We start from the raw sequence: 63,405 nt of genomic DNA on the forward strand, positions 1-63,405 counted from the left end.
GCACGTGTCCTAAAATATTCGCGTTGTAGCAGATCGAACGGTGTGAATCTAAACTCAAAATTTCTGTTACCTCAGGTGGTATAATTTCGGAGCAAAATGGGAAATGGACAGGACTCTTTTGGTCGCGCCGCCAACACGTGGAGTCGCGTTTTAAAAATGGGCTGGGTCTCTTTTCAAAAAGACTCGCGAGGAAAACAAGCGAGATCTCGCAGCTTCCTAGTAGGAGCCAGGAGAGCATGCGCTTGGTGCCTTGCTCTCATTAAATTACTATTTTGCCCTTCAAAAGTTGTTTCTCCTCACTACTCACTAGTTTATGCTTGTAATTTTTTTTTTCTTGCTATAATAATTACCAACCTGAAATTTTGTTTTTAAGAATAAAATAAGAAATAAATAAGGACACTACTTCAGTGACAAATAAATTATTCGGATTTGGTTCGGTGGGATCAAAAGTCCGTGAGTCGAAAATAATTTATGTACAATTTGGGAATGATTCGGAATTATCTGGATCGGAGATCTCAGTTCCACAAGAGAGCAAAAAAAATCAAAAAAAGTTTGCGAATAATATAATCAATTAAATAATTTGACGTTCAGTTCACCATCAAAAAAAAAAATTATTTGTGAATCTTGTGACTATAGTTCATGCTTTGATGATTTTTTTCCCTCTACTATAATAATTACCAGCCGGAAGTTTTAATATTTTTTATGAATAAGAAAAAATAAGGACACTGGTGACTGGTTCATGCTTTTAATGGGTTTTTTTTATATAACTTTAATCATTACGAGGATGGAATTTTAATATTTATTTTTTCAGCATTAAATAAGAAGAAAAGGGCCTCTATATTTGGTAAAGGAAGAATTTAATGACCATTCAACTTAATAATTACATGATGTGGATGTCATGGTTTCTGAGGTTGAGAGAAATCTTATATACTTTTTATTATTTAATTATTAAAAAATATTTTTTAATGGTCCTAATTTAGCCATTTGTATTGTGTTATTAAATGGTACGTAAAATCATTAATATCGGTTGGTAGGATAGACATATGATTAGCAAAACATTCATGAATTTATTTTAAGTTAATATGGATTTAAGCTTATTAAAATATTTTAAGAACTTAATTTAAAACTAGTAATCGTGCCCGTGCATAGCAACGGAAGCAAATTATGTAGTAGAAATCATTAAGCTCCTTAATAAGGAGGAGAGATAATTTAAATCAAATTTGTAGTGAAAAATAGTTAAATACTATATTTATCTACAAGATAAAACATGTGAACTCTAGTGTAGTGGTAAAAATTTTGGCCCAACTAGGTTCGAATTCTGTCTTCAGCAGAAAAAAAGAAAAAAGGTGCACGGTGCACAGGCTCGGTCCGCAGGTGCCGTGCGTGGTTCAGAGGCGCGTTCCACGGATGCGGCGCGACACTGGGATCATATGCGGCGCGACCAGTGCATACTTAAGTGTTGAAGCTCATAATTTGAAAAATTCATCTATGTGCGATCTGGAAATTCAACGGCTGAGCATCATTCCGAAAAAAATACAATAAATCAGAATCCTTGCAGGATCTAGACATTAAGCTCCTTAATAAGGAGGAGAGATACAATTGAATTTAAAACAAATTCAAATTGCTGGCCGCAATATTTACTTCATAGAACTATGTCTCTATTTTACATTAACGTAAAAATATTATATATATCATATCTCACAGTTTTATTTAATATTTAAACTTGAAATTTTAAATTATTAAAGTTCTAAAAACAAAGGTATAATCGAAGCATAAAGAATCAAAACATGTGAACCCTCCTCTAATTTAAAATAACCCTGTTTATTTTAAATATGCTATTGAGATTACTAAATAATAGTTGGTAAGGAACAATATATTAATTGAAACAGAAGTATGATTCTAGTTGACTTCGTAGAATCCAATTTGCTGATTAATTTTTTTGTCGTGGCAAAGAGATTCTGTACCATATAAAAAAAAAAAAAATGTTGTTAGTAGATTATATCACACGGTTTCAAGGACTTTGAATTATGTAATTGACTAATTATAACTTTGACTATTGACTACTATTAGCTTAACTAATGACCTATAAGGCTATTATAACACACACACACACACACAAGAGGTAAAACAAAATTTGCTTTTTTATATCTACAGCAAGATAACTCTCTTTGTCAACTGTTGTATCAAATTAATGCACTCATTGTGATATTAAATACATTGCTAATATACAATTTTTTAAGTAAAGATTGGAGGTCAAGCCATCTAGTTATTTAATACCTTTGTTATTATAACAAGATATTTTTCTCGTCTGATTTTCGAACCCATAATCTCCCACATCAGATATCATTTATGCCTTTGCTACTGGACTAAACGCTAGTTCTTTTGTCGGTACTATAATTTACTACAGTTTTAAATTGTTGTCCTGATAATATGGATTTTTAAAAAAAAAAGAGTTAAATGGGTTTTTTTTAAATGGTAAATATAAAAAATTCGGTAGGAATTAATACTCAATAAAGATGGTGGAGTTTTGAGACCTCATTATGCATTTTTAATTGTTTGATCAACTATGAATATTGTCAAATTAAGTGTAAAGCTAAAAAAATATTTAGTTTTTATTATTAATAAATGTGTTTTTCATGTGTGTATAAATATCTAATTTAATGTATGAAATTAATTACTGTTGTGTAATTATTATCACAATTTATGTATTTTTTTTTTTACGTTGTACTCCCTTTGCTAGCCTCTCTCCCTATTTAAGAATATAATTACCAATCCAATATGTATTATAATTTATAAGTTTTCATAATGAAATCTCAAAACATAGTCCCAAATCTCTAGTAAAGATAGCATCTGAATATTTAAATAAAAACAAGGAAAAAAAGTATGACTAACATTGAATTAAATATTGGAAAATCCTGTTTAACATCAAATTGCAAGATCCACACGAAATTCTTTAATTGTATAGTTGGAAATTAATTAATTATATAGTTGGAAATTATTTGGCTTTTTACTAATAAATGTTAATTAATGTTTGTGGTATAACATATGAAATTATTAATTATTATGTTGTATGATTATTTATCAAATATTAATATATTATGCATATTTATTATGTTGTACTCTATAATCTATTTGATAGGCCCCTCTCTTTATTTACAAATTTAATTATTTATCCAATATGTATTTTTAATTTCATAATGAAATCTCAAAAATATAGTCATAAATCTCTAGGAAAGATGGCATCTGAATATTTAAATAAAACAAGAAAATTAAGTATGACTAACATGAGCTTTGGTAAAGTAGCGATTTGGATTGATTTTAAAATTTGAAAATTCCAATTCAACATCAAAATTGCAAGATCCACACGAAACTCTTTTGCTAAATTAGGTCGCCTCACAGGTTTGGCCCCAATATGCCTAATTAAATGCTATTATTAAATGGCAATATGAGGGCCCCACATCTCACCAAATATCCTACTGTAATTATTAATAATGATAAAAAATAAAAATCAAGATTTATTTCTTCAAAATCTTAAATTGTGGGTGGGTTAATAATAATAATTTAGATGCACAAATTGGATCTGTCTGTTCTTTTTATGGGATTTTATATCAGATTTGAGATTTGTAAGTCAACATATTTGGAGACATATGGAGGGTATTTTGGGAATTTTACATCCCACTTGACCACTTCTATCTTAAATTTCACTCTACTTTAATTTATTGGAACCGGTCAAATTCATCCCAGTAACCTTTTTCTTACCCAAATGAGAAATGATGCATCAATGAATTAAAAAAAAAAAAAATTGACGAAGGTATAAATCATGATTATCATTACAAAATTATAAGCAATCATAATAAATTTAAAGGATGGAAATTTATTGACAAGGAATTATCTTAATAATTTTGTAAAAAATAATTTTATTTATGATTATAGGTTCAATTTATAATTGCAAAATGTTTGATCACTAAAATTAATATTTTTTTGACATGTCGGATTTATATTTGGTCTCTTTATAAGTGCGTAATTAATAAATTTTAAATTCGTTCAAATATTTTTAATGGCTCTGTACTTAATGTTAATGCATGTATCAAATTTTGGAAATACATATTTGTAGAAGTATCTTAATCACGAAAATATATGTTTTTTGTGTGTTGGTGTTTAACTGTTTTTCAATTAAATATTTTTTTTATTTCTTTCCTCCATCGAAAAGTTTATTTCTCTCACAAGTAAAATTGTATTTTCTTTCTACAACACACCAAGTTTATAAAAAAAAAATTCCTCTTAAGAGCACCTAATCAATATTAATTAGTACCAATATACATTTATTCATGACGATTCGTCGGTATTAATTTACGAAGAAAAACATATTAAACAACAATTTTACTAAAAATTATTCGATTTATCTTCAATTATACCAAGTTTAATATATCTTTAATCTATATCCCACACCATGAAAAAATTGAGCACTAAAGGAAAGATCAATTAGTTTAACTAACTATTTACTCTTATTATTTAATTATAATACTTTTAATTTTAATGAAATTCTACAATTAATCATTTAAAACACATTATACTGTGTGTCATGTAACACACAAATACACAATACAGACATGTCCATGTCCAGCTACAGTAAACATTTTACTGTTCATGTAAGAAAAAAATATCACTCAGAATAAATTTTTATTTTCCCACGTGAACAATACAAATCAGTTCACAAATTTTGCAATCTCGTTCTAACGTTCTTTCCCCTCCGTCCGCCAAACAGGAACTACAGGAGCTCCACACAATTTTTTGAACACTCTTAAAAAAAAAGCTCCTTAAAAATCCAAATGGTCGGCACAGCACATTACATTCGGAGCTGTAAACCATTTCCTCTTGGACAAGGACTACACAGTAGATCTGATTCGCTTTCCAAGAAGAAGACAACAACAAGCAGCTCCTCACTAAAAAATGTTTCTTGATCCTCTGTGGCGGTGCCGACCATCACTCGGTATAGCAAGATACGTAAATAGAAATTAAAAAATTAAAGAAAAAGATAATCTTCTACTATTTTTATTTTATTTTATTTGAAGCTGTTGTTCAATTTATTTTATTTTTCTAATGAGACTCCATTAGCATCAAGTTTGCATCCTCTATGGTATCTTAAATTTTGAGTTATGAGTGCGGAGCATTTAATTAGAATTTGGATCAATTTAGTTTAACATGAAAATTCAGTCTACTTTAATATTGTGCATATGTGAATTAGACGAATCCATATCCTCTGCATTAACTTAGAATTTGAGTTAATACATCACGGTCGTCCGATTAGAATCCAGGTCAGTCTAGTCCAAAGTGAAATGCAGAGTCTGAATTCTTTTTTACTAATATTCGGGCCAATATTGATCAGACGGTCTGAATTCTTTCAAATTCTTTCCGGTAACTTAAAGTTTTTTTCTTCAATAAAAACTTGAGATCAAACTGTCAAATTATTAATATTCATAATAAATTTCCTATCTAAATTTATGTAACTTTCAAAAATAAAACAGTCTTTATTACTACTAAAACAATAAAACAATAGAACAAAGTTGATTTACTTCATCAGTGGTAGTGTTGATAAAAGAAAAGGATGTCATTCCGCTGTTCTCCAAATAGGAGAGCAAGATCACGTTATTCAAAATCTAACTGTTGATTTTTTTCGTGCACAAATTTCAACACAGATGAACAGTCGGATTTGAAATAACAGAATCTTGCTCTCCTATTTAGAGAGCAGCGGAGTTGGCTCTAAAAAAAATATATATATATATATGATGTGGCGCTCCTAGTTTTGGCACATAGGAACTAGAGAACCCATACCTCCTTTGACAAGGTCACATGAACCAAAATTGACATTAATTTAGAGGCGAAGACGATATCAGCGTGGCAATTTTGTTTGGCCGGAGATCCGCGTTGACCAATTATATATATTCAACATGTCATTTAATTGTGATCATAAATTAATCATACTATCAAACCAATTATATCAAAGTTCTGGAAACTATAATAGGCATAATTACGTCACACACATATATGATGTTTTTTTTTTAAGGTCAGTTAGCAGGCGCTTACATAAAAAAAATAAAAAATGTTGTACATAAATATTTACACCACCGGACTCAGCAAATATAACACACATATATGGTGTTGCAAAATGCAAACTTTGTTTCTATTTTGATAAAATAAAATGTTTGCCTTTTAGTTAAACAAGTTTTATATTATGTAACTTTTTAACTTTTGAATAAATATATTTTAGTCCACATAATTTATGCCAAAGATTTGAGGTTATTTTTCAAACATGTATACTTTCAAATAGATCGCATTGGTCTTTGTTGCCGAACATCCTCATTGTACTCAATCAAGTATTGCACTGGATTTGAATTCAATTTTTTTCAATAGTTTTTATTAGATTTTCAAATTTATTTCAGTAGTTAAATAACTTTACGACTCTAATAACATTATATTTTGCGAAAAAAAAATCACCTCACAATCATTATTTTTATTTCTTTACAATAAATATAAACATATAAAAAAATTAAAAACTAAAAGTAAATTTATGGATATATATTCATTATTCAACATACATACAATTTAATAATCAAATTATGTAATTTAAATATTGTTCGATAATGTATTAAGAATTGATAGTTTTCTACCGTTATGTTTTGATCCAAATTGTTATTCAAGTTCAATGAACTATGTATCTTTATTTGTTGTATGTTTACATTTTTTTGTAAGAGAAAGAAGTCTAATTAAATCAATTTGAGTTGTCTAAATTCTAAAAGTTCTAACAAATTGGTATCATAACAATTTTTGTTTGAATATGGACCGTCCAATCAGAATCCTCACGATAATTAAAGCACCCTCCTACGTTTCATCTTGGACCGGATTGGACCGGATTCCGATCGGACGATCGTGATCCCGTGTAGACCCCGTCGTTTCGTTTTTGGGCTCGTGAACCGCGGTAGACCCCGTCGCTGGGACCGCGCGTGAAGAGCGTGCGAGCCAACATCTCAGCACTGTGTGAACCGCACGTAGACTGAGTAGCATTCGGCGGTTTGGGTCTAGGTGGACCGCGATTAAACCGTTTATGCGGTCTTAAATCAAAATCTCTTAAATCCAGAAGCTTCTTATAATTATTGCTTTCTTTACGACTCTAAGAGCATCTACATCCCTGAAACTATTAGAGTTTCTAATCTGACGTGGAAGTTTTTAATCCAATTTCAGGGATGTGTGAGAGTTTCTTATTTAGAAACTATGCAGGAAAGTTTCTTATTAAGAAACTTATAAACTCTATGTTGGCCAAATGATTGGCTCAAATTGTTTCTCCTTTTTAATTTGTTGCTGACGTGGCTTAATAGAAACTCTAAAATGAGTTTCAGAGATGTGAGAGTTAGAAACTTTAAATACTATAATTTCTAAAAAGTAGTTAACAGTTGTTTAGAAATCCTTTTGAGTTTTAGGGATGTAGATGCTCTAACACTATATTTTGAGAAAAGAATTACGTAACAGTCATTACTTTTATTACTTTACAACAAATGGGCAAATAAATAAAATTAAATTAAAATTAAAATTAAAGGTAAATTTATAGATATATTATTTGACATATAAACAATATAATAATCAAATTTATGTAATTTAAATATTGTTTGACAATGTATTAAAAATTGTTAGTTTCTTACTGTTGAAATTTTAAGTCGCTTGAAGTACGCTAAAACATATATAAAATTTATATTTGATATTTATATAGGAAATGGGTTAATATGCTTTTATAAAGAAAACATTCTCTTCTACTTCGCATTCATATTATATATCTTTTTTCAAAGTTCAAATAGTTAATTCAAACTGTCGAACATTATCTCCATATCCATATAAAAATGTACTTGAAAATCGAATATTACACCTCTTAGAATATTTTTACAATATTATAGATAGTAAAAATCATTGTTTTACAAGAATCATCCAAAAACATTATCTATGTAAAGAAATAATATTTTTTTAAATATAAAATTTGAGAGGTCTCCAAGTTAATCTGCCTAAGAATGAAGTCACATATTGATTCGAAGGTTCTGATATTTTTCGAATTCCCATCATTTAAGAGCATCTACATCTCTGAAACTTTTGGAGTAATAAGAAATCGTTTATAAACTCTGACGTGGCCAAGTAATTCGCTGAAATTATTTTTTCATGTAATTTATTTGTTGATGTGGCAATTAAGAAACTCTAAATTTTAGTTTTAGGGATGTGGAGATTTAGAAACTTTTAAGACAAAATTTCTAAGAATTAATTAATAGTTATTTAGAAACTCTAAGAGTTTCAGAGACGTAGATGCAATAAGATACTTCAGTTTATTTTTTTATTTTTGAAAGGATATAAATAAAAATTTCGGCGTTATATAGGTAGCGGTCGGTGCCGCTACTGTGAAACCCCACAATATCTGTTTACTGAAACTGTTGACCAGAATCTGAGTCTGAAAAAGCCGCAAAGGCTATGCCAGAATTCGGTCCAAGATACAAATGTAGAATTGTCAAGTTAGAATAAAGAGAGAGAAAAAAATGATGGGTATTTTATTTTGTCAAGTCAATTATTTGCATTTATACAGTATTGACACTAATTTCACACTGACACAGACATTTGTACGCTGTTTTACAATTTTATCCATTTTTTTTCTCCCCACGACATCAACCATGACGTCATATTCGGTCAAGGCGTACTTTATAATTATTAATCTGGTAAATGATTCAGAACCACATAGGTGTACACAGAGAGGGGAAGGAGACACTACCACGTGGAAAAATAAAACCACTCATTCTATTTCTCTTTATTATTTAATATTAATTTTTATGAATAAAAAATTGTCAGTCTTTCTTTTTTATATTTGTGAACTGAAAATTAGCAGAAGGAATATAATATGATTTAAAAATTGTATTTTATATATTATCTCTTGCATTTTGATTTCAATTCTTAATTTTTAGGATTTAAACAGATTAAGTGACCCGACCAATATGATTTTAGAGTTAGGCTGGGGTGCTATGGATAGCATAGTGGCCTCTATGCTACGGCTCAATATTCGAGTTTCCAAAATCCAAACGGTCGATCCGAACCGTTAATCTTATTCTCCATATTAATATCTGCTTGGAGATCAAATTTTATATTTTTCTGAATTTTTTTACTATTTATTAAGTATTTTACAAAATTGTTGATCCAACGGTGGCTGCACAAAACAGTAAAACCGTTGGATTAGCGATTTTCAAAGTGGCTTAATAAATAGTAAAAAAATTATAAAAATTATAAAATTTGGTCTCCAAACAGATATTAATATGGATAATAAGATGAACGGTTCGGATCGACCGTTTGGATTTTGGAAACTCGAATATTGAGCCGTAGCATAGAGGCCACTATGCTATCCATAGCACCCCAGCCTAACTCATGATTTTAACTTGATAATATGCTTAAAACATATCATTATTTTTAAATCATCCCAGAAAAATAATTTCCTGCATGTAAAAAAAAATAAAAAATAAAAACATTATAAATCTCAATATTGAAGCATGATTGACTTTGACATCGTATAAAAAATAAAATGATTGTAATCAACTTTTGAAATGTCAAAAGTTTTAGATCATATCCCCACTCTTTATTATTTATTTGTCATATAATTCATGTGGCTCCTAAAGTTTAGACTTCTTTTATTTCATCGATCATTGTCAATTTACCTTTTTTTTTTTTTTTTATAAATATTGCGGTTTTAACTACTGTTTCTATTGACCAATTAATTTAATATATATGCGTATTAATTATATAAAGTCCAATATGTTACTCTCAATACCTCTCAAGTCCCCCTGTAAAGGCAAAATTTCTTTGAAAACAAGAAACACATGTAAAACCAATAAAACAAGTTTGACAATATATATCATTTTTACATATATCACAAATTTATATTTTTAAATGAAATATATAAAAAAGTGTTTAAAATTTTGATATATGGATCCAGTAATATGTAGCTAAGATTAAAGTGGTAGTTCTAAGCCGTGAAACTACCAATTCGATTTTTACATTTTCAAAGTCCAAACAGTCGATTCAAACTGTTCAACATGATCTCTATATTGAAATGTGCTTGGAGATCAAATTTTACATTTTTAAAAAAAAATTTTAATGCTTATTAAGTATTTATAAAGTGTTGTTCTTCAATGGTCCATAATTATCTGAAAATAATAATTTTTGTAAAATACTTAATAAATAGTAAAAAAATTTTAAAAAAAATGTAAATTTTGATCTCCAGGTACATTTTAATATAGTGATCACGTTGAACGGTTTAGATCGACTATTTGAACTTTGAAAATGTAAAAATTGAATTAGTAGTCCCACGGGGTTGAAATATGATCTTAGCCAATATCCTAGTAATATATATAATATAAATGAGCTTTTTATTATAGAAATTACACTTTTAGAAAACAAATAACCAGTAGAAAAAATTGCCTCAACTCTCAAATATAAAAAAGTTAGTATTCCCTCTAAAATATTTAAATATGCATCTACTAAAAAAACCCATATTTTTTGGAGAATTCCAAATTTAACCGGATCGCAACGTGAAATGATGGCTCCATTTTTGGAGCCCCTAAAAAAAAATGTTCGGCCAAAAGTTTTAATTTTAATAGATTTGTTTAATACTTTAAAAATAATAGAAAGAAGAACTAATAATTTGAATATATTAAAAAAATCAATTAAAATAGATAAAATATCTTATAATTTAGATGTATTAGAAAGACTCTGAAACATTTTTCAGGAAGGATTTTTCCCGTTTGTAAAAAAAGCAAACTATTTCTTGGTGTGCTACTGGAAAAAAATAAAAATGTTTTGAATCTGAATTATTGATTCGGTTCAAAAGTCACTCCTAGATAAATAAAGAAATTACCGTGATAATTTTAGTACATTCAAATTGTAAGACACTCCTTCTATTTTCGGAAAAAAAAAAGTTTGATTTGGCTTTTGTAATGATCACAATATTTTTTTTAAAAAATAAATAGAGTATCTTAGAATTTAAACTTGCTAAAAAAATCACGATAATTTTTTTTTATTTACTAAGTGACTTTTGAACTGGATCAATAATTCAGATTCACAGTATGTTTTTTAAAAAGCATTTTTCTTTATTTACTATAATTATGTTTTGTCGTGCGCTAGATCTGTACATATATTAAAGCGAATAAGTAACCATACATATTTTAAAACAGATTGGACGGAAGCGAATCCATTAAACTCAAATTTAATTTTAATTTAAGTACAATGAGTGTTAGACGCAACCCGTTTCCTTCGTAATGCCCCCATCATGCATTTTTAAACACAGATGACGTGTCAAACTATTTGTATGATTGTAATTTGTAACTGACAATTCAACCCTACCTTTTTGAATTTCAAATTTGAGATTTGACCAAATAATTAAACTCTAATTTGGTCGGATAGTATGGGGCAAAGAAGTCTAAAGGGGGGTTGGTTGTTAGACGGCCATTTTTATTAATATCCCTAAAAAAATTCAAAATTTTACAAATGTCATGTCCCCAATTTTTTTTTTAAATATGTCCTGACCGCCTGGGCTTCGGGCGGCCCAAATACCATGTGAGGCGCCACAGGGCCGGGCGGCCCATACCACAAGTGAGGCGCCACCCCTGGGGCGCCCCATGATATATATATATATTTTTTGAGATGTTAGTATTTTGATTTGAATAATTTTGTAAAAAAAAAGTTTTCTTATTTAGAGTGTGCCAAAAAATAAAATATTTGATATATTTACGAAGTGATGTCGTAAATTTTTATAACTTTAATTTTTTATTTTTATTTTTTTGGTGAACTTTGATTTTATTTGTCAGTTGGATATCACAAGTCTAAATATAACACTAATAAGGACTTGGCCTTTATTATGGTTTTTATAATATATGTATAATATACACATATACATATACATAATATGCGTATGCCAAAAAAAAAAAAAAATTTGATATATTTACAGAGTGATGTCGTAAATTTTTATAACTTTGATTTTTTATATTTTTATTTTTTTGGTGAACTATATGTATAATATACACACATACACATACACATACACATACACATACATATATACGCATACACATACAAAAAAACTCACATATACATATACACATACACATACACATACACACATACACACATACACACATACACACATACACACATACACACATACACATACACATACACATACACATACACATACACATACACATACACATACACATACACATACACATACACATACACATACACATACACATACACATACACATATACCAAATAAATCAATTCGCATAAGCAAAATAACAATTTTATCTGCCACCACGTCTGAATAAACCTAACAAACGACTAGTTCTTCTGGTACCAGTGGCAGGTGCGGCATTACTTGTAGAGGCTTGGCTACTAGATGATTGGCTTACAGGAGGAGGGGGTTGTGTTCTACCGGTTGCTTCAGCAACAACTTTGGCATTTTCTCTTTCGTTGTGTTCGTTTATTGCATCTAAATGTAACAATGCAATTCAGTTAGTAATATAATTAAAGCATAAATAAATTTTGTACAATTCTACATACCTGCACTGCGCCTGTCGGAAACAGAACGGCGAGCCCGATTTCCCGACGGTCGCCTACCACCCATCTCGTCCATGGTTATTACAATACGCTTGTGTCTCCTCCTTCCCTTTCTTATCCATCCTTCTGAAGGTAATATTCTATCTCCGACATATGCAGGCCACTCATGATGATCAGGATAAGAATGGAAAGATCCACCCCAAGTGGAAGCAAGGTAATCGGTACGGTACATGTCAGCAACATAGTGATCCTCACAGTAGTTCCTCACTCGGCATACCGCCATCACGTGACTGCAGGGTATGTGACTTAGCTGGGGTCCTTGGCATGTACAGGTTACCGCCCTGGCATCTCCGAATTTAACCACGTACTTCCAAGCCCTCTTGACAAACGCCATAGTGCTGTCTGGTTTACGGCTGGTAGGAACGTACTCATTTGGATTTTGCACTTCGAATTCTATTCCATCATTACCCATCGGGATCACGATCATAGTTGCACCTTTGTCTCTGTGTCGTCTTAGTTTCTCCTCCACCCTTGTTGAAAATGACTGGTTCATCCTTATTAATTCTGCGGCCTTAGCACGCCGTTCCTGAAACCAGGCATTTAACTTGTAGAATGTGTCATCTACAACTGCAGCCACAGGCAACATCCGGCTCTACTTGAATACTGCATTCAGCGACTCGGATCCATTGGTGGTCATAATTCCCCAACGCCAACCTCCATCCCGGGATTGATATATTTTCTCGTATGCTGGATCTTCGTTGACATCTCGGGGATTATTTTTGCCCACCTTCATTAAGTAGAGATTTGCCTTTGGCATGTACTACATAGAAAATAAGGAAATAGAATAATGTAAGTAAACAATTGTAGTAAAAAAAATTTGTTTTCTTAAAGTACAATAATATATGTAAACAATTGAAATACATGTACCTTTGCAAAACTGCTAGTCATCTCTACCACCCTTCTCGGCTTTTTCTTTCTGCAATTCCATCTAAATGTATCAGTAACCCACGTGTCGCCCCCGGTTGCCTTGGAAAGGTTCTCCGCAATGTGTTGCATACACAACCTGTGCACACACTGGCCAGTACGTGTTGACCAACCGTAATCTTCACGATCAAAAACATATTTTATTCCTTTGTGCTGGTCTGATATCACACAGAAAAACTTCCCTTCCCCAATCACCCGTCTTCTTAAAAACTGCATAAAGAATCCCCAGTTCTCGCCGTCCTCTTTATGAACAATTGCAAATGCCAAAGGCAACAGCTGGTTCTCAGCATCATATGCGCATGCTATGAGTAGCCTCCCCTCATAACGACCAGACATGAAGCATGCATCAATGCTGATAACGGGTCTGATGTATGGCACAACTTGGATACAAGTACCAAAAGCCCATGCTATGCCCTTGAATTGTTTAGCTCCCTCTATTAGTACTCCGTCTTTATCAAAAAAGGGCCATGCCATCGCTCATATACGGTGCCGACATTTGTACTTGCCATGGCCTGGAGCAATGGTGCCAGATAGCCATATGAGTCCTTCCAACTACCGAATATCCTACAAACCGCAAGTTCACGACCTCTCCACAGCCTGTTGTATTTTGGGATTACATATTTGTATTTGTGTCTGACGGTCATAGCCACCGCCTTGATGCTCATCGATGGATCCAACTTAATGTCCTCCTCAATTGCATCGGCAATTAATGATGCCGTTAGCTGCGCATAGTCTGTCCTTGTGGACGCAGACTTGAATGTATGAGGTGGTTCACACTTCTTAATCATCCATGCTTCCCCTGAACCCGCAGGGGTTCACACTTCATAACCGGGGCTGTGATACCTCTGGCTGTCATAAAGGGAGTGCTGGTGATATCCCTGGTTGTCATAAGGGGATTGCTGGTGGTACTCCTGGTGGTCATAAGGGGAGTGCTGATGGTACCCCTGGTTATCATAACCCGAATTGTCATAACCTAAAGGTCCAGCCCCAGCCGAACTTGAAGGTCCAGCCCTCGTTCGGGGAACCCTCTTCGAATATATGTCCATTACCGGGACCCCACAAGCTACAAATTGAGTATACACAACTCTCCACAAATTGGCATCTGTTATTGGAAACTTAACAAAGTAAGGTCTACTCCCCCCACGTGAGTTGTCAATCCGTGTAGCCAATTCTATTTCATACCTGTTGGGGTTTAAAGATGTATTTTCGTATATTAGCTACTTCAGTTCCTCAAATGTGGTATTTTCATTAATCTCGAAGCCAAATGCGACTTCTTTCGTGTAATGCACGCCATCTTCATCCCTTTCTAGCTTGCCGCCGACATACAGTGCAACTAACATCTCTTCTTTAACAAACTACATTTTAAAAAAAAATTTACAAGTATTACATGACATAATAATGGGTACAGTAATAAATGACTAATTGAAAAATAAAAAAAAAAGTTAAAAAAAATTACAATTTTTATACAGTGCGTGCAACAGTAAATGTACGGTACGCTACAGTGCGTGCAACAGTAAATGTACAGTACGCTACATTAAATTTGCAACAGTAATGACTAATTATTATAATTAAAAAGTAATGACTAATTATTATAATTAAAACATACCTATTCATTCAGCTTCTCGCCTCGAGAGAAGTTCTCAAATCGAGAAGTGACAGAGGCAGAAAACGGGCTTAAATCATACTCCATATGGGGCGCCTGGGGGGTGGCGCCTCATAGGCCTAATGGGGCGCCCCAGGGGGTGGCGCCTCACTTGTGGTATGGGCCGCCCGGCCCTGTGGCGCCTCACTGGGTATTTTGGGCCGCCCTGGGCCCAGGCGGTCAGGGCATTTTTAAAAAAAAATTGTGAGCATGGGCATTTTTAAAATTTCAATTTTTTTTAGGAATATTAATAAAAATGGCCGGTTGTTAGAGAAGTACTTGAAATCTCAAAAAGGACAAATTAAAAATTTAAAGCACACAGGATATAAACTAAGACAGCTGTAAAAACCAATGAAAAGTTTGCACATGGTTTTTCTCTATCTACACAAAATTCATTTAATTCAGTCCAGAATTTTGAAAAAGAGAGGTGAGAAATAACTTGGAAGATTCTTAGAGAGAATTTAATTAGGTGAAATGAAACAAAAGGTTGTTTCCAAATCAAAGACACCGTCAAATTCTTCTCAACATGCTTGTTTTGACCTCTTTTTTCAGCCTTTGTAAATATATAAAATATAATCTCATTAAAAACTTTTTTGCCTTTGTATAATTTACTCTTGTAATTTTGAAGAAAATACAATTTAATCCAATTATATATATATATTTCTTTATGTGTCAGTATGATCTATCATATTTTTATCAAGTCTAGTTGATATTAAATATTGACAAGATGGGAAAATAAGAACTACGGCCATAAATTTAGGCTTTTATCCATAAATGAATGGAAAATGGCCTAACAATTAATTTTATTATACTCCAAAGTGATGTTTATAAGGTAGGTCGTTTAATAAATAAATGATGTGACACAAAATCGCCATCGAAACAATAAATGTTTCCTTTGGCATGTGTGGTGCACGATTGAACACATCTATATAGTTTGTTAATTAAATAGGTTAAATCTTTCATGCACTAGACGTCTATTATAATAATAGATGATGTAGCCAACTTTTTATTTATAGAATAATTATTTTAGTAGCCGCGCTGTAGTACTCATGCTACAGTACTCGTGCTACAGTATCCGTATTTAGAGAAATAATATATTATGGTTGCCACTAATTATTATTCTAAAATTCCAGCCGCATCATTTTTCTATGGTCCCCACTAATTATATAGTTTCTTTTTTACAGTTCCCGCACTCGTTCTCCCGTCAATCTTTCTCTAACAAAAATAGCTGACTTCAGAGAAATAAATACTTCAATGCATAGATATAAATACTTTCAGTGTCATATGTAAAAAATACTCAGATATGTATACATTCATAGTTATAAATATTTAGAAGATAAGATATTAACACTTAAAAAAAAATATTAATACTTTGATGCGTGATTTGTAATGATTATCTCTTTTCGAGTTCCCCAACCATCCCCGTGTCAGTCTTCCTCTAACAAAAATAGTTGACCTCATACGTATAAATACTTCAGTGTATAAGTATAAATACTTTCAATATTTAGATATTAATACTTTCAGTGTCATATGTAAAAAATACTTGCAAGTATAGGTATAAATACTTGTACGGTGAGGTATAAATATTTGTGCGACGACGAGTTTAAAAGTACGTCATCATGGATCTCATTTGAAAGAAAAAATTGTGTAGGTATTAATAATATGGGAAAAAAAATTAAAATTGTGGAGATTTTGCAGTCCCTACAGGAAGGAATAAATTTTTATAATTCTGCCCTATCATTTGTTTGGTCTAATTATGAGAGCAAAAACAAGTAAACCACAATGTTACCCCCCTACAAATTATAACTATCTAAGAATTAATTTTTGATCTAGTGACAATAATAATATCTCGAGCAAAACTAGGGTGTGATGTGCTCACCAAGAGGGGTTGGTGAGCACACCTCTAAATGACCAGCGGATTGACTCTGAACTACAAATCTAAACCGTTGAAATTCAAATACTTCGTGAGTGATGCATGTACATGCAAAATTTTTAAAGTTTCGAATTCATTTAGCACATGGTTAAGCGGTCAAAACAATAAACATTTTATAAATTATTTTTTTAAATGTTTTATGTATTAATTTTTCATTATTGTTTTGACCGCTTGACCTTGTACTTAATGAATTCGAAACTTTAAAATATTTTATGTACATCCATCACTCACGAAGTACTTGGATTTCAACGGTTTGGATTTGTAGTTCGGAATCAATCTGATAGCTATTTGGAGGTGTGCTCACCAATTTCTCTTGGTGAGCACATCACACCCTAGTTTTGCTCTAATATCTTTCGTGTGAAAGGTTGCAGATTTGGAATTCAGATAGAGATCTCTTGCAGATATTGAAATAAATTGTGTGGTTTGATTCTAATTTTACTCGAAAAATAAATTGTATCCATTTCATTTCATGTCAAATTACTTGTTACTCGAACCAAGTTAGTACAACTAAAATACATTCAGGAATTTAATTTGTGTATGGTAAACTCTCCTAATTAAAATTTGATTTTATTTGAGTGTAATTCATATACCGGATAATCAACGTACATGATTTCATTCTTTTTTTTTTTTACAATTAATGAGCCCAAAAAAATATATTACTAGAAATTGTAGGGTTTTTGGTCCATGTTTCTTCTAAATTGAGTAAAAAATATTACCAAATTTGTATGGTTGTATTTGACCATATATTTTATATTTTATTTTTGGTTGTTTGATACATTAAGTATTGAAAAGGTGTATGTATGATTATAATTATTCCTTGTTCTTGGATTTGCAATTTATTAAGAACAAAATACTTGATTAATATGCAAATCATTGTGCCTAAGCCTAAGGGCTTCATAAAAAAAAAAAAAAAAATGCAAATTATTGTCTTTATGGATTTGAACTTTTTTTACTCAGGAGGATCTTGGCCCATGGCCCATGAACTTTTTTCCTTGTCTTATACGTCTCAACTAGGAGTGTTTATTGGATTCGATTTATTTAATTTTCAGCCGAACGGTTAAATATTGGATTCAACCGTTTCAATTTTCGGTTTAAATAATTTGATTAGATTAAAATTTTGAATTACTTTGATTTAATTTGATTTTTCTTCAATAAAATAAAATAAAATAAAATTTACTTATTTACTTGAATTATTTTTATTATTTTTATTTTTTTATATTTAATTTGATTTAACTTTTATTATTTTAATTCGACATCTCGATATTTATTTTACAGTTACAAAATACATTTGTATAGTGGTTTGCAACTCGGGCGGGTACGGGTACCCCGGGTATACCCGTCTCGGGTACGGGTACGTCTCGGGTACGGGTATACTCGGGTACAAGGGTATTCGGGTACGGGTATGGCGGGTATAATTTTCAAAACCCATACCCTACCCGTCCTATACCCTTACCCGTGTACCCTTGACGGGTAAGGCGGGTACGGGTACGGGTAGGGTGGGTACGGGTATTTTTTTTTTTTTTTCTGGTTTTTTTGTTTTTGTTTTTTTTGTTGGTTTTTTTTGGTTTTTTTTTGGTTTTTTTCTTTTTTTTCCTGGTTTTTTTTGTTGGTTTGGGGGAAAAAAAAATCAGATTTTTTGAATTTTGAAATGGGATGAACAGTGGTCGGGTATACGGGTACGGGTACTCGGGTAGTCGGGTACGGGTAAACTCGGGTAGGGTATGGTCAGGTATTGGTCCAAAATAACGGGTCCGGTCCGGTTTTTGCCCGTACCCGCGTACCCGAGTACCCGACCCATACCTGAGCTCGGGCACGGGTACCCCGGGCGGCGGGTACGGGCGGGTATACCCGACTGGGGTAAAATCAATCCACTCCATTTGTATATGGATTGAGTTTAGATTTTTTGAAGTTCAATAGATCTTATTTCTTCTTTTTTATTCGATTGTCAGCTCGTTCCGTTAGAATTTTACAAATGGAAATAAAATTATAGTTCGATTAAAACCCAATTTAAATAATCAAACTATAATTTTCAGTCCTGTTAATAATCGTGCAGATTCTGATTGGACGGTCCAGATTCAAATAAGAGCAATCTGAGAGTAACGGATCCTAAATCCGCAATCCACTTATCCTCGTTTGATCCGACCCATTTCGATCCACCTTGTATTCTACCGTCTTCTCCTCGGCCACCACGACGCCACTACCGCCTTCTCTCTCTCTCTCTCTCGCACGTGCGCACGATGGCCATGCGACCAGGCGGCGCCGGAGTAGAAGCGACGGCGGGCGGCGAACCGATTCCTATAGAGGAGGCCTACACCATCAACGTTGTGCCTTCCGAGCTCTACCTCAAGTTTCGCAAGGAGCTCCGAAACCTCCGCGTCGGCCTCAACCTCGAGGTCCCTCTCCCTCTCTTTCTCTTTGATCTGTGATGAAATCTCTTTTGTTACTTACTAGTTACTACTACCCCTTTTACTTTTACAGTTCTTTAATTATGAAGTAAACGATTACGAGGCGAAGCTTGTGCTGAAGCCACTGAGTACTGATCGAAGGTGGAAGTTCATGTATCGGCCAGTACATGGAGATGTTCAAGTTCTTTCCAAAAAGATTCCGCTTACAAAATATTTGAATCTCCAGGTATATATCTGCTTAATTCCCTCTCTCAATTTCAAGAGATATCTCAACTAAGGTCTATGTATAAAATGCTGTAGTGCTGTTTACAGTTGTGCAATTGCTTTACCAGTACTTCCAATTTTGTCACTTCAGCTAACTATGGATCCTTATTTCAACAAATAAAATTGGTGGGTGTATTTATACGAAAGATGCTAGTCATGTCAATTAGTGTATTGTACCAAAAATCCACATCTGGTCTCTGAATTTTATTTGGAAACTTTAAACTTACAGTGGATCTATTGGTCTGTAAACAATTAAAAGCATGCAATTTGTTCTTTTAATTATGTAATTGCTCTTAACAAGGATGGTATAAGATAATCGAAATTTTCATTAGTCTTAAGTTGGATGGATAGGAATAGAGGAATTGTACAGAACTCTTCCAAAATCTTAGGATACATTATGTTTTGCTGATATATAGCTTTTATTATTTCTGTAATTATTTGTGAAGCACGTTGACAAATTATGTATGCGTGGTACCTTACATTATTATAAAATCAAGACGGTCAGTTTTCATATAGCGCTTGAATAGGTTTTCAATAATGTCAGAGTCACTAAATGCCTTTGTAATTATACAATTCTGATGTGTGGTCACAGAAGATCCGGAAACTTTGGATATACTTCTAGTTGCTTCTGTTGACTAAATACATGCATATTTGTGAAAAGATACCACACCGTTTATTCTAGACATACCTTATATGACATTACTCCATATCTGCTTGCTTTATCTCCTGTCAACTTTGGATTAAGTTCGAGCCATACATAATATGCAAATAAGCCACGTGGCATATGAGGTGCAAATTGTGCCAATATCCAGTGTACGGGTGCATAGCGGGGGAGAACTGAATATCAATTATTCTTCATGTGTGCGTTTTAAGCATCCACATTTTTAGTCAACAACATCATAGTGATTAAAAGACCCGCAATGCTACGTCATCACAGTTTATCTAATTAAATCATTCAGGGTTCATGTTGAATTATCAAATAGTTCCAGGACCAAATTGACCAATTAAATATGGTAGTCTACCCCATTGATTTTCAAGTACATATACTAATTAAGTGTAACTATGCCTTGTGTACCTTATTATTTTTTTCTTGTGTGGTATTCTGAAAGAGTTTTTATGTTTTATGGCACATTTTTTGCATGGTCTATGATACTTCATGTTTTATTGTAGTGCCATTTTACATTTAAAATCATTGTTGTATTATACAAAAGAAGTGCATTAGACGAAAAATGAACAAGTTTTGGTGGCTCTTGAAGTCTGATGTTTTCCAAGTTTGAACTTAATATAAGATGAGTATTTTTTTTTTTTTTTTGGGAATTTTGCATAACATTTCTTGTTATTTTTAATGATCAGGTTGGAATTGGGCATAGTTTCCAATTGAATGCAATTGGTTGGAAATGGAAGATTTCGACTTGTTTAGGTGGAGATGGTGTTTCTCAAATTAGAAACAAAACCAATATCAGTTTCTTTCCTGGCTTTGATTTGAGAATTGGCTGGAAAGCTGAATATGTACTTCCTGACATCCACGGGTAATTTTATAGAATAGAATTCAGTATTTACCAATAAACTTTGTTGGGTTTAACTTATTATTCTGGTTCTGGTTTTGGGTCTTACACAAGTTACATGACCTAATTGATTCCCTTACCAGAACCCTAACCCAACCTGGACCTGTTGTCAATGACAAATTAACCCAATCTTACATCAACTCAAAAAAAAAAAAACCCAATCTTACCACCAAAATAGTTAACACCAAGCATAATCAATTTTCACCTGATACTCTATCAGTGTATCAAAAAAAAAGCATAATCAATTTTGTAGGGATAATACAAATATGATCTGCATTGAACCTGACAACATGCAAAAGTGATGTAAAATTATAACCTACCCAAATTCTAAATGGTTCCGAAAACAACACGAACCCAATTTGATCTGTCACGACTTGCTTTCCTATCAGGTCTAGTTTTAACCAGAAAGTACAATATGTTGACTAAAAATGAAATCCTTTTGCTATGGATCGCCTGAACACCTGTACGACTACATTTTGGAATCTGAAAAAATTGAAAATTCATGATATTTGAGTTGCAAATTACCTACTTGAGCTTCTTTTTGATAAATTTTTCTTTTTAATTTAGGGGAATGGGCACAGGGGAGCCTGTATTTAACATGAATTATGGCAAGTTGAATGCATCCATAGACCGAATCGAGGCAATCTTGACGAGTTAAATTTCATTTCGAAAATGCTTTGATAAAAGCAAGTTTTTTTCCTTTCTTTTCCTTGTAAAAATTTAGTACTGAAATGTTTTTTTGCGAGACTACAACAGCAGGAAGTAAAGATAGTTAATTAGATCCTTCTAAAGTTCCATATTCACGACATAGTTCACTGTGGCAAATGGGGTTGAATGTTAATTGAAATTTTAAAAAAATAGTTCACTGGATTCTTACCATTTGAACAAAAAAAAAGATGTTGTGGAGCTCTTTATTGTGATCATGTGGGGAAAATTTATTTCATAGACTAGATTACAAAGAAGCAAGAGTTTTTCCTTTCTATCTTGTTAATTGGATCATACAAGTTTTCCTATTTGAAATGTGATTATCTTTTAAAGATATTCATTTTTGTTGAAATCTATAGAAATGTCAACTGTCAACTTATTTAGAGCTTTTATGTTGTCAGGAATCTTTCTATTACTAAGATCAAGATAACAAGCAACAAGCATTGGTTTCTTGTTACCTAATTAGAAGTACAAATTGCTTCAAAGAAAACTTACAAAAAATAAAAGTTAAAAATAAATAATTGAATTTCCCAAGTGTTACATAAACGCACTATTATGAAAATGATGAAAAATAGCTCACATCGAAAGCAGTAGAAAATCTAAAGTATAAATTATAAAGCAACACTTTCCAAGGGAAATTCATAATCTCTTCCTGTCTTATTCTGCTCTCAAAATAATTTCCACTTGCAAAAAAAAAGTTGAATTTTGCTAAATAAAACCTTTTCTTTTAAATATTCTTTCTGAATTTTGCTTAATAAAATTTCCTATAATCATATCCAAAAAATTGAGGAATTTCGCCCCTTCAATTTCAACATAACCCAACAACATCTAGAGGATCATAAACAAATTATAAGACCTTGCTCTACAAAAAAGGGGATATTTAACCTAATAATTGCCCCATCAAGATCGATCCGAACTATTATCTAGGGGCAGCACAGAAACTGTTTTTGACAAGAACATGACCATATGAAAATCCGAGGAAGGATGCAAGAAATAAGAGATATATAATAGTTTGCAAAAAGAACTACGTCTATATGAAAAATCCACCCATAATATGAATAATAGACCCTACCATGTCTCTCCTAGTTTTTAAACTAAACACAGTTCAAAACTACAAAGGTGCCGTTATTTGTTGCATCTTTTATGTATTTTGAGATAATCACTTGTTCTTGCGGTCGCTATTGTAGTCATCAATCAGCCTATCGACATCCTTCCAGAACAGGCCCTCCACTAATTCACCATCTTTAGTAAACCTAAAAAAAAATGATGATAATAAATAAATTAATAAATAAAAATATAGAATTAGGCTATGGTACTTTGCATAGCACATGTTGGTCCATACTACGGATCAAAATCTTCATTTTAAAAGTCCAAACAATCGATCTAAACCGTTCAACATGATCTCCATATGAAAATGTACTTGCAGACTAAATTAGACATTTTTTAGAATTATTTTACTATTTTTTTAGATAGGTTAAAAATCACTGGATCTAAAAATCCTATACAATTAAAAAAAAGTGATTTTCTACCTATCTAAAAAAAACAGTAAAAAATTTCTAAAAAAATATAAAATTTAGTCTGCAGGTACATTTTCATATGGAAATCATGTTGAACGGTTCAGATCGATTATTTGGACTTTGAAAACAAAAATATTGATCCATAGTACGGACCAATCCGAACTGTGCATAGTACAGTAGCCCAAAAAATATAAATGAATAGATGCATTTGATACATGTCCTAACCTGCATCTAAATTATTACTAATCTGAAACAATATTTTAGTGCTTGATCCTTTCATGGTCCAATAAAAATAATCGTGCGACAAATAAAAAAGAAGAAGAGGTTTAGCACCACTATAATTTGTACCATTTGGTGACAGATTTGGTAAAGTGCACAGGCTTCTTAGCAGAGATGGATTTGGGATCAGCACTTGCTATAATCAGAGTATACATGTCAGAGAACCGAGGTAGCTTAGATGAGACAATAAGCCCAGTGCTGCTGAAAGAATCCTGTTTTGTGCAAAATAAACAAAATATCAGCACCAGAAATAATTTAACTTTTCTTTTTGGGTCCATTGGAATGCTATAGTTTTGCAACCTATTGATAACACCACCATTGCTCACTTTGTAACTAAAAAACCAGTCGCTAGACATAACTTTTTTTTATATATGTCATTGAAACTAATCAAAAAAGTTAATTCTTAGATGCTGGGATCTAACAATCAATTCTTTGGTTGATTTTACTTTAATTTACACGCAGAGAGAATTGCTTACCATCAGATGCAATAATCAATACCAATCCAAATTTAACAATTTACCAGTTGAAAAAGTAAAATATATCAGAAATGCTGGGAGGGAGTTGTAAAATTTACAAGTGTTAAGGGCAAAATACAGAGGTCACTTGAGAGCAAAATACAGAGGTCACCATATTATTGTCTTATGGTATCAAAATATGGTCCAAGATACGTTTTTTTTTGTACCATTTACAACTGTACCAGCACTGGTACTGGTACAGAAAGGAGGTAAGAAAGAGGAACTTACAGCTGGAGGGTAGGTGAAAAGAATGGCATTCTTCTCTTTAGTGTAGCTTATGAGGTGCAACAACACGTTAAATGCTATATATGTGAGCTACCACTGCTGTTGTCAAGGTTTACCAATTCACAAGTAATAATTCAATCAGTAAATCAGTACCAGTATCAGAAAATCCGTACTAGTACCAGTCTCAGTAAATCAGTACCAGTACCAGTATCAGTAAATCAGTACCATTATATATAGAAACGATGTTCCTATATATAATTATTGAATACCACGCTCTCTACAAAAACATGTAGGCAATGCAATTATTGTCAAGGCTTACCAGTTTACAAGTAATAATTCAATCAGTAAATCAGTACCAATATATTAATTATCCCCTTCATTGTGCAATTATGATCCCAATTAAAAACGAAAAACAAAAAGGAAAAATGGAACTAAAAAAAGGATATGAGATGATGCATCCAATGAGAAAATTTCTGTTCTCTGGAAACTTCTTGTTGTAGAACTGAGCAAGCAAAGCAATCCCAATTATTACAGTACCGATTAGAAGCCTAAGATTACTCAATTTCACATCTTCTGGGTACCCCTTACTCTTCACAACCTATACAAAAGTATAAATAACAACAACAATTAGAATTATTGAATATTGACTATTAGTTCATTATCAAAATCAAGCCTTACTGGTAAGAAACATCGTTTTGGTACTTAATGGAGCAAATTCTTTACTTTAACTTCACTGAACTAGATATTCTCCTTACAAGAACCGATCTAACAACAAAATCTCAAACATTGCTCGCCATTTTTCGATTGATTTAATAGATCTATCGCTGTTAAAAGAAAGTACGAATCGATTTACCTCAGTAACGGATTCATCGAGGAGATGCTTGATGGAATGGGGATCGAGGAGGTTCGCCTTCTTTGGATTCTTAGTCGTGCTATTGCTCGCCATTTTTCTCTCTATTTTCTCTCACAGTTTGTTTACCTTCGTTTCTATTGAATGCGCGACTCGAGTCGGGTTTTCTCTGAACGAAAGAGGGAATTCTGTTCCCTGAAGTAACCCAATATTTGTGCTTGGATACAGACCGTACGATTAGAATCTGCACGAATATTAAAGAAACCTTGAATTCTGCCTCGGACCAGATTGGGCCTGATTCTGATCAGAAGGTGAATTAGATCCATAAAGTAATTCAAAATTTGTGTTTGGATTCGGACCGTCCGATTAAATCCCCACGAATTGTTGAAAAGGACCCGTGAATTTTGCCTCGGACCAGATTGGGCCTGATTCTGATCGGACGGTAAAAAATTAGAGATGTGAAGTCAAATGGTCAGGTACATTAGAGGTTCCTTACCGAAGAGTCATAGAGAGTAGATATTTATCTCCAGTATAAACACACTAGACAAAACGGTGCTCTTTGTTTCCTTGTAACACGCTTTTAGGCTCACAAAGAAATGGAGATCGCTAAAAGAGGTTCCTCAGGAGATTTTTAAAAATTTCTTCACAGGATGAGATTTGAGCCATAGTTGATATAATTCAGATGAGCTTCCAAATAATATTTTTTATATGATATAAAAAAAAATGAAAGAAATAAAGGCATGATTAATTAATTATCAATCAATTCAAAAATTTCTTAAATAACATTTAAAAAATGAAAAAAATTAGGACAAAAAAAGACAGACTAAATAAACTTGTGGTGAGTATGTATCTAAATAAATTTAGTCTTTTACACATAAAAAAAATATCTAAAGATATGTAGAATTAAAAAAAAGCTGACTATTTAATTGGAGAGCTAATATTCAATTTAAAATTTTATCTTTTAGTCTCAACTGTTAATGAATTATGACATCTATGTACTTAATATAATACTGAAAATAAGAATAGAGATATGAACTACATGGTCCGGACCTATCTATCAAATACAAAGTTGACATTAGAAGTTGCAATCATTGCAAACCTTGAAATATCCCCCGATTTTTTTATTTATATCCAAAAATTAAATTAAATTTCAAAAAATAACCGAACCGGATGTCAAATTTGAAATCTACCCAAACCGGTTAACCGTTAACCGGACCAAATTTCCGGTTAACGGTTAACCGGACCTTTTCAAAATGGTTCGGTTAACCATTAACCGGACCCAAACCATGGGTCCGGTTAACGGTTAACCGGATTCGTTGGTTCGCTGAACCGTTAACCGAACCGAACCCAATTTTTTTTTTTTTTTTTTTTAAAACAGAAAATTTTAAATGCATATGTATATGTATTTTTTTATTTTATATGTATATGTATATGTGTATGTATATTTTTCTATAATTTTAAATTTCATATTTGATTTACAAATTTTTTTTGTGTAAATTTGATAAATCTAAATACGAATTTTATTTTATATGTATATGTAGATTATATAGAATATATAGTGTTTAGGGTTTAGGGTTAGTGTATATAGATTATATAGAATATTAATAAAATAAATATTCCGACAGAATATATATAGTTTCTGCAACATCCAATTATTAAGGTCTAAAATAATAATAATAATAATAATAAGGTCTAAAATTATTTATATGAAAATATATATAATAAATTTCTGCAACAGAAAATTAATTAGGCCGAAAATTATATATGAATTCATATAAAATCATAGAAAATACCAACATAATACAATTTGTGCAACATATATACACATATAGTTTTTTGTATATGCAATCCCATCTTATCCTATCATATAACATATAGTCAAGATCCAATACAACACATATAACACATAGTTCGGTCCTTCCCCTTTATTAGCCATGCAATCAACTTTTGGCCAAAATTCAGCGAGTTCTGCCAAAACGCATGGCTGTCATTGAGGTTGGACCGAATTTTTGTTCATCTTAAGTTGTATTAGATCCAATATAGCAAAAATAGAGATGCACATGTGAGGCCTCTTGGGAGGTTAAAGGTCTCCAACTTTTGCATCTCCCATAAATTTTAATAATAGAGAATAATTATGAATTGATTCAAGAATAATAATTCTCAAAATTTATACGAACCAAAGAATTAAATAAAATTAATAATTCTCCGATTAAAATTAGTAATTAATCCCAAAAAAAAATTTACTCTTGGATTAATCCAAAATTCGTCCAAAATGAATTTCTCAGTTTAAATTCGTCGTATAAGATCCGTAATCATGAACCATCAAAATGAATTTCTCAGTTTAAATTAGTAACTGTATATTTCAAAAAAAGTAAAAAAAAGTAAAAAAAAAGTAAAAAAAATTGGTAACTGTATATTATTTATGTATATGTATATGTATATGTGTATGTGTATGTGTATGTGTATTTTTCTATAATTTTAAATTTCATATTTGATTTACAAAAATTTTTGGTGTAAATTTGATAAATCTAAATACGAATTTTCATGTATATTTTCAATAGAAAAAAAAATTGAAAATTTTCTGTTTTAAAAAAAAGTAAAAAAAAGTAAAAAAAAAAAAAAAAAAAAAAAAAAAAAAAAAAAAAAAAAAAAAATGGGTTCGGTTAACGGTTCAGTGAACCAACGAATCCGGTTAACCGTTAACCGAACCCAAACCCTTGGTCCGCTAAACGGTTAACCGAACCAAGGGTTCGCTAAACGGTTAACCGAACCCTTGGTCCGCTAAACCGTTAACCGAACCTAGGGTCCGGTTAACCGTTTAGCGGTTTGGGTACTTTTAAAATTTGAAATGCGGTTCGGTTGATTTTTGAAATTCAATTTAATTTTTGGATAAAAATAAAAAAATCGGAATATCCCGGTACCAATCTCTGTTTCTGTGTTTCTCTTTTAGTCCCATGTAAAATTGGTAGCTTGAATTAAAAAAGTTTAAATATTATTCTGTTTTTTATATATAGTTGCTGCATCCCTTATCTGAATGGAGGTGTGAAATTTTCTTTCTAGATAAACCGATTTCTCAAATAATGATCAAACCATTACAATAATTATATTTTCAAATATTTGACAATTTAATTTTATGTATAATTTCAGAGTACATGCATTTAGAAGTTAGAACTATATATATCATTGACAGTTTTAATTAATATATCATTACATGCATTTAGAAGTATATATGAATCAAATATTTATTGATATTGTGCCTGCGCATAACAATGGAAATATATTATAAGAGAAAAAAAAATGTCATACAAAATGACATATTTTTATAAAATGTTTAGACTAAATGACAAGTAATATTTCTTAAATGACATATTAAATAACATTCCTTAAATGATATATTAAATGACATATAACATTCATTAAATGATATAAAAAGAAGAAGAAAGAAATTAAGACATGACCAATCAATTATCAATCAATTCAAAATTGTCTTGAATAACATTTAAAATATATAAAGAAAGCATGACCAATCATAAATATGATACGATTTGTATGTGAAGAATACGTATGACGAGTATGTGTCTAAATAATTTATACTTCTAGCTACACGTATAAAAAAACATAAAAAAACAATGCATAGAATAAGAATATTTGATCACAGCTATTGAAGAATCTGGACATCTGCGTGCTTAAAATAAGAATGGATATTTGTGAGAAATATTTGGGAACTCCAATTAAAGCTTAAATACATGTGTATACAAGTAACATACATTATCAATCTCTTCCATTATAACAGTTGCGCGCAGGTTATCCCTTACATCCCTTAGACCATTACAACTCATTAATTTAGTAAATCCGAATAAGCATTATCACTTCTTTCATAACATGAGAAACTTTGCACTTGTCATCCTTTATATTCTTTTGCAACTCGCCTCTCTTCTTCTAGCTATCACCTCCACCAGCACCGTCGCGCACTTCTTCCATTGGTACAGATATAGCTACAGGTGTCATCTTCCAATCTCAGCTTCTTGCATTGTGACAAGCACGCTGAGTTCACGCAGTACGAGCGATGCCCTTCTTAGCATATATATATATATAGGGACAGTGTTACAGTAAAGTTTCTTGTCAATTTTGTGTGCATGCTTAGCCGCTTAGACTATATTATAATGTCTTCTTAGCTAGCTATAACTTATCATCTGTGAGAAGAGTTAATTATATACTTCAAAAATTAAATATGTTGAGGCTGCTTCGGGCTTAGAGATTGTGCAAGATCGAGCAGCAATGCAAGGCAGCGACAGTAGGGATGCATCAGCAATTAAACGCTCTTTAAATGTTCTTAAACCTATAAAGGTTTTTTTGTACGATGAAAACATGTAAAAGTTTGTATTGGGGATGCAAAGCTATTTGTTGATTTCAAGTTCTGTTGTCATTTTTGGGCCATTTTCAAGAAAAGCCCATTTTAAGTTTGGCATGACCCGTTATATCACTGGGCCAAATTTTGAAAAACTGGGCTGGCCACTGGCCGTTATAAGAGGCAAACAAAATTCCCTGCTTTCATTTTCTTATTTTTTTTTCATTTGTTTCATTTTCTTAATTTATGTTTACCAGCTGTTGGGAAAGTCTGAAGTTTTCAACAGTAAATTTCACCAAGACATTTTTCTTACTAAACTTTTGGTAGTTCGAGTCCCAGTAGATAAACATACCAAATTTTAGAACCATTTTAGTTGGAGAAAATTTTTAGTGTACTTGTTTAAACTTTTGAAATAGTCAATTTTTCAATCAAAACATCACAATATATATCTAATATTTCCATACAAATTTAATATTTTTTCTTCTATCTTTTTTTAACAATGTAACATTTTATTTAATTATTTTAAAAATTAAATTGACCAATATACACTGTAATTTTAACTGGAGATGTCCATTATTTATGAATGTTATCCTACTCATACCGAATAAACTAGAATTACTAAATCTTTCGACCTTTCAAACTTCCGATTGCAATGTACGAGGTCTCTTTAAGATTCATACTTGTATATAATGAAAGAATCAGATTCAAAAAAAAAAAAATTGAGATACTTTAGGTGGTATGAATTCGGACTTGGTTTTAGGTCCTCTAAATTTGGATTCCTTTCTTGTCAATTAATATATTGTCTTATTCTGTTGTTACACTGGGCTGGGTCTTATTGGGCTTCAGTGGAAAACTCGGCCCATCAAGCTGCACAACAATCCAAAATATCTCCATTCTTATATTATGCACGTAGTTGTCCTGATCCTCCAACGGCTGAGATTGAAAGATGAATTTTCAAATTGAATATCAACCCTCCAATCACATATCTGTCTTCTTTTGATTGTATACATCTATTTTTGTGTAGAAGTTTAAATTTAGTTAAAAACATGCTTGGCACACAGACTACTGCATAGTTTATCACATTAAAATTGAATAAATCCTTAGCAATTCGTTTCCTTATTTTTCCTTACAGCTATCTTCTATTCTTCCAATTAAATTATTTTCTTGTTTCTCCATTTCATTTCCCTACCATCTATAAAAACTAATTAATCTGCATATGCCACATTTTGTTAACTCTCAATGAAGGTTTTTACAATAATCAATTGTCATTAATATGTGTAGACTAACTTATATAGAAAGTTTTTTAAATGTCAAAAAATTAATTCACATAATAAACAAATATTTTAAAATACAATCCAATGTCTTTTATGAAATAATTATTAATACCACAATTTATCTAGAGAATAATCATTATAATGAATATAAAAAAAATTAATAATAAGAATATCACAAGGTATTCTTTATGTGAAGTTATCAAGAGGAGAGTTTCAATATAACAAATTTAATGTACAATTTGTGTTAAAAAAATCAAATATAAACAAAAAATGAATTTTGCTACAAAATGTCGTAACATTATAGAGAATTTTTTATTTTTAGAAATTATTATTAAATAATATAAGAATATAGATTCCGTACGTTCATTTTTTTATGGCTTAGCAGGCACTGAGCGGGTAACTCGGATTTAATAAAAAGTCTCTCCAATAACTTTATAAATGGAGATCTCCAATACCTCTTCTATTAGTTTAAACTTTAAATCGTAGCAAATGCCGTTGAATACTAATTGACAAACTAAGTTCATTAAATTATTTATTGTTAAAATTCTATAAACACTTCCGTATATATATGACTCTTTACTTAAATCTAAATGAAACATATCATTATAAGTTAGAAATATAAAAAAAAAAAAAGCACCAAAGGAGTCTTAATTTGTCATCCAAAAGAAACTTAACAAATTCGGATGAAAAGGAGATTAAAAAGTATGCTTTGGAATTGTTCTATAATCTTTTATGATCATAAATTACTTAATGAACAGTGGAAGGAACTGGAAGGTTCCGGTTTTTGTTATTAAATTTAACTAATAAATATGATCCGAATATTTTCATTTTAATTAAAACAAAAGTCCAAGCATCGTCTTTGTTAATTAAAACAAAGTTAAATTGGACGGTTCAGTAATCTCTTTGGACAGCGATGCTAAAGAGCTTCAGATCTAGAAACAATCATATCTTTCTGATTTGGAAAGATAATGAAGAATACTTAGAACTCATGTAAAAATTTTTTCATCAAGAATATATATATGTAGAGAAAAATTTTATTTGAATCATTTAATCATATATTTTTCTAATTTTGTTTCTTTACATATTATTTCTTCTCTAAATCGTTTAATGAGCTGTCTTGCTTGTGGAAAGAATTAGATAATAAATCGCAATGATACTTCAAGAATTTTTTTCATGTTATACTTGATCCCTTTTTATTCATTTGTTGTTGTTTCTTTTATTGTCATTTATTATTTGAATTTCTGTTTTTTTTATTTGTCTTTTATTTTCTTTATATATATTTTTGTTTTGTTTTGCATGAATGTCAAACAAAAAAAATCTCTTCATATTCTATTCAATCTTATAATATGTCTCCGTGGCAACGCACGGGCACAATACTAGTATCTTTTAATCTTTCATGTTTATAAAAGCGATTATTCCTAAAAATAAATAAATGATGTTTTACTTTTTTTTGTACGGTTCTTCTTTTCTTCGTTTTGACTAGAGTGGGAAAAATAGCACAATGAAGCTGGTTCTGTCACGAAACGACATAGTTATGGTATAGAACGGCACGGCATGTGTGTCGGTTACATGCTATGATTTGCGTGTACCGTGTCGTGACCATTTGCGTGCCGTGACCATTTTTTGAAAATTTGGCACGGTATGGCATGTCACACGAAATATCTAGTCACGATACGTGGTCACGCGATTCACGTGTAATTAGGACTGTTAGATCTTTATTAAATGATGAATTTTGAATAAACTAACTTAAATTATGATGAATGGTCATCGCAAATCACGCAATTCACATTTGGTCACGGTATGTTTGGACACGACGTGACTCATGTGGCGTGACCATTCGTGTGCCATGATCACCTCTTAACATTTTGATCATAGTACGACACATCACGTGAAAAATTAACTTGATCACGACACAACACGGCATGACACGACACAAGATCAAAGTCACGGCATGTTAGTCATAGCTAGTGTATTGAAAACGGGCCGGATCGGGCGGGTACGGGTCAAACCCGCCAGGTGGGGGGTTGGAATGGGCACGGGTTAGGCGGGTAGCTCGGGTAGGGCACCATGGGTTTTTTTTTCAAAAATCCTTACCCGGCCTAGCTCAACCCCCCGGGTAGCACGGGTCAGCGGGTTGCTCAATCCGGGTCTAGTCCGGACTGATTTTTTTTTTTGCTTTTTTTTTTTTTCTGTTTTTTTTTTTTTTTTAAAGCAATAATTAAATATAAGAATTAACCTTGTGAATGGTTAGACTTGACACAATTGTTCAATTTCATTTTTGATAGTGGGTATTATAAAAACTTTATAAATTTAAAATTGAGATTTAATAGAAAAGACTTTAATTGAGTATATCTGTGAGTTATTTAAATTTAAAGGGTAAATTATATTATAAATTTTAGAAGAAAAAACAAATTTAATTTCAAGTATTTTAAGGGGTATACATAAAATTCCCTCTAATTTTAAAAAATAAGATATTTTAATAAACATGAAATAACAAATTTTCTTCATCTACATTAAAAGTAAAAAAAAAATATTATCATACATGACATTGTGGTGTAGTTCTATTTTTGAAACGGAATATATAGACTTTTATAGAGAACCAACTTTATTTGACAACATTCAGAACTTGCTTAACGGTTAATTACCAACATCAAAAATTTAAATTACAAATATGTTGTCCATGATTTAGATAGACTGCACATTAATTTTGATACCATTTGAAAATCTCTTATCCATTAATTAATATTTTTTTAATCATATGGACGATCAATGATTTTTTAGGTGAAAAAAATTATACACGACGTATCTAAATTTAATATTTATATTTGACATTCATTGATATAACTTTCTTGGTTGTCAATAGTAATAGTTAATATTAATTTTTTTATCAATTATAAACCCACCATTTACTATTTAAATCTTTAACTAATTTTGTGATATATATTACATGTGCATGACTTGTCTACATAATTATTTTTTACTCAAATGATGCTGAATATATTACAATAAACAGATACGTTTGCTAGTCCAGGGAACAAATTAATTAGTCAGTTGATTTTGGATTGATTTGCAATAGCAAGAATAAAGATGCATATATGCATGCACCTTATCACATCACAAGCATTAATATTGTCACACCCCGCGGCCACGAGGCGTGACAGGGCCCCGCCGTAAGCATACAACTCCATGTATGCTTACAAGGCATTTACAATATTTTCATCACATCACGACAAAATACATAAAACAGGTTTATATATGATAGTCCAAGTATAAAATGTCTGGTACAAGTAGATCATACAAAAGGTATCTCGTACGGATACCAACCATGAGGTGTGACATAAAGAGCACTATACAACCAAACAAGATATGCCTCTCTAGTCGAATAACAAAATAACTGCTAAGGTAATCTAGTGTCATATACCACAGGCCTACTACTCGTGTGCCTCTCCAGGATCAGCCGCATCTAAACCTGAAAAGAACCCAAAGGGTGGGGGTGAGAATAAATTCTCAGTGCGAAATTTGCCACAATCAGGTTATTGGACTTGCAATCAGACTCCATGTTCAAAAATGAAATCCATACAAAATCACATTAGCAGTTCTATAACGAACACTATATATATATGGATGCACATGCTTGACAACAAGAATCGAATGAAAAACAACTTAAGGAATTTCCAAGATGAAGTTTCAACAAACACATATTTGGCCTAACTCATTTTATTATGGCTGGTAGCATCTATAGATGTTCAACCGAGCTGGACCCTTTATCAAACCCACATCTGTAGGGTTACTGGCACCTACAGATGGCCCACCGAGCTGGACCCTTTATCTGACACCCATCTATAAATGCTTTGGCTTAACCATTTACTAAAGTCTGGTTCCAAGTCATAAAATGAAAATTCACATGAAATAAATCAGAATGTCGTCATAGTCAATTGACCGTTCAAATGCATTACCACGTCGGGTAATGCCCCCGAGCCACAGACGTCACACATAGGTCACCCACCATCACAATCAACATGCATATATAGTCACCCACCCCTCGTCCCAACCGGTACTGGGATATCTCGAGGGCCGTTCACCTAAGGCCATTAGGATCCTGGGATCAAAGCCAGCTTGCAGACTTTGCAAATTCATTCACATATCATCTCAAAGTTAGCTGATACAGCTCAACCTTGCCATTTCATTCACATATCATTTCACAATCATCAATTTGTGGTGACCTTTATCCATAGTCAATTCATAAGAGAACAATAAAAATGACAACCATACAAATATGCAAATCAATCATACCACAACAATTCGGTTTTAGATGCATTATGCACACAATTCACATAATTCCAATTATGAAACAATCAAGCATACAACATGAAAATTTCAAGTATGCAACAATCAATCACACAACATGACAATCGAAAAAGATAATTTAATTTCTGAAAATGAAACATCAAACAAGTCCAAGAACCCCGCACCTGATTATGAAGAACGTATCTCGCACTTATGGTTCGGACGTCTCGAAAGATCCCGCAAAATCTTGCTCAACCGAGCCTACACCTATGTTAACATATATACTTTCCTTAACATAATCCATTTTGGAATAAATGATCAAGCCTTTCTCGATAAATATTAAGCCTTTCGGAGACAATATTAGCACTTCCTCAAAAATATTATGACTTTGTTTAATTATCACCATACTCAATAAATATTAAGCCTTTCGGAGACAATATTAGCACTTCCTCAAAAATATTATGACTTTGTTTAATTATCACCATACTCAATAAATATTAAGCCTTTCGGAGACAATATTAGCACTTCATCAAAAATATTATGACTTTGTTTAACTATCACCATACTCAATAAACATTAAGCCTTTCGGAGACAATATTAGCACTTCATCAAAAATATTATGACTTTGTTTAACTATCACCATACTCAATAAATATTAAGCCTTTCGGAGACAATATTAGCACTTCATCAAAAATATTATGACTTTGTTTAACTATCACCATACTCAATAAATATTAAGCCTTTCGGAGACAATATTAGCACTTCATCAAAAATATTATGACTTTGTTTAACTATCACCATACACAAAAGAGGGAACAAAGAAAAGAGATCAACACCAAATAAATTTCAGATTTTAAGAGAGTGAGAGAAGAACTTACCAATCAACACCTTTGTTTGTTGAATTAGACTAGACAAATCAAAATATTTCTCTAATTTTCGGATCTGAACCAAGCCCTAGATAGAAAATGAAGATTAAGATGAAATTGAGAGAGGAAACACCAAATTAACAACATAAAAGTTTAATGGAGATAGATTACTCACAATTTATACACAAATTTCGGGTTTGATAAAAAATCCTAGAAAATAGAGATGAATTTCAGATTTGAGAGAAGAGGAGAGAAAGTGAGTACCAATGGAGAACAAGATGGCTACTAGAGAGTTGAATCAACAATTTCCAACTTCTTCTTCAATTTCTCAAGGATTTTCATGGGAGAAAAGAGGGTTCCTTTCTCTTTTTCTTTCTTTTGGGGGAACACAAAAGGGGGCAGCAGCAACAGAGAGGGGAACGGAGGGAGAGAGAGAGAAAGTTGAGTTGTTCACATGCATATTTGGAAAATTTTCTAAATAGACCCTCCAAATTGTTGGATATTAAATAAAGAAGCTTTTATACCTATAATCATGCATAAAATTTGCATCTTGTTCCCAATTTTATATAAACTATAATTTTTCACTCCTAGTTCAACAACAAAATTTTTATTATGTTTTAAACATTCTCAATTTTTTTTATTATAAAAATTTCTTGACGTAACAAATATACAACCTCATTTTGCATTGAATTATAATTGGGTTAATTTTCTTACAATTGAGATTATGATAATAAGCATATTACGGATCGATCTGTGCATATCAAGAGAAGAAAATTAAGTAATTTTTTTATCTATGTAGTAAAAAATTATAAAATTTGACCTCTAAGTATTTATATGGAGATTATATATAATGGTTAAAATCAGCTATTTGAATTTTAAAAACAAAAATATGAATTCATAGCACGTATCGATATGTAATATGTATATTACCATAGCCTCATTCTTTCTAACCGTCTAAACAAAACGTTTCTAATGTGCAAAAAAATATTGAAAAAACAATAATTTTTCTTCAATCAACAAATTAAACCATCCATATTCTTCAATAAAATCGACAATTCGCACAAATTCACAATTGGCTAGGGCAAAATCAATTAAATTAGAATCAAATCTACAGGTTTGCCAAAGAATAATTTACCCGTGTACATTTGTTTGCTTAGCTTTCAATTTGAGTATTTGACTAGCTAGCTAGGTTCCTCAAAAGATTTCCCCAATCCAATCAGTTCCAGAGTAGCGGGTCCCATTCTATTATAAAAATAATAAAAATCTTGGAGGTTGCATATATATATATATGCATGCATGAATTAATGCATCATGTGAATATTTGTCCAATTAAATCTCAAAAATTAATGTGTTTGGATCTTCATTTAGTCACTATTCTTTGTTGTCAGGTTATAGTACATGCCAAGTGTGCATCTAGTACATGTACTATTTAGAGTGAAGATTATATTCGGCTTTATTTTTAGTTTATTGTGTTACATAATTTATTTAACATTGTTGTTCAAGTCATTGAATGTTAGTTGGATAGCATGCAAAGATTATGTGGGCAGGGGACAAAAAAAAAAAAAAATTGAGATTAAAAAAGGATTTGATGAATAAATTTCATGTAATTTTATTTTAAGAAGGAGGTTAATAGTAATAATTTGTATAAAACGTAAAAAAAAGTTAAGGATAAAAACAAAAGATTTTAATTATTAGTAGAATTTAGCCTCTTTTTGGCAACACTTACTTTAATTCCACCCTGTATGTATAATATTTATCAAAAAAAAAAAAATCTTATAAGAACTAAACTAAAATATCCATAATTTGAAATTTGGACGAAAGATATATAATTTATTCATTCAAGAAAAAAAAAATGCTGAACAGCATTTCCAATTAAGAAATTCACAGGGGCTCACATATAAAATTAAGACTATTCTTCTCCAATCTCCAGTTCTAATAGGACCAGCCGACACACGCTATGTAGCAAAATTCAGCTGTTCGATCTATATCGCACGGTTCACAATGACCGCTAAAAATGATGATAATTCCCGAATAGGAGGTGATCCTACGGCGTAAATCCGCTTCAACACAATAGAAACTAGGGGTGCAAACGGATCGGATATTATCCGACCGTATACGTATCCGAAAATTTGATATGGGTATCCAATATTCGAATATCCGTGCGAATACAGATACGGATATGATTTTAAATTTTAATTATCTGTATCTGAATAGTAGATATATATTATATAGTTTAATATATATTATGAAAAAAATTATGTTATTTACTATTATAAAAAAATGGATATCCGTATCCGTCTAATATCTGATTCGTATCAGTATTTGAAAAATAAAAACAGATACGAATACGATTTTATCACTATCCGATCTGTATCCGGTCCGTTTGCATCCCTAATAGAAACACAGTTTCGGAAGGGGTAATAAAATTTGAATTTTAAAAATAAAAACGTTTTTTTTTTTAAATTTTTTTTGAATTTCGGTAGGCGGGTAGGAGATCCGGTCTGGGCGGGTACATATTTGGCACAGTCCGGATTATCACGGGATTTTTTTTTCTTTTCAAAAAACTGGTCCTGGTCCATTTTAACCCCTACCCAAATTACTTGTGTACCCATTTCAAACCCGGACACGGATACGGTTCTATCGAGTATAGGCGACAGACGATCCGGTCCAGGTCCGACCCCCGTGGACAGTTTCAATAGGTACACTAGTACTCGCAGCACGTTTTTTTCCACTCTCGTTTTAGCTACCTTTGGACGTTAATTACCTAGATAAAAACATTGAACAAAATTTTGATGCTTGGATCGATGGAGACATCCAAAAAAACAAATAGACATGTTATTTTCATTTCTTTCTTGCACTTATCCAAAAGGACATCCACTTGATATGAGTAGAGACATGATGATGTGACCTAAGTGGAAATAAGTGGAAATAATTTTATTTTTAAATTAATTGCTGCAAATCCCCGGAAAGCAGATTTTTATTTTTAGAAATAAAATAAATATTTTGTCAGGAATGAGGTAAATGGTATTTTCATGTCATAGAAGGATCCTTGGGACATTTTTAAGAAACCAAATTAATAATTCGATTTCTTTATGTATTGATATAGGTCTTCAAATTTGATCACATAAAATTCAAAATTTAAAGAAACAATAGTTGGTTCGTTCCTTTATAGATTGATGTATGGAGTATGTCTATGGTACTATGAATATCACGCGTTGGTCCGTGTTACGGCTCAATATTCGAGTTTTCAAAATTCTAATGGTCGATCCGAACCGTTCATCTTGTTCTCCATATTAATATGTGTTTGGAGACCAAATTTTACATTTTAAAATTTTTTTTTTACTATTTGTTTATATTTTAAAAAATCACTTGATCTGAAAATTCTGGACCATCCAAAAACAGTGATTTTCAATAAATCTAAAAAAATAGTAAAAAAATTTCAAAAAATATAAAATTTGGGCTCCAAACACATATTAATATGGAGAACAAGATGAACGGTTCGGATCGACCGTTAGAATTTTGAAAAGTCAAATATTAAGCCGTATTACGGGCCAAATCGTAATATGCATACTACCATAGACTCACTCATAAATTCCTTATTTTTGCATTGATGCTAAAGGAACTAAATCAATGTTTTGGTTTCTTTAAATTTGAGATGTTATGTGATTATACTCTTTAGAAATATCTAAAGTAATCAAATCAATGATATGTGGGATTGAAAAAAATATATATTTTTGTCCTTCTCGACAAATATTTAATAATTTATAAAAATTTAAAAAGTTGCACAGAAGGATTATTATTTAAATAAGAATAATTAATTTAGAAACTAGGTACGATGAAATTTTCCATCACTTAATATTTTTTCTGGAACAATATATAATTACTATAAAGTGAGTATCCATAATCCATTATTTGTGGATTCTATAAAAATATACACAGGTTATATTCGGTTCCAAGCAAATACAAAAAATATTCATATTATTTGTTAAATTTACGAACTTTTTTTGTTTTAAAAAAAATTCAATATTGTGCAAGTTTATAAAAAGCACAATGTCTGAAAAACATAATTAATTAAACTTACAATTACACCAATTAAGAATCCTTTAATTTCCAAATGTTAAAATTCTTTAGAGAAATATCGCTATCAAATGACTAGCTATTAAATGAAACCTTACAAGTCAATGAATAAAGTATTTTCGAATTATAATAAAATCATAAACTTTAGACATCGCAAATGTCAAGTTGTAATTAAATTTAATACTTGTACATGTACACAAAAGTGTACCGGTTAGACAGTGATATCGTTTGCATTTCTAGGTTTGCTAGTTGTCCATTTTTTTTTTTTTTTTTGCATATCTAGGTTCTTTTTCTATGCTGGTTAATAATTAACAAATAAAATGGTGGATATACATTTTGAATTTCAGCCTTAGATTGATAGAGAAGTCGATTACGAGGTGGTTGGTGCCATCTAATTTTCGAATACGAATCGAATATTATTCATACCGTTTTTACCCCTAATACTGACTCTTATTTTCCTTGTATAAAATAGCTCATAGATTCCACCACCGTGCATCACCACACAAACCAGCAAAAACTGATCATTTGAGCAACCAATAACCATAACATAACATATATTGGTTCACCAGCGGGTCATGAACCAACCCGGCACAATTTGGCCCGACTTGCCGGGGGACGTGCTAGAGGCCGTGGTGACTACTCTGCCGACAATCGACTTGCTCTCCGCATCATGTGTGTCCCATGACTGGCTCCATGCCGTGCGCTCCTCTTTGCACACCCGGCCCCGTCTCTTCCCGTGGCTCATCCTACGCTGTCTCCCACATTTCACTGCCTCCACTCACTCGATTCATGCCTTGGACCCGTACTCCCGCACTTGGCTGTCTGTCCCTCGTCGCAATAATTCAACCAAAAAACAATCATTGCTCACCCCCTACTTCCTCCACGGCTCCACCCGGGACCTATTGTACACGCTCACCCTCTCTCAGTTGGTGATATCGAAAGATCCATTTGGGACTTCGATTAAGATGGAGATGAAGGGGCCGAAAGTATGGAGGCAAGATCCGGTCGTGGCGGAGGTTGGTCATTGGGTAGTGGTGGTTGGTGGCGGGTTCATTACAGATTTGGACGAGGGAGAGGAAGATGGGGCAGTGGAGATTTATAACAAGCAAACCAGCACGTGGGAGTTGGCTGAGCCAATGCCAACAAACTTCGAAGGATCATATGCCACGTTGCTCTCTGTTGCGGTTTCGGATAACCGACTCTACGTGATCGAGAAGGACACCGGCTGGGTTAGTCAGTTTGATCCAGAGAGTAAAACATGGGAACACACCTGTCAGTTGAGGCCCGACTCATCGGGTTTGAAATGGTCTATTGGGATTGCCGGTAAGGAAAGGTTGCTGTTGGTTGGAGCAGGGAGAGAAGGAGAAGTGATGAAGGTGAGAATTTGGGAGATTGATGGGGACACTCTACAGGTCATGATCAATAACAATCCAGAGGAAATGCCGACGGAAATGGTGGATCGGTTGTTTCCTGATTTCAATTGTCTGAATGAAGACTGGCAGGTGGTTTGCTCAGTGGAGGTGCGTGGGACGGAGCGCGGTGGCTACATGTTTGACCCGGAAAACTTGAAAAACGGCATTGTGATGTACCAGTTGTCAATGGAGGAGGAGAAGGAAGGAAGAAGGGTGTGGAGATGGGAGTGGGTCCCATCTCCAGCCACCGTTGGATGTGGCATGATGGAGAGGATATCCGTTGGATGTTCTCCGGTGACTTTGCATGAAGTTGCTCGTTGTTTATTATAGCCAAGTCCAACTTGTGTATATGTTCTTGATTGTGAGTTGCAAGTTCAGGGTATATAATACACACACACGCGTATATAGATATAGAGAGAGAGCATCATGTTGAACGGTTTGAATCGATAATTTAGACTTTGAAAATATAAAAAGTGATTGTGATAACTCAAAATTATGATAGTTGGATCTCTTCTCATATATGTGTGTGCACGTGTACACACACGCATATACACACATATATACACGCACATATACACATAACATACATAGGTATGCATATGCATATACATATGTATGTATGTATATATGTATACACACACATATGTATGTATGTGTGTGTATCTATATACACACACATATGTATGTGTGTGTGTGCGTACACAGACATATGTATGTATGTATGCACGCGCTCACATAGACCTAGATAGATAAATAGATATATGTATGTATGTATGTGTATGTGTATGTGTACATGTACATATATGTACATACACACATACATACATACATATACACATTATATGTATGTATGTATATATATGTGTGTACATATGTGTATGTATATCTATATACACACACACATACAGAGATATACATACATGCATGTAGACATACATATATATGCGTGTATATGTGTGTACACACACATACATATATATACATGTGTGTGGTTTATCTAGCCTATGTTGTCTTTGTCCCATGTCCCTATCTCAACGTTAGTGGGCGACCTACCGACAGCTCTAGGTGCTGCGTTCCTATATTTGAAGTGAAGTTCCTTTCTTCTTTCTGTCTCAGTTATTTGCTTTCAAGTTCTTGTCTGTTCTAAGCGCTCACTTTCGTAGCTTATATCTTATTCTATGGAGCATTGGAGCATTCTACTAGTAAGGCATAGGGGTGTCAATGGCACCTTTTTACCCATTTACCCGATCCGTATCGTATCTGAAAACACGGATAAGGGTAAGATTTTTTTTTTCCGTTAACTAATCGGGTACGGGTAATTATTATTTTTGTTATCTTACCCGTTTTCGTATAAGATAATTTAAAAAAAATAAAATTATATATAGATATATATTTGTATGAAGATGATACATGATACAATAAAGTTTTTGTATTTTATTAAATTTTCATAATACAAATTAGTTGTATTTATTATTATTTTTTTCTTATTTTCAAAAATATTTTATCAAAAACACAAATTGAAATGTTAATGACATTTTTTTAATCCGTTTACCCGATCCGTACTGTATTCGCAATTTGCCTATAAAGTTTTGGTAACGACCCGTATCGTACCGTTGACACCCCTAGTAAGGCATGTCCATATCATACGGTGTTCATCTACATTAACAAAAGTATACATGTGTGTGTAGTTTCAAAAATAATCCGAGTCGTTTAATTACCAGAGCCGGATTCTATGATATAATTCCATTTTTGAGTTTGTACAACATCAAATCAGTCTTCACCGGAAATTGCGAAGTAAATTACTATATAATAAATGGACAATTTTAAATTTGGTGTCAATTTATAATGAACAATTCAAATTTAATTAAACTTCAATTTTTAGTTACATATGAAAGGATCAGAATTCTATTTTGCAAAGACATGCAATTGCTAATTAATCACAAAATTCATATATATAGGCAAATTGGTAGTTCATCAATCTTCCTCTATAGTTTTTGTTATTTTAGCAATTTTGATGATGCAATATAATTACTACGTACAATTTGTTAATCTGTGCATGCCCTTTCATTTTTAAAGTTGGCATAAAAAACTCTAAAAAAAGTGATAATTAATTAACATGAATTTAGAAACAATTGTATATTTGTCACGCATTCATACAAAGTTGGCATAAAAAACTCTGTACAATTGTTAGAGCTCATTTATATCTTGTTAAGTTAACCACAACTGTGTACAATTGTTTTCAATCGTATACGTTTACTTAATAAACAATTTTATATAAATATTGTAGCACATTTATACACGATTATATTTTAATTAACCGTGTATGAATGTTTGAGTTTATTTTCGAACACACATGCCTTCTTACTTTACACAATAATATAATAGAAATTTCTGCATCTATGTATGTATGGTGTACCTTGTATAATTAATATTTTTGTAGTAGTGTCACGTCATATTTTTCCTCCACTATAGCTACTGTAATTATACCTATGTTTCAGCAGCTCCATTTTAGTAGAATTCATGAAAATATTTATTTTGAAGCTTCATATCAGAGGAGATTATAAAAAACATACATGAGCTGTCTTATCTAAGTTGCTCGGATACTCCATCTTGGGCACTGTATCCGTATCGGGTGCATATCCGATACCGATACATGCCCGATACGGCCACGATACGTATCCGATACGCCAGCTAGCGTATCACGTATACGTGGCAACATAGTGTCTTATCAAATTTCTGCATCTTCTACAGTCCTTTTCTGTATCTTCCAATTTTACAAAAGGAGAGAGTCGCAAAGGAAGAGGAAGGGTCGAGAGGATAAAACATGATTTTGAAAGGGTGTAAAATTGTCAACATATACAGTTCTACCTAACACAACAAACAAACAAATATCAATAAAAAGGACATAACCCTACTCAAAAGACATTACAACTAAGTATGCAAAAAAACAAAATTCTACTCAAAAGTCTCTAAACATAACTGATGTACTCCACCTCATTTTTCCTCTGTTTTCATTGACATCACAATTATGTAAAGAAAATTTATAGTCAAAAGTTCCTAAACAAAACTTACTCCACTCCATTTTTTCTCTGTTTTAGTTTTCATTGACATCACAATTATGAAAAAAAAATTATTTCTAGTCAAAAGTCTCTAAACAAAACTAACCCCACTCCATTTTTCCTCTGTTTTAGTCTCCATTTAATCCGCTTTCACATATTGAAATGTGTTTGGAAACCAAATTTTATATTTTTTAGAAATTTTTTTACTATTTCTTTTTATAATTTTTGAAAACCACACCTTTTTCATTAAATAAAAAAAAACAAAAAATTCAAAAAAACAATGATTTAAAAAAAAATGTATAATTTGGTCTAGTTTCAAGCACATTTCAATATGAAAATCATGCTGAGAAGTTCGAATTGACTATTTAAAATTAAAATATAGAGACATAAATATAAAGTAAAACACACTCCGTACTTCTCAAACCATCGTAACCTAACTCGCAAAAGAATTACAACTTGCCATCAGGCATATTCGAGCAGGTTATTACCAACCTGCCACTCTTCATCACGAGGATAATGATTAATTAAATGAATATACTTGAAATTTTTCAAACAAATTTAAAAAATAAAAATAAGATGAAAGACTTTGAATTTTGTTGGAGAAATAAGTATTTTTTTAAGTTTTGATGTGAAAATAAAATAATTTCATACTAGTCCAAAATAGAACAGTACAGTACCAGTTGTTGTGAAAATTATCTAATTAATATGTAATTCACTTATACCGACTCTAATTTTTCCTATATAAAGAGCTCATAGATTCCTCCACCGTGCATCACCACACAAACCACGAAAAACTGATCAATTGAGCAACCAAGAACCATTACATAATATTGGTTCACCAGCGGGTCATGAACCAACCCGGCACAATTTGGCCCGACTTGCCGGGGGACGTGCTAGAGGCCGTGGTGACTACTCTGCCGACAATCGACTTGCTCTCCGCATCATGTGTGTCCCATGACTGGCTCCATGCCGTGCGCTCCTCTTTGCACACCCGGCCCCGTCTCTTCCCGTGGCTCATCCTACGCTGTCTCCCACATTGCACTGCCTCCACTCACTCGATTCATGCCTTGGACCCGTATTCCCGTACTTGGCTGTCTGTCCCTCGTCGCAATAATTCAATAGGAAAACAATCATTGCTCACCCCCTACTTCCTCCACGGCTCCACCCGGGACCTATTGTACACACTCACCCTCTCTCAGTTGGTGATATCAAAAGATCCATTTGGGAGTTCGATTAAGATGGAGATGAAGGGGCCGAAAATATGGAGGCAAGATCCGGTTGTGGCGGAGGTTGGTCATTGGGTAGTGGTGGTTGGTGGCGGGTTCATTACAGATTTGGACGAGGGAGAGGAAGAGGGGGCAGTGGAGATTTATAACAAGCAAACCGGCACGTGGGAGTTGGCTGAGCCAATGCCAACAAACTTCGAAGGATCATATGCCACGTTGCTCTCTGTTGCCGTTTCGGATAACCGACTCTACGTGATCGAGAAGGACACCGGCTGGGTTAGTCAGTTTGATCCAGAGAGTAAAACATGGGAACACACCTGTCAGTTGAGGCCCGACTCATCGGGTTTGAAATGGTCTATTGGGATTGCCAGTAAAGAAAGGTTGCTGTTGGTTGGAGCAGGGAGAGAAGGAGAAGTGATGAAGGTGAGAATTTGGGAGATTGATGGGGACACTCTACAGGTGATCAATAACAATCCAGAGGAAATGCCGACGGAAATGGTGGATCGGTTGTTTCCTGATTTCAATTGTCTGAATGAAGACTGGCAGGTGGTTTGCTCAGTGGAGGTGCGTGGGACGGAGCGCGGTGGCTACATGTTTGACCCGGAAAACATCAAAAACGGCACTGTGATGTACCAGTTGTCAATGGAGGAGGAGAAGGAAGGAAGAAGGGTGTGGAGATGGGAGTGGGTCCCATCTCCAGCCACCGTTGGATGTGGCATGATGGAGAGGATATCCGTTGGATGTTCTCCAGTGACTTTGCATGAAGTTGCTCGTTGTTTACTATAGCCAACTTAATATGAGATATCTCAGAGGATGTGAATTTCGAATATGACCAGTCTGAGTTAACTGTTTGGCACCTCTACATCTCTCTCTATTAATTTATGTATCTATCTCTATATATTTGAACCGTTGGCATTGAACACTTGGTGGTGCATGTGCCTTTTTGTATGGGCCACAGAATATTATGTTGAAATCTGCACTACTACAGAAAAGGCGACTATACAAGGTTGAAAACAGTAATGAGTTTGTATCCTCTGCAAGTCTGCATTACCTCACCTCACTGTTTAACCTTAGTGCATGCAGTGAATTAGTTCTTGATTGTTGGTTACAAGTTTAGTATATATGTTATCTACATATATATATAGATACACACATAGATATGTATGTATATATATATTAGGGTTTTAAATAGCGCGCTATAGCTAGCGACGTTATATATTGCACTGTTACAGTGTTTTCGGACTATAAAAACTATAGTGCTACGTTTTCAATAAAATTAATGAAAATATTTGTTCTGATAAGTTTTCTTTTCAAGAGTCCATTCAGTGCTACATTTTTGGACGGATGAGTTTGGGTTTTATATATTCTCGCTCTATTTCCTAACTCTTCATTAATTCATGGGAGAAAAAATATATATATTTGACTCAATTTTCTTTTGTTGACAAGCTAAGGCTTTTCAAATTCATGAATGATTTATTTCTCTGATTAGTATAGGAGATTGAATTACAGATTTTAGGGAGAATCCTACAGGAAATGATTTAATTACATATATAATTATTCAAGTACTTAGTCTAAAAAACCTTCTTGATCAATTATCTCCTCAAATGTAAAGTCTTCCGTGCATCTTCCCAATATTAGGTTATACTTCTGTTGACGGACAACAATCCATATTAATAATTACATTTTATACTAATCCTTTAAAATCATGACATAAGCATGGAAATATACATACTTATTTATTGAGTAAAAGTAAGAGATTAAGCTATCCAATTATTTAGTATTTTTAAAGGATTCTCCTATCCGGATTCAAACATATGATCTTCTAGATGAAAAATATTGTTTTTAATTTTCACTAGATTAAAACTGATTATATACATACTTTTTTTTTTATATTTTTTATATTACAGTATTATAGTCTGGATTCATAAAATTGGATCAAAAAGGTATATTATAAAGTTTGAGTTTGAATAAGATTCGAATCGAATTAATTGCAAACTATAAATTTTTTGAATTGAAGTCAATCGAATTAATTGCGAACTATAAATTTTTTGAATTGAAGTCAATCGAATTACGAACTATAAATTTTTTTGGCAGCCCTAATTATACCGGTAGTTTATGCATTAGTTTTCTTCTCGCGGAACATAATTCACACGGTTTTCTTTTACCTTTCATGAATTCAAACTAATGGTTTATGGGCCAGTTCAAAATTTTCTTACCTTTTACGTACACTGCTGGATTGTTTAAAATCACGGCATGGACCTAGTCAAATGGAACTTATTTCATTGTTAATTTGTTACGCTGCTGAAACATTTTTCTATTATAAGTTACTATTTTATTAACAATTATGAGTTGTGATATAAGTTTGGTTTCTACATTATTAAAGATTAATGGTTGAATTCATTAGTTGCATTATTTGAGATTCGAACCTTAATAGTTTGCGAATCAATTTCGAACAAATTATATCCAGTTTAAGTTTGATTTGAACCGAGCTAGATTAATTTATTTCAGAACAAACTAATTTCAAATCAAATCAAACTCAAGTCGATTCACCAACTACGAATTTTTGCCACTTCTAGTCACACCTATTTTTTAATTAGTTTCTAGAACCCTTGACATTTGACTATTCATATGATTGAGATGTACCAAACTGGCTGAAGTCGACACAATTTTCTAACTATTATAAAACTAAAAAAAATTTAATTTTCATGTAGATGTACAATTATTGTTAGAGCTTATCCAAAAAATAGAATAGTATAAAATAAACTGTGGTTATACTTTAAAAATGTTTATCTTTAATCTTCTTTCCTGACCACTTTCTTATTTCTCAAAAAATAATTTTCCTTTATGTGGTAAATATTTTAACAGCGTAGTCTTTGCTTCATGCAGCCCATTGACAATAAAACCAAAATATCACTGTATATGGTTCATTGGCTGCATGAAGAGGAAACTACTCTGTTAAAATTTTGTACCATTTTATCTTCTTCTCCAAGCACTCAATTTGCTGCATAAATAGAGAGCCTTATCTGATTATCCTCCTCCCCCAAAAGAAGAAAAAGAATTACAAACAGTACTAAGTCAAACTTTCCATCAGACATGTTTTTTTGAGGGTCAGTGAGCAATTGCTCACCAACAATTTGTATTAATATAAAAAATAATAATTACAACCTTACATCCTGCAAGGACAGAGTCTCAATCAAATATTCTAAAAGCAAAACCAAAAAGCAAAATTTAAACGCTGAAGCTTTCTAACTATCAACTTTCCATCAGACATGTTAGAGGAGGTTATTAATTACCAACCTGCCAACAGTCTTTATCATGAGGTTATACTTGAAACGAGGAAGGTTCCAATACCTCATATTTTATATCATAGTTTTCAAAGGCTAAATTATTGATCCAAACCATTCAATATGATATTTATACTAAAATATGCCTGGAGGTGAAATTTTAGAATTTTTGGAAATTTTTTATCATTTTTTAAGATAGGAGGTACAAAATCACTGTTTTTGGACCGTTAAAAATAAAAGTGATTTTCTACTCATCTTAAAAAATAATAAAAAAGTTCCAAAAATTATAAAATTTCATCCCCAACCATATTTTAGTTTGGATATCATGTTGAACGGTTCGGATCGATAATTTAAACTTTGAAAATAAAGATATAAGATATGAGGTATGATGAGGTATGAAAAATATGAGGCATTGGAATTTGGAACCCTCACTTGAAAATATTCAAATAAATTGGGAAAAAAAATGAAAGATTTTGAATTTTGTTGGAGAAATAAGTACTTTTTTAAGTTTTTGATGTGAAAATAAATTGTTTCATAAGTTCCAAAGCAAAGTTTCATATGCACAACTAACCCTTTTTTTTTCTTAAATTAATAAAGTCATTATATATAGTTTTTTTTTTTGAAGGTTAGGTAGCAATTACTACCGACAGATTCATTGAAATAAAAAGTGCTATACATGATTTTTACAGAGCCCCCTCTAATTAATTACACACACTCAGTATTTTAAAATAAAGCTCTGGAATTACAATGCGAAGAGGACAGCAATAAAAATTGAGAACGCCGAAGCACTGTTACTTCCTGGCGGACTAAAGTTGTTAGATGATAGCGAGCCATTGTTGAACCTGTGTGATAGTGTCATACTGGAGTTGCTCAACGCTGTTGCATCATATATAGTTTTGAAGTGGACTCCGTAAGTCAACCAAAGCAAAGTTTCTTCCTGTGATCATCATCAGTTCGCATTTACATGTTGTCAATTTAAGAATTTATGGGGTTTAATTACATGAAATTCTGTCTATTATTAATTAGTGTCATGAAATAGTCTTCCTAATTGACTAGTACAATTTTTTATTGTCAACTTGCACCCATGAATGAAGGCACTTATTATTTGGGAGAATTTCACATGTCTCTCAATAATCTGGAAATTACGTATTTCACTTCTAAAATTGATAATATCATATTTATCATTCTAAATTTAAAAAAAAATCACAAATTATTCAAGTTATTGACTTTTCTATTAAAACTTATTGTAAATTTAAAGTACCATTTTATCCTTTGTTAAAAAAAGTAAAAAAATATGTAACATATTTAAGGAAAATATTTAGTCTTCTAATTGTTTGATTTTTTGAGAGCAAATGATTCGTTTTCTTACTTATGATGCACAAACAAGCATATACCTAAATGACATTGTGTATATGTCTTATGCAGAGAAATGAACCATTTGTCCTCAGAAGTTGATCAGTTAGAAGACGAAACATTTAACTTACACACTGCATATTATATTTTTAATAAAAGATAAAATACATATTTCATAAATTTAAGGGAGATCATGTTTCATTAAATAGATATTTGTTCACTTATTTAATTATTTTAAACATTAAATTGACAAATATACTCTTTTATTTGAAATAGAGATGTCCTTATCTCTCTATAAGTATTTTTTTTTTTTTTTTGAAACTTTGGTAGCAGCTACCAAATTACAGTAAATAGATATGCTTAAAAAAACAAAAAGTCTCCTAAAAAACTTAGTAAACTATACAACATTGACAACTGCCACACTACCTTGCCTACAACAAGATAACCACAATTCAGTACGCTACCAAAGAGAGATAACCACAAATATTCAAAGGGAGATATGAAGGGTCATGTACGCTATCAATCTTAACCTGATTTTCAACGGTAGGAAGCAGAGGAAAGATGAACAAACGTGGAGGCTATTTCTACTGAGATAATGGAATTATTGAACCAAAAATTATATAAAATGGTCATCATTCGTGGGATGTCACTTCCTCCGTCTATTGGTGGAGACCACCTAAATTTCACTTTCAAATCTAATAAGTACCAAACCTTCATATCAAACATGTTTCCGCGATAAATAACAAAAGATTGTTGCTCAATCTTAGGCAAAGTAGAGATAAAAGAGAAAGAAAGAGATCTCTTACTCTTTAAAAAAAAAAAAGTAAATAAAAGAGAAAGAAGAAAAGAAATAAAAACCACCAACCTTGGAAGCTCAAGCTTAAGCAAAGTAGCCAGCTCTATAAGCCTCTAACTCAAAAATAAAACATTCATAAAATAACTAAATTAAAGTTTAAATAAATAGAAGGGGGATAGAAAGCAGAATGTTAAGTTTTTACGAAGATATTGGATATTATAATATTTTCATAAAGAAATTGGCTATTTTGATATGAGTACACTAGAAAATTTTCCTTTTAGTTATGACATTAATATTAGATAATATCGATACTAAATGTTAATTGGACTCACTAGATCGACCTCATTTTTATTTTATGTTTTATTTTGTTTATCATACTTTTTTTTTGACTGAAAGGAGATGGAGTAACCGGGAATCTCTTAATGGAGAAGAAAAAAGAAAGGAAACGGATTTATTATTGGTCTAATAGAGTATTAGTTGAAACTTGAAAGTCATATTTGTTTTATTCAATTATTGAATATGAGAAGTATGTATTTTGTTACTTCAAATTTTTTAATTCCAGATTACTATTTAGAGGCCAAAAGCGTCGTTTAAATTAATGTATAATTTTTATGTTCACAATACTCATTTTTCACTTAAAATTAGTTTAATTATTGTATTATATCAGTAGATAATTATCGGACATGTATTTCTCCTTAAGTGCATATTATATGTATGAGAATTGGTGAAATTAAATGATATGTTAGTCAAATTTAGCACCATATCGATCCTATCATATAATTATAATGGTTAATTCTTTTATTAGAAAACTAAAATATATCGATAATAGTGATTCTTAGTTTTAGAGTTAATTAGTTGCAATTCTAGTACAAATCGATAATAGTAATTCTTAATCTACAAATCAAATTGTTCTATACTATAAAGGAAAATGCTCTCTATATGTATACTTTGGATAATTAAGTAGTTTTCAAATTTTGTTGTAATTTGGAGAACGCGCATGTAATTAATGAGGATGAAGAACTTCATGTTCGTAACATCTTATTTGGATGAGAACCGACACAAGTTAATTTGGCTAAAATTTTACGGTTCAAGCTTGATTTATAAAATTACATGAATTCTATTGGTTTGGAATATTAAATTGCTTCCAATTTAGACAATCATTTTTACTTCTATCCATTTTATTCCTCATGTAATGCTTGTGATGTTAAGAATCATCCACAAATGCACTAAATCTACTGTCTACAATTAATATATACATGCAATGCAAAATATTAAGCAATCAAATGTAATGTGAAATGTACAGTTAAATTTTCATGAATTCTCTAATTTAAATTCGTTGGGCAACAAAAATTGTGTGCAACACTGGTTTATTTAATGTCCGTGTGCTTCCTATTGGGTTATAATACTAACTCTAAAACATTAATTGAATACAATTACAATGATTTGGTAATGGGACTTTGCATCAATGAGATACTGGAGGAAGCCATTAATTAGACCTATAACATGTTTGAACTCATTTTTGGTGTAATGTTACATCTTTTTTCAAAAGGGTTGTTAGCTCATAGTCATAACCTCCACTCCCATGCTTTGTTACTCTTTCCACTTCCGAGAAAAACGAAGACCAGATGCGATTGCTAGCAGAGCGATTCAAGACATGAAGCTATGGTTAATATACTGCTAATAATGTTTATACCATATCAATACAGTGGTCTGTTGAAAGTTCCTTTGTAAAATATATAGATCTCAGAACTTTGTACGTGTAACTCTCCCTATCAATAAATTACATGGCAGCTACTGTCAGGTTTTCAAAAAAAAAAAATATGTATTGCGCACTTTTTGAGAATTAAATTATTGTGTTTATTGTTTGGACACTTTTTGAGATTTTTTTTTTTTATTATCTCGACAATCCGATCTAAAACAATGTTACATATAATAGGTTAAGATAATTAATGTGCAATACAAGTAAAATTGTATACTAATAAATTAAAGCAATTTTATTGCAATATTGTACTAAAACCAATATATACAAGATATCAACTACGGAAAATTGAATATAAGGGTAAGGTTAATTAAGGTGCTATGGGTTGCATAGAGACCTACGGTGCTATGGTTCAATATTCGAGTTTTCAAAATTCAAACGGTTGATCGAACCGTTCATCTTGTTCTCCATATTAATATGTATTTGGAGACCAAATTTTACATTTTTTGAAAATTTTTTGCTATTTTTTTAGATAGGTAGAAAATCAGTTGATCTAAAAAATTCTGCACCATTCAGATATTTGATTTTCTACCTATCTAAAAAACTCGAATATTGAGCCGTAGCACTGTAGGTCGCTATGCAACCCATAGCACCTTAATTAGCCTTACCCTGAATGGGTATAATTAGATCAGGAACAACAACATTGCTTGATTGCGGTACTGTGGAGCCGTTCAAATTGAAAAATTGAACAACAATATTGTATTATGAGGAGGGTTCAAATGCCTCCATGTTTTTGTGCCTCCATCATGCCTCCATCTCTCTCCATCATTTTCAAAGTTCAAACAGTCGATCCGAACCGCTCAACCTAACCTCCATACTAAAATATGTTTGGAGACCAAATTTTATATTTTTAGAAATTTTTTTACTATTTTTTTAGATAGGTACAAAATCAGTAAATCTGAACCATCTAAAAACAATATTTTTGTACCTATCTAAAAAAATAGTAAAAAAATTCTTAAAAATATAAAATTTGGTCTCCAAACATATTTTAGTATGGAGGTTAGGTTGAGCGGTTCGAATCGACTGTTTGAACTTTGAAAATAATGAAAAGAGATGGAGGCATGAAAACATGAAGGCATTTGAACCCTCCTCGTATTATTGCCTTTCAAATTGAAAAAATGTAAACATACGCATATCTCATGCAGTATCGCAGGGGATAATATTAATTCGCAGCCAATCAATTGAAAATTCAAAAATTTAGACCTTTTTTATTTAAATACTAGCGGTCCGCTTTAAGATTCGTGTCATATTAGAAAGAAAGTTTGAGATATCGTTATACCCCATGCGGTACCCACTGAATCTGATTCCAGATTCAGCAGCAAATGTAAATAAACTAGGCCCATAGGCCTACAACAAGACCCCCTGGAAGATTTGTTTTACCCCTAATTTAGGCCCAAAATTCTCAAACTGGGAAGAATTAGGTTCCCCCTTTAATTTAAATTTTATTTTTTAAAAGGAAAAACATTTAAAAGAGCTAGCACCAGTCAACCCCACACAAAGCACCGCTAGAAAACCTGGCAGCTTTAAATTGGCTACTAAGACTTAAGTGCACCTATCACCAAACAGACAATCATTTACTTAACGAAAATCCTCACAATAGACTCAAGTGCTATACCCACTAGTATCTCCCACTACAATCCCTACATCAATATAAACCCCATCAATCCTCTAGCTAGTTAAATCATTCCAAAAGTAGCTAGGTTCAAAAATTGAAACAAAAATGGTGTTCACTACTCCCAAGTTCCTTGCTCTTTTTGTAGCACTTGTGTTGGTTGGCGCAATTAGCGTTGACAAAGTCAATGGTGCAGGTGAATGCGGTACATCCTCGCCTGACACTATGGCGTTTAGATTGGCGCCATGTGCAACGGCCGCTGAAGATGCAAATGCACAGGTGTCGAGCCAGTGTTGCTCTCAGGTGCAAATATTCAGTCAGAATCCGGGATGCCTGTGTGCTGTGCTTCTTTCTAACACAGCAAAGAGTGCCGGTATTAAACCCGAGATTGCTATAACTATTCCCAAAAGGTGCAACCTTGCCAACCGCCCTGTTGGATATAAATGTGGAGGTATGAAAAAATATATTTTTTTTTAAAAATTTCTTTTTAATCATGTGATGAATATTGGAATTTTAAGTTAGTTTATGTTGTCATTATTTATTGATCATTGTTGTTTTCTATATTACAGCAAACACTCTGCCTTGATAAATAGACTGGACTGCAAGAGATCTGCCCCTGAAAAGAGAAAATAAAATGAAGCAAACTCATTGTGTCCAGTTTCGTAATGCTGTCATTGAATAAATGGAACTTTATGATATACTCTAAAATGTTTAATAAATAATAATTGAAGAATTGCAGCATGCTTTTTCTTGGAATGATGTATCTTTGCACTTCAAATCTAGTTTCTGGCACTAATAATTCATGAAAGAAAAAGGAAATAAAAATATTATCAAATTTAGATAAATTAGCTGATAGGATAATATACGACTGACTCTCTTTCAAGTTTCAACAATTGGAGGTGATCATAGACACCAGACTCTGTTTCAACATAAACCGAAAAAAGCTACGCAAACAAAGCTCTCTAGCCTCTTACCATATTTGGCAGGAGAAACCCGTAGTGTCTACTTTATTTTCTACAGTTTAACTTGACATCAAAACTACATTTCTATTGATTATATCTCACAGAAAAAAAAAAATCATAGATAATTTGCATTTTTTCAGATTTTGGATGACACATCAAAATGTTGTGTACACCAAAGAACAGATGCCGACTCGACATGGATCGTATTAACATAAACTATACATTATCATCAGTTATATATATAGTACTAACAAAAAGTATACATTACTGTAATTACTGTGTTCCTATGTCAACTAAGAATAGGCAAATGCACTCCTTTGAGCTCATGTGGCGATCCGCCACTATAAAGAATAAAATCGGCACAAATTTGGGCTAAAATTGGGAGCTGCGAACTTGATTTCTGAAATTACATATATAGTATTGGATTATATTGTAATTAAGACGGCTTCTAATTTAAACAATCATTTTTAGTCCTATCCATTTTTCTGCTCATGTTATGCTAGTGATGTTAAGAATCATGCACAATGCACTAAATCAAGTTTCAGCAATATATACATGCAAAATATTAAGCAATCAAATGAAATGTGAAATGTAGAATTAAATTTGCATGAATTCTCTGATTAAATTTTCATGAAGGACTAGTGGAGCAACAAAATTGTGTGTAACACCGGCTTATTTAATCTCTGTTTGCTTCTTATTCGTGTTATAATACTAATTTGGTTGTTCTACTTTGCATCAATGAGATATTGGAAGAACCCAACTACACCTATAACATTTTGCAAACCATTTTTGCTGTAATGTCACGTCTTTTCTCAAAAGAGTTGTTAGCTCATAGTCATAACCTCCACTTCCGTGTTTTCTTCACCTTTTCCCTTTGAAAAGACAAACTTTCGAACAAGAAGTTCAAATATGTGATGCGCACAATACAATTCAAGATCGGAAGAATTTCGATTACAATATTACACCAAAACCAATATATACAAGACATCAACTAAGGAAAGATTGATTTATAGTTTATCCTTTATATCACTGTGACAGGCTCGACAGTCTCAACATGCTCCATGGACCCCACTCATCAAATTAATATTACAAGACATGACCTTTTTTTTGAAGTTTGTCTTACAAATATGAGAAATTAGGATATGAACTAAAAGAAAGGTCTAAAATATTAATAAAAAATTTCTACCACTATTTTTTTTTTCTTTGGAAAGCTTGTCAAGCAAAACTCTCTTTCTTTAATTATAGGTAGCACCAACTCATATTATATGATAATTGTTAGATTTGTTTACTAAAATAATACACTACAAAAATAATATTTATATTATGGTGAACAGGCAACAAGCTTTTTCCATATTTTCTTAATGTAAAAATGTTCTGTAATTGATAATGATTTAAAAAGGCATGTTATGTGGAAACATATTCATGTTGGTTACCTTTATTTTTTTTCCCAATCAGCTACAGTTGTAACTTGTTAGTAGTTTCTGATCTGATCTCCATTCTAAGCTTTTATCAAAATAATTGGAGCCTCCATTTCTTGTACATTTGAATAAATAATTGGCTTTTTCTCACAAATAAATCTAAGTAGGAAGTATGCCAGTATGGGCTAATCTTTGGTTATTTCTGTTTTAGTTGATTTCTTTTAAATCCACCGTAAGATCTGACACCTTTCCTCCTTCCATTCTAAAAACCAAGTACTAATTTAATCTTAAATGATTGCAAAAACATAGGATAAAAAAAAAACAAAAAAAACAAAATTAGAATGATCATGGAAGATGCACAACTTAACAAAAATTTAAATTAGTTTATATGCATTAAAATATGTAACATTATGTATAGTAAACAAACTTCAGCTGACAAAACAAAACTGACAGTAAGGTTTTGTTGTAAATTATCAGAAGTCAATTGCATATTATCAGAATTATCAGGTCTGGTACTGACAGTGATACAACCAAAACATAATACTCACAAATAGACTAAAATTACAACATATACTGGTATTAACCGCATCACAGTGGAATTCATCCATCTATCAAAACTAATAGCAAAATCACACCAATTGAGCAAAAATATATGAATGCTTTACATAATTTCATGTACTAACAAGATTAGATCTTATCAAATTGACTTGATGATTTTATCAACAAGGATTAACCTGAATTGCCATCCTCTTTCAAATTTTCTTTGATCCACCAAAAACTTACCCTTAATTACAAGATCTACAATCCGATGTGTGAGTAATTCTGCAATCCAAACAAAATTAGGGAGAAAAGAAAATTTCCCCAAGTGACCATCCCTTTCTCTTAATCCCCTCTCAATTCTCCCCAATTGCCATCGTATATTCGCCAGAAATCCTACAAAAGCTATACATAGTCCTCAGTCCCCAGTTATAAGGTGAGATTTTGTTTAATCTTACGTGGTAGCAAATGCTCGCATTATGTTCATCAATCTGCTAATATAGAGCACACTAATTACCCTGCTATCAATCAAATTAAATCTTGGACATAGTTCTAATCAATAATAAACTATATAGCACAGGAAGTTAAGATATGTATTTTAATTGTCCGACGAAACAACTTCAAATGAAAAGTGGTAAAATTCAATGAAGAAACCACAATTGTCTGACTCTGATTCATTTATGTAATACTTTTATCTTTGTTTTCATTTTTACTGCCATATTTTGGACTCTAGTTCATTTATGTCACAATCATTTTCAGTTTCAGATCCAATCAAATTAATCTTAAACAAATATAAGAAATGAATCTTCAACAAAGTTCTTTTGCATTTTACTTTTTCCTCTTCTTCTATTACACTATTACAACACATACCAAAGGTCCCACCTGTGTGAACTATCAATACCTTGGTATCCATTTGTTTATTTAGAGAGAGAGACAGAGAGAGACAGAGAGAGCCGGATGATGAAGAGTACCTCTGATCGGACAGTCTGGATATAAACAAAAAAATTCTGTTACCTCAAAGGATACGGACTCACTATAAAGGGGGGGTAAATATATTGACAGAGTCAAAACAGTGCTGCATATGTCCTGTGCTCTGCCTGAAGCAAAAATGGTTCTGTCAACAAATTTACCCTGAAAAAGTTCGAGGAGAGTATATTCATCTACAGTATAAAAACACTGGAAAAAACAGTGCTATTTGTTTCTTAGTTAGACGACTTTAGGTTCACAAGGGTATAGAGATCGCTAAATGAGTTCCACACAAGATTTTTTCAAAAGTACTATTAACAAATAATCTATGAAATTTGGGCCCAATTGAAGTACCAAAATTATAAAAATGAACTTTCAAAATTTCCTATTTAATTGTTCCCAATTGAATTAAGAAAATTATAAAGACTTACTGCTAGATATTGAAATGATGTTTATTTTTTTATTGCTCAGATCATGTGACAAAGATAACTGTATGCAATGCATTAAAGACTGTGCCTTCTTGGATGGAAGACATGCAAAATATCAAGTAAAATGAGCAAGATGTACAAATTTCATGATTCATCTACTTGATCAACAAAATTTGTGTGCACAAACCGGTTTATTTAGTTTTTGTCTTCGTCTTAATTTTTTGGGTTTGTGTAGCTTCTTACTTGTATTTTTGATACCATTGACAAATTATTAAACATTTGGTAATTAGTGTTTGCAACTATGAGACATTGGAGGAAGCTAATTGGACATGTTATATCTTCCAAGAAATATCCCATCTCATTAATAATTTATTCTTGAATAAAATGTTAGCTCAATATTATAATTATCACCACCATGTTTTGCTTCTATTTATCTAAAGAGTAAGAGCTAATAAAAGAGTAAATGATATCTTTATTCTTACTAGCATGATCATAAAGATATCACATGAATGTGTGGCTTATTTGTTTTAATTAATCAATATAACTACCTTTTAATATTGATTCCAAAGAATATATTAAAAGAGCTAGAGAAAAGGTTTCTATCCACACTGTTTTGTCCACCATGTGTCCATAAACATTATCCACTCCCAGTTTAACTATCATCGCTCTCCACCGTCATGCCTATTTAAACCTCTCTTCTTCCCCGATCATTTATTTCTATTTTTTGAATCGAAGAGATCAAGTCTCTCATCTACGCCGCTACCTCCGCCATTGTTCATCCCGCCCGTTCCCCATCGCCTCCTCGCACCACCATCGCCATCTCTGTCCCGGTCTCAACCACACCTAAGCCTCCGGCTTCTGTTCCTCCTTCAATTTCCATTACCGCTCGTCGACGCTTTCTTCTCTTCGACGGAATTCTCCGGCATCTCTCTTAGATTCAAATGGAGAGAGACGATCTAAGAAAGACGATCTGGAGGAGCGATCTAGTGGAGAGAGATGAGAACGAGGCGATCTGGAGAAGAGAGATAAGAGCGAGGCAATCTGAAGCATAATCGGGTTATTTTACAGTATTCACTTTGTAGTTTTACAATATGCATCTTGTGGTTTTACAGTATTCAAAACAACTTGTTTATTTACTAATCTATTTAAGTTTTGTTTCTTCTATTGATTTGAATTGATAATCATGATTTTCTTGCTTCTATTGAAGTTTCATTTGAATTGATGTAGTCTCAGGTGTGTATGCATTATATGAACATTGATTTGAATTTTAATTGTATCACTTACTGTTCAATAACGGATCTCGTATTATTTTGTAATTATTTCTTTATTTCTATTGAATTTTGATATGGAGGAGATATGAGGAGATGATATGAGAGAGGTGACATGAATGAGAGATGATAGAGATGCGATATGGAGTATTGATATGTTAATTTTATAGTATTTCTCCTATTAATTTTACAGTATTCATCTTGTGAAAATCTGGAGAAAAGAAATGATAAAGAGGCGATATGGAGTATTGCCCCGTTAATTTTACAGTATTCATCTTGTCATTTTACAGTATTTATCTTGTGAAAATCTGGAGGAAAGAGATGATAGAGAGGTGATATGGAGTATTGATCTGTTAATTTTATAGTATTTCCCTGTTAATTTTACAGTATCCATATTGTGAAAATATAGAGGAAAGAGATGATAGAGAGGTGATATGGAGTATTGATCTATTAATTTTACAGTATTTTCTTTGTTAATTTTACAGTATTCAATTTGTGAAAATCTGGAGGAAAGAGATGATAGAGAGGTGATATGGAGTATTGATCTTGTAAATTTTTCTTTGCAGTATTGAAATTTGCAGTGGACATATGTCTATTTGACTTTTTACATCTTCTAGTTTTGCAGATTGAAATTTATAGTGACATATGTTTATTTTACTATTTACAACTTCTAATTTTGCAGTATTGAATTTTATAGTATTGAAGGAAAAAATTATGAAATTTAAAAAAAAATAAAAAAATTATAATTTTGCGGAAAACAATTATTTTTGGATATTTTTGAGGTTTATTTTGAAAAAAAATGCCAGTTGTAGATGTTGTTCGGGTTTGGAATGTTCTATAAGTTTTTGTGGAATGTTCTAGAAGTTTTTGTAAAATTGCTATTAACCACAAATAACTTCCATTAACCGTTAGTAAGAAAAGTATAATTAGTTTGCCAAGTGGTCCTGCACGAAGTACAGTTAGTTTGCCAAGTTGGCCAAGTTGCAAACCGTTAATGAAAGTTTCTGGATATTTGAATTTTTTTATTACGTTTTTTATAAGATTACTTTTATAAGTTACAGCATTGAATTATTAAGTTTACAGGATTCGCACAGGTCAAATGACAGTTTTTCTGTGGACAAATGGTGGACAAATGTCTGTGGACAATTAGACGCTTCCAAAGAGCTACTAGCTTTAGAACGACATAGGATGCTTATCCTCGGTAATATTGTGATGTGAAGTATGTGCTTGCAGTTGATTAATATAATTAGGAACTTTTTGATGGAAGATATAACATCTCAATTTGAGAAGGTATATGAGTGAAAATACGATTGCATTGATCCAGTTTAATTAATTGAATATGGCATTTAGTCAAATAAAGTTATGAATTGAGAAGATATGTATTTGGGTTTGACAAAGAAATCTAAAATCTAAGATTATGAGCTCAAGTTCAACAATTTTTGTTTACATTACTCATTATCAGTAGAAATGAATGAATTAAATCTAATTCAATTTGTGTTGAATTATTATGCGAGTTGATAATTGTAAGATAAACATTTGTTTTGACGTATTGTGTATAATGAGGAGGGTTAAAATGCACCCTTCCTTTTGTGCTCCTAACGTGTACCCTTCCCTCATATCTTCATTTTCAAAGTTTAAATAGTAGATTTGAACCTTCCAACATGTTCTTCATATTAAAATGTGCTTGGAGACCAAATTTTACATTTTTTTGAAATTTTTTACTATTTTTTCAGAATTTTTTATTAAACTAAACAATAATAAAAAATTTAGCAAAGTGATGATTTTCAAAAATTCTGAAAAAATAGTAAAAAATTTCCAAAAAATGAAAAATTTGGTAGGAGCACAAAAAGAGGGTACATTTTAACCCTCCTCTAATATAATTATGGAGAGATCAGAATTATAATGTATATATGTATGAGAAACAAAATAAAAATTTCTCCTTCATTTTGCAATTTCACTATTTTCATCAGTTTGTCATGCACCAAATTGGGTATTATTATAGCACTAATTGGGTATTATTATTTCACTATTTACCATAGACTTGGTTGTGACTTGTGAGTCTCTCAGCTACTACATATGAGAGATTGGAGAAAACCAATTAGACATATCATACATTTTGAAGGCATTTTCTTACTAATTAATTGCAACTTTTGAGAAACTTCATTAGCTTGACATCATTAGTTCCATACACATATTTTGAACCTTTTTCCCCTTTTGAAAGACAATTCTTCAAATAATAAAACATTGTAACAAATACTTGCACCTTACATATATTTCCTACTTAATACGAACAGAAATACATAATCTAAATATATCGATATATATTGTCTCCTATTTGCGGGGGTTATTAAGTTCCAATATAATACAAAAAATAATATTAAGAAAGCTACTAGATTTAAAAGGACAACATGCTTATGCTCCTCTAGTATTTTATATTAAAATGCTTACAATTGCCGCCATACAGAGAACTTTGTCCGAATTTTTTATTAATATCCAAATTTAATATTAAATTTCAAAAAATAACCGGGTCAGTAATGTTTTTCGAAATGTACCCTTTCCGGAAAAAAATTTTCCGGAAACAGAGGCTGTTTCCGGAAAATTTTTTTACGGAAACGGTAGCTACTTCCGGAAAATTTTTTTCCGGAAATAGAATTTTTTTTTTTTTTTTTTTTTTGTTTTCCGTAAAAATTTTATACGGAAATAGGAATTTTTTTTTTTTTTTTCCGGAAAGATTTTATCCGGAAATAGGATTTTTTTTTTTTTTTTTTTTTTTTTTTTAGGAAATTTTTTTTTCCGAAAATTTTTTTTATAGGAATTTTTTTTTTTTTCAGTTTTTATTTATAATTTATATATTTTTTGTATTTAAGTATTACAAATATTTAATATAGTTTTTAAAAAAATAGATGGAATACTATATAATTTGATTTATTCGAAGGACTGCTACAAGTAATCCGGATCAACA

At 32.0% G+C, this 63,405-nt stretch overlaps 5 protein-coding genes and 1 long non-coding RNA gene across 6 annotated transcripts; 4 read left to right on the forward strand and 2 right to left on the reverse strand.

Annotated features, from left to right (window-relative positions):
• The first annotated feature begins 19,352 nt into the window (after positions 1-19,352).
• Positions 19,353-22,219, forward strand: ORG4 (OBP3-responsive protein 4 (ORG4)). Its single transcript, XM_078309987.1, has 4 exons — positions 19,353-19,579; positions 19,665-19,817; positions 21,209-21,384; positions 21,988-22,219. The coding sequence occupies exons 1-4, from the start codon at positions 19,424-19,426 to the stop codon at positions 22,076-22,078; spliced, it is 576 nt and encodes a 191-aa protein (XP_078166113.1). The 5' UTR covers positions 19,353-19,423; the 3' UTR covers positions 22,079-22,219.
• Positions 22,220-23,084: 865 nt separating this feature from the next.
• LOC144560742 (signal peptidase complex subunit 2-like) lies at positions 23,085-25,673 on the reverse strand. Its single transcript, XM_078309988.1, has 5 exons — positions 25,515-25,673; positions 25,104-25,259; positions 24,665-24,742; positions 23,991-24,133; positions 23,085-23,378 (listed from the first exon to the last, which is right to left on the reverse strand). Exons 1-5 carry the CDS (start codon positions 25,605-25,607, stop codon positions 23,285-23,287), a joined length of 564 nt encoding a protein of 187 aa, XP_078166114.1. The 5' UTR covers positions 25,608-25,673; the 3' UTR covers positions 23,085-23,284.
• An 8,744-nt stretch (positions 25,674-34,417) lies between these two features.
• Positions 34,418-36,696, reverse strand: LOC144560092 (uncharacterized). The gene is made up of 4 exons (XR_013513320.1): positions 36,551-36,696; positions 36,299-36,374; positions 35,606-35,687; positions 34,418-34,602 (listed from the first exon to the last, which is right to left on the reverse strand). It is a non-coding gene; the product is annotated as an uncharacterized LOC144560092 (long non-coding RNA).
• Positions 36,697-40,938: 4,242 nt separating this feature from the next.
• Positions 40,939-42,105, forward strand: LOC144560233 (F-box/kelch-repeat protein At1g23390-like). Its single transcript, XM_078309398.1, has one exon. The coding sequence runs from the start codon at positions 40,939-40,941 to the stop codon at positions 42,103-42,105; it is 1,167 nt and encodes a 388-aa protein (XP_078165524.1).
• Positions 42,106-45,682: 3,577 nt separating this feature from the next.
• On the forward strand, positions 45,683-46,846 carry LOC144560234 (F-box/kelch-repeat protein At1g23390-like). The gene has a single exon (XM_078309399.1). The coding sequence runs from the start codon at positions 45,683-45,685 to the stop codon at positions 46,844-46,846; it is 1,164 nt and encodes a 387-aa protein (XP_078165525.1).
• An 8,085-nt stretch (positions 46,847-54,931) lies between these two features.
• LOC144560524 (uncharacterized) lies at positions 54,932-55,586 on the forward strand. The gene is made up of 2 exons (XM_078309748.1): positions 54,932-55,315; positions 55,434-55,586. Exons 1-2 carry the CDS (start codon positions 54,973-54,975, stop codon positions 55,448-55,450), a joined length of 360 nt encoding a protein of 119 aa, XP_078165874.1. The 5' UTR covers positions 54,932-54,972; the 3' UTR covers positions 55,451-55,586.
• The last annotated feature ends 7,819 nt before the right edge of the window (positions 55,587-63,405 follow it).

This window comes from Carex rostrata, chromosome 10 (genome assembly GCF_964058835.1).
Source record: "Carex rostrata chromosome 10, lpCarRost1.2, whole genome shotgun sequence".
Taxonomy (NCBI): Eukaryota; Viridiplantae; Streptophyta; class Magnoliopsida; order Poales; family Cyperaceae; genus Carex; species Carex rostrata.

What these genes read in the sequence shown, in the direction of transcription:
- ORG4 (XM_078309987.1), top strand. Translation starts at nt 19,424, where the DNA reads ATGGCCATGCGACCAGGCGGCGCCGGAGTAGAAGCGACGGCGGGCGGC. An exon ending in GCGTCGGCCTCAACCTCGAG is followed by an intron (nt 19,580 to 19,664) that starts GTCCCTCTCCCT and finishes TTACTTTTACAG; the next exon opens with TTCTTTAATTATGAAGTAAA. An exon ending in CAAAATATTTGAATCTCCAG is followed by an intron (nt 19,818 to 21,208) that starts GTATATATCTGC and finishes TTTAATGATCAG; the next exon opens with GTTGGAATTGGGCATAGTTT.
- LOC144560742 (XM_078309988.1), bottom strand. Translation starts at nt 25,607, where the DNA reads ATGGCGAGCAATAGCACGACTAAGAATCCAAAGAAGGCGAACCTCCTC. An exon ending in TCGATGAATCCGTTACTGAG is followed by an intron (nt 25,260 to 25,514) that starts GTAAATCGATTC and finishes ACTTTTGTATAG; the next exon opens with GTTGTGAAGAGTAAGGGGTA. An exon ending in TTTTCACCTACCCTCCAGCT is followed by an intron (nt 24,134 to 24,664) that starts GTAAGTTCCTCT and finishes TGCACAAAACAG; the next exon opens with GATTCTTTCAGCAGCACTGG.
- LOC144560233 (XM_078309398.1), top strand. Translation starts at nt 40,939, where the DNA reads ATGAACCAACCCGGCACAATTTGGCCCGACTTGCCGGGGGACGTGCTA.
- LOC144560234 (XM_078309399.1), top strand. Translation starts at nt 45,683, where the DNA reads ATGAACCAACCCGGCACAATTTGGCCCGACTTGCCGGGGGACGTGCTA.
- LOC144560524 (XM_078309748.1), top strand. Translation starts at nt 54,973, where the DNA reads ATGGTGTTCACTACTCCCAAGTTCCTTGCTCTTTTTGTAGCACTTGTG.